This window comes from Salvelinus fontinalis, chromosome 20, assembly GCF_029448725.1.
Source record: "Salvelinus fontinalis isolate EN_2023a chromosome 20, ASM2944872v1, whole genome shotgun sequence".
NCBI lineage: Eukaryota > Metazoa > Chordata > Actinopteri > Salmoniformes > Salmonidae > Salvelinus > Salvelinus fontinalis.
The window spans coordinates 35,960,482-36,027,618 of record NC_074684.1 but is presented as its reverse complement, the minus strand read 5'-3'; the positions used below and the strand labels follow the sequence as shown (position 1 = coordinate 36,027,618).

The following is a 67,137-nucleotide window of genomic DNA, read 5'->3' as shown; positions in this document are numbered from 1 at the left end:
GAGAGAGAAGGGTGTCGGTGGAGGGGTTCCTGCCTGTTACAGGTTCTCTGGAATGAGTGGGACAACCACTCCCACTGACCACAGCATGGGACAAGAGACAGGACTCGTTAGTTCACTAGACAAACGACATTCTTTCTCTTCTCAAACGTCACCAGGTAGCCTATTGTTCCGGTGTCTGTCTTTAGGCTACAGTAGTAGCTTACAGAATAAACTAGTTTGGCTGGTCTCTGCTATGCAGTCCATCACTCTTCTTAAACATCCTTTACAAAGGCAGGCAGGTATTATCCGAGCATCTCTAGTCTACAGTTTTACACTGTAGCCTACAACAGAGAGTAGGTGGCATCAGTAAGGCCCCTTATATGGACTTGCTTCCCCTAAAGTGTATGAATATGACTCATAACAAAGGAAACTCTTAGTCCCCAGGGACATACTATATGTATGAGCACACAGACACACATTTGTACTGGGAAGCTTTTGAGCTCATTTGTGTTGAACGCCTCTTCTCTTTCAGTCTGGACAAAAGATGCGTCACCATCAACACCAGCCTAGGGCACCATATGGACCTGATTTGTGGGTTGAGTTCATTAGGACCCACAGTAAAAAAAACAAAAACATTTTGCAACGGAAAACAAAAAATTTGCATTTCTTATTGGACGAGTCCAGGTAGTTCCTCCTAGTTTTTCAGTCTGTTTGGTGCCTAATGAACACAACCCTGATAGCAGTTTACAGGTCGACTCATCCAGGCCAGGACCACCTGCCAAGCAAATAAATGATTCAATGCTCTGGATCAGATGTCCTCTAAGTTACTAAACATGCACCAGCAAACAAGGCTGGAACAGGATAGGGACAGGGCTACTTACTTGATACTTCCATCCGAATAGAGATACACGGTTTCCACTTCAACAGTTGTATTATGTTGGAGTGTATGGTAGGCCTGCACAGGGGTTTACTCACGGATTCAACTTCTCAAACGGGCGATGCGCAACGTATACTCCAATTACTACACTGGTGTGCAACATGAAAGCTACCGCATGCAGTAGTTCAATACCATATGGGATAGATATGTGATCACACAGAGAAACATTGCTATTGACTCCCACAGTGCTATGAATGATCCATAGGGCTGGTAATCAATAGATCATTAATATATTGATTGGGGGAGACTTTTCCCTTCAACACTTCCACTGGATGGCTTCTCTTGCCGTGACATCTGAGAGAGGCTTTTATATGAGTCAGAGGGGTTGGGTTAAATGTAGAAGACGCATTTCGGCTTTGAATGCATTCAGTTGTGTAGCTGACTAGGTATCACCTTTTCTATGTAATTGAATGAACTCAATTTCGACAGTTGGAAATTGTGTGTGAGCCGTTTGATCGTTGACAGTTATACAGTGAAGTTTGAAACACATTTCTGATTTAGCCTAACTATAATTCCCATCAAATATAACTTTGTTGCTGCTAAATGATGAAATAAGAATGACATTAAACATCAATCAAATACTTTATTCTGCATTTGAAGGAATAAAAAAATAAAAAACAGCAGACCCAAGACTTAACAGCTGTTGATGTTCTCGCCTAGGCTACCGAGTAGGTTTTTCTGTGACAGAGAGCTTCTGCGACTCGATGAAACGACAATCATCTCATTTGCATACCATTAAGAACGCAAAAGACAACCTAATCAGGCGGCGTTATAGCGAAATAAACGGCGCTTGAAGGCGAAACTTTGTAACTACTGAACTGTATAACGCCAGAGGGCGGAATTATATAAAATGTTTCAATTTGTCTGATTCCCACATTTGAGGGAGACGGAAGATTTCCGTTGCGGATCACAGATTGCTGCAATTCGCATTATGGTTGGTCCATCAGACAGAGCGCGATGATGCAACATGGAAAAATGCAGCTAATAACGATCCATGGAATGGGTTAATTTTCCTCAAAATGGGATGAATCCTATTCGGTAGCATATAGGAGTTGATATAACTACATTGCCCATTAATAAAACGCGTTGAGACATGAAGCAGCATCATAGGTAAAAGGGCTTGTCAACGAGTGCAGCGTTACCCCATAATTTGCCAGTGCGCTTTCCTATTCCAGCCAACACACTATATACTCTGAAATGTAATCACTTTAGCTACATAATTATGCTGTAATCATCTAGCAACTTGCTAGTTATCCCAATGCTATTAATCTGATTGAATTAATTAAATCTGCACCGTGCAGCCTCGAGCCAGCAACATGCCCCGATATAGCCATCGAGCCAACTACTATGCCGTAAGAATTGCGCAGTTATCGCGGAATCCCGCTCCATTTTGTGTTACATCCTGTTCATATACACCTCGGCGGTTATATCGCCCTAGAAAATGTTCCTCCAAATAGAATCAACTCGCCCTCGTAAAACTAAAGATTACATATCCCATGCAATTATATAACAGTTGCAAAACAGCAAGCTTTTTGATCACCCTAATTTAATCCCCGCCAGATAAAATGCTGTAAACCTATATGAATGAATAGCAAAATTGTGGATTTCCCCATATCTTGACCCTCTTCCATTTCCCATTACATCGTGGCATTAAATGCATTGACAAATTATCTAAAAATGAACACAAAAAAATATAATACATACCATGTTCGATGGATCTGGGCTGATTGTCTATGAACTAGACAACGAGTGTGCTCGTTCCTTAGATGGAGTTTCCAGCGGGATGGAGGTGTGTCGCCGTGGTGGTGAGAATGGGGACTATGTATCCCTCCGCGACACTAGCCCAGCCTGCTCACTCACTTCCTTATTTCTTCAACTGGAGATATTGGCTAACCTAAGCCCCTCCCGCTACAGGACGGAGACACGCCAATCACAGCACAGCTTGCGTCTACTGTAGCATACTGTAGTGCAGCAGGCCTCGGGTGTATTCATTCCGCCGATTCAGTTGCAAAACGTTTCTTTAACGTAAGCAAACGCAACGGGGAGGATTCCTACCTACGTTTATCCAATAAAAACTCTCCTTTCGCTGTTTGCGTCCGTTAAGAAACTGTTTCAGTAATTAATACACCCCTGCTGTGCACCCCCACCAATTCAATGATGATTTGCGCCATTGGCACAGGAGGCTGCTGAGGGGAGGACGTTACTATGAGCCTGTCCTCCCCAATTAAGGTGCCACCAGCCACCGGTGTCGCATAGATAGATAGACAGTTCTCTCTGCTACCGCTCAGCAAGCCGTACCGATGCACCAACTAAGACAATCTGCAACATTGACCCTTTTAGCACGAACACATACGCTGCTGCTACTGTTTATTATCTATCCTGTTACCTAGTCACTTTATCCCTACCTACAGACAGTATATGTACATACAGTATCTACTTCAATTCCCTCGTACCCCTGCTCATCGACTCTGTACTGGTACCCCGTGTATATAGTAGCCAAGTTATCATTACTCGTTGTGTATTTATTCCTCGTGTTATTATTTTTCTATTATTTCAATGTGTTTTCTCCCTGCATTGTTGGGAAGGGCCCGTAAAATAAGCGTTTCGCCGTGAGTCTACACCTGTTGTTTACGGAGCATATGACCAATACATTTGATCTGTTAGCAGGTGCAACTCTCCATACACTGGGGGCAACAACAGCCAAGAACATTCTCAACGTCATCAGGGTCATTGTAGATAGAACCCTTTGTGTTATTTCTACTATAGGCATATCAATTATTGGCACATCTCATCCAAGTCTAAATAACCATTTAGCTATAAATGTTTTCCTTCAGTAATAGATACCTGTGCCCATATTGGTTGACGACCACTCAAGCATGAGCATAGATGATAGTCGAACCGCCAAACCCCCTTTAATGTTATTTTGCTGCAAAATCATAATTTATCACCCTACAGTAAATATGTCAGTGAACAATAGAGACCTTCTTTCCGCATTAATATCATTATGACCATCCGTGATACTGTATTTCGAAGGGCCATAAAATCTAACTAAACTTAGATCTCTCTCTAGCAGCACAGAACTTCTACATTGAACTATTTCACTGCAGCGGAAGGATACTACTGGTGTATGAAGACGCTACCTGGTTGACGCTGGAGCATTTTGCAATGCTGTTATGTGACGCTGCCTCCGATTGGTTAGAGCAGACCCGCAATATTACACACTATGTATTGGCCACAATTATTGGCTAGGTCGGATCTGCATTGCACCAGGCAGTAGTGCTTGATGGAAATCCCATAAATATAACAAAGTTAAAACAAATGCGATTTAGGGCCGTTGCTTGTCCAAACGGCCCATTTGAATCCTGTCGATTTTGTTCTAGGTGGGTGTGTAATTGTGGTTTACTGAAAGCTTTGGAAATGTTAGTATTTTGTGACAGAAGAGAGGATCTATCGGGCTGACATGCTGCTGAGACTCTATGCTGGGAGGTGCAAGTATTTCCATTGGATGATATGCAACCTACTAGAAAGTATTTCTAAATGTACGCGAAATTTAAGAATGGAGCATAGTTGCGTTGGTGTAAATAAATGTATTTGGGCAAAAGCTGCAACACTGCTCTCTAAAAAAATGTTGAACAGTTTTGCCTTCATAATAGACAGTATCATTAAGTTGTATTTGTTGCTTTGATAAGGAGTTGATAAGGTTAAATATAAAATGTTTTCAAGGAAAGCTATTTCAGGATTTATCATAGGTTACAGTAGTTTATAATTGAGTAAATCTTGTGATCGATTGATGAAAACAAATATCAGATTTTATGCGATATTCGTTGTCCAAAAGTGTGACCGGCCTATTCTCACGTCCAATTTACGTTGTCAGTGCGATCATTATAAAAACACGCACTTTAGGCGCCACTTAGTGGTGAATGATGAGAATGCTTCTCCCTCTGGCCACAGAGAAATCCAGTTGCAAACCCAATCAGTTCCTGTCTGTCAGAACATTAAAGTATTTGAATAATCTATGAAGTCTTTAAGAAGTCTCTGCCTGCAACGGAGTTTGTTAAAGTCACCCTCAACACATTAGAAGTCAATGACAATGAAGAGAAGTCCTCAGATATGTCCAGGATCTTTGCCTCCTCAGTTGACTGAGAAATCACTGAAAGGTCAACAGTGGGCCTGTCAATCAAATCTCAGTTCAATGGTAAAATTAGAATAAATATGTACCAGAACATGGAAACAAGGTTAGCCTTTATTATATGACAGTCCCACATTATAGGTTTTATTACACAGTAATAACCAGTAGTTATAACTATGTAGGCTAGCTCTGCACAACCAACAGTCTCTAATGCCGGCATGCATGGTGTGGCTCAGACATCCTCAACAGATATTATTCTTGGCAGGCCAAATGGCTCATTACAATTCGCCCCTCCTTTCTCTCCCCTCCTATCCTGTCTCTCTGGCCCTACTATACGCTGCGCTTGATTTAAAGTTTTGGGTTTGCTGAATGTGCTGCAATGTGCGCTGCGTTGCAGTTGAACTGCGTGACAGATTTAATAAGGGGGAGGACAGGGAGAGTGATCAGGGCTGCGTGCGGCATTTTCACTCAATCCCGAAACGAAACGGTATGGGCTAGCGAGCGTTCTGCTGAATACAAAGTTATACATGGCCCCACATCAAGAGGAGATAAATCAATGCTGCGTCTCTGCTGCACGTGTCAAATGAACTGCAGCTGCTCAACGGCACACAAAAAGCAGATTAATTTGTGCTCTTAAGCTCAGTGTACTGGAAAAGGGGTGAACATAGGGGTGAATCACTGAAATGGGGATTGGAAATGAGTAGCTTCTGAGAGGCCCGGAAGGATTCGGAGGGGCTGATTTGTTTCAGTGTGTGCACGCACGTGTATAACATGTCTTTTTCATATCAAAGCGATATACTACACTTCCTATTAAAACAGAGAGAAGTGATGTGAGGGACTATTTCGATGTGTGTCCGGGTGGCTCCAAAACGACGTCTTGTGCGGGAGATACTGGAACATTCCTGTTATTAGTGGAGGTCTTCTTTTAAGCAAAGAGAAAGAGGGGAGCGAGATAGTAAGGAGAGATACAATAGTTTCAGCATCAGGACATGAGTTGCATCCTCCTCCCTAGTTCTGTTATTCTGTCTTGGGAATCAGATAGACCTCTGCAACCAAGAGGAATAGAGTGATATCCCTTAAGTCTGACTATGAAGAAACAGGGCATCTGTATAAACAGTATGTACAGTGTTGTCGGAAGTCTGAACACTACTGGACGATGGTGATTGAGCGGAATAAATAAAATGGAATTCATTTTCCACAAAATAAACATAGAGAGATTATTACTGGGGCTGATGAACCAGTTATGGAACCCAAACGTGGGTATGATGCAGACTGCATGCTATTGAACACTACTTCTACTCTAGCCTAGATTTCCAGGCTTCTCCAATGCAGACCAAACTTTAGGACAACGTGACACTACCTATACTAAACAGAGCACGGAGGGAAATGAGAGTAATCATACATGGAACGAGGAATAACAACACTTCTCTCCCATTCAAATTCTTGTATTTATTGTCAGAGTTCATGAAGTTAAAGTAGACAACTGGAAAGGAAGCCAAACGTAACATGCAACGAAATACAGCAAAGCTCTCTCTGCTCTCTCACACCGCGGACAGGGTACAGGTCAGGGGTTAAACGTCCGAGGTCCGGGGTTAGAGGTACAGGCCCTCCGGCGTACCCTCCTGCTTCTTGTACAGCACGTTCTCCTTGGACTTCTTGAAGTCTTCGTCGGTGACCTTCATTCTGCGCTCTCTCAGGGCCATGAGGCCTGCCTCTGTGCAGATCGCCTGGAGGAGGGGGAGAAAGAGAGGAGAAAGGTCAACTCAGGTCAGCCTCAAAAGATCAGGGCCTGTATTCACAAATAGTCTTGGGAGTAGGAGTACTGATCTAGCATCAGTTTAGTCTTTTATGTCATAATGAATAATATATGAACACGGAAGACCTGATCCTAGACTTAACTCTCTCAGATCCATGACTTCAAGGAAGGAGGGAGACATTCTGAAAGTAGCCGAAAAAGGCCCATTGCTGGGAAGTAAGAGAATCCTTTCAAGATTTACCTTAAAAGAACTGCCGCTAGAGGGCAGCACAGTCAAATATACTAAATCTGGTTTAGCTAGAGGCAGTTTGAGATCATGTTTTCCCTAGAGTGGCTGCAAACATCCCTAAAGCCACACACCTAAAGCAGTTGAAATCCATGGAGGCCTCTTTGTTGGCAGGCAGGGGGCAGGGGGACTACGCCACCTTAGTAGTGGTAATGCAGTGTTTAATTTTTTGGGGGGGGGGTAACTATTGCCATGGCCGATGCTCTTATGAATCTTCCCAATGACCATGCAGATAGACCAGGTACCCAGGTTGAGGACCACTGTGGTAGAGGAAACCCTGGACATCCATACCTTGATATCAGCTCCTGACAGGTCATCCTTGGACAGGATCAGGTCGTCCAGGGTGACGTCGTCGGCTACAGTCATCCTGCTGGTGTGGATGTTGAAGATCCTCCTCTTGGTCTTCTCATCAGTTAGAGGGAACTCTCTTTCTGTCAATACGACCTGGAAAAAAACATAGGGAAGGGGGTGAGGGGCATCGAGTGTCAAAGCGAGGGACTGGCCGTTCGATTCTACTCATTCTGATTCTAGAACAGAATACTTATTGACATTGACTCAACATTGTGGGAAGAAAAAAAAGACGCCTTCCTCAAATGGCTTCAGTGAACGTTGTTTCTTTTGATCGGAGTCTTGTAAAGTGTTCTGAGAGCTCCATCCGTTGTTCGCTCAAGGTCAAGAGGTCAGTTCCACAGATGGAGCTCAGAAGGAGGAAATTAATCTGCATTCATTTTATAGTAGAATCTCAATCCTCAATATACACTTCAACTGAGGTCGTTTTATCCCTGTCTAAGAGTCCCGCTCTACCGGTCGATTTTAATATGATACACGATACAAAAATAGGCTCCATCTTTCAGATACTCATGAGAGCGTCTTACCAGGTCTGATGAGTGCAGGGTCTAGGGTCTCTATCCTGTCGTGGGCCATGATCACCTTGACATCTCCTCTGGAGTCAAAACCGTCCAGCTGGTTGAGCAGCTCCAACATGGTCCTCTGGATCTCCCTCTCTCCTCCAGAGTTAGACTCATATCTACACATGGAGAGAAAAACAACGTTTAGTCACACCTAAAGGGCAGAGAAACAGTAGTCGGCACATTCCCAAATCAACTCGGCAGATCCAGTAATTGTCAATATCTAAGAGGATTTGGTTGGTATAAGCAAAATGGTTCAACTTTCACCATGCCTATCAGAGGGCAAGGTGGAGCTATTAAACAACCTTGCTATGCCTATTCCTATCATTTATAGCGGCAATATGTAACTTTTGGGGCGGCCTGACCAAATTCACATAGAAACGTGTGTTATAGATCTGTAATTTTTCCAAACCTCTCTGCCAATAACAGCTAATTTTCCGTTTTCCCCTCCCCACTCAGACCACTCCCAGACAGGCCTAGCAAAATTCTTTCTTGAGAAACAGCTTTTTTTTTGTGGGGGGGGGGGGGGGGGGGCTATTACAGTAAGGTACTTAATTGTTCAACATAAATTATTTGATATAAAAACTACTGCATTGGGCCTTTAAGTGGCCTATTTTAAGAACGTGGTTGTAGTAAGTACCGTTTAGTGCCGATGGCGTCTATCTCGTCGATAAAGACGATAGATGGTGCGTGTTCCTCGGCCCACCCTGAACAGCTCTCGGACCAGCTTGGGCCTGTCTCCCTGGTACTTCTGGATCAGCTCTGAGCCAACCACACACAGGAATGTAGCTGATGTCTGGTTGGCCACCGCCTTGGCCAGCAGGGTCTTACCTAACACACAGAGAGAGGCACAGGCACACAAACATATTAGCAGACACAGATACGCACGCACACAGACAAACAACCTTGCACAAACCACACCCATATTAAGTAACATGGTCCTCTTTAGCTCAGTTGGTAGAGCATGGGGCGTACAAAGCCAGGATAGTCGGTTCGACTCCCGGGACCACCCATACGTAAAATGTATGTATGCATGACTGTAAGTCGCTTCAAGTGTCTGTTAATTGGCATATATTATGATATTTATTGTATTGTAATATGATTTCAATGTATGTTTCCCTGTCCATACTGCTCGTCGTTAAGCATGTCTCAGGGATTATGTATATTGTTTTGATGTTTGTTATTATGTATTGATGGTTTATTTCATGTCCATCTAACCCACCAGTGCCAGGTGCTCCGTAGAGGATGACTCCTTTAGGAGGCTTGATGCCCATCTCCTCATAGTACTCAGGGTGGGCGAGGGGCAGCTCCACGGACTCCTACAGAACAACAGCGTCACAGTCAGAAGCAGACGGAATTATTTTAGGAAAACAGTCAGAAGCAGTCAGAAGCAGACTGAATTATTTTAGGAAAACAGTCCTAATGTTGGAAAGAAAACAGCCGTACGTTGTCCCCCAGAGTCACGTTTGTTTATTTTGCAAGCTATAGCACACAATATTTGACATAAAGTAGGTTTTTAAAAAAGGACCATAGACTTCTGTATGCTTCCGTGTTTTCTTTTTTGCCAAGGAAAATCTGGAATTGCGATACCGGTATCCTAACAAACGTACAGTGAATGACTACAGGCTGTCCAGAGAGTGTCCAGAGAGTCTAGTACAGGCTAGGTACATAACGTGGTACTCATCTCGGATAAAATGCTTAAAATACTTCCTAAGCAGTTACAAGGTATGACGTTTAGTGGAGTCCTCTTGTACCTTGATCTCCTGGATCTGGCTGTCCTGTCCTCCTATGTCAGTGTAGGTCTCCTGAGGGGCTTTCTCCACCTTCATCACCGTGACCAGGGGATCAGTGTCATCCATCAGGTCACCAATCACAGCATGGACCTAGAGGACAGACACGGATCAGAGAATAGGGACAGAGTCAGTCAACGTCACTCACTACTCAACCCAAACATAATAAATACTTTTCCCACCTAACTAATGAAACTTGCCTTTGACACATGTTTGTCATTTAGCAGATGCTCGTGTCCACAGTTAGTGCGTAAAACCTATACCCTTTTCACACTATTGTGCCCACCGAACCAAACTATGCCGATTCAGTTATTTTTTTCCACATTGTCCTTTTCATTACGTTTCCAGCAACTATGCTGGATGCATTACCACGCCAGCCCAGTACAGCTTGGTTTGACTCGGCTCACGATGGGAAAAAGCCCTATAAAATATGTATTGTGTAGCTTGTGGTTGAGTAGTATGGAGCACATACAGGTAACTGCCAAAATAAAAGGAAACACTTGAGTAAATGAAGGATACAAATATATTGAAAGCAGATGCTTCCACACAGGCATGGTTCCTTAGTTAATTAGGCAATTAACATCCCATCATGCTTAGGGTCATGTATAAAAATGCCCAGTTGCTCATTATTTTGGCTACAATGGCTAGAAGAGATCTCAGTGACTTTGAAAGGGGGCCTCAAAGGAGCCTCATAGGTTTAAAGGGTGTGTGTGTCTCAGTCACCAGATCTCAACCCAATTGAACACTTATGGGAGATTATGGAGTAGCGCCTGATACAGTGTTTTCTACCACCATCAACAAAACACCAAATGATGGAATTTCTCGTGGAAGAATGGTGTCCCATCCCTCCAATAGAGTTCCAGACACTTGTAGAATCTATGCCAAGATTCATTGAAGCTGTTCTGGGCCCAACACCCTATGTTGGTGTTTCCTTTATTTTGGCAGTTACGTGTATATATCAGTACCTTGTGGTTGAGTAGTACGGAACAGCTATGTCAATACCTTGTGGTTGAGTAGTACATAGTTCTGAGCGATTAACCAATATTTCAGTTATTTTTTAAATATATATTTTTTTAACTAATTGACCGAAGTCGGCTCAATTATTTGAATTCCATTTCGTTCCTTTTTTTTCTGTGAGCTTAATGCGCACATTGCGCAGTTTCCCTAGAGGTAAATCAGATCAAGCCCGAACTGTGCGATGTAGTAAGGAGTTGTAGTTACCAACAGGACAATATTCTACATAGTTTAGCGCAGAACACTTGGTAATTGACAACAACCATAATTTATCGCGCGCCTACTAGTCCGGCCTGTGTGTTTCTTTGAAGCCCGCTATGTTAGGATAGTGTGGGACAGACACAGAGAGAGAAAACAAGAGGGATAGAGAGCAGTTGCTTCCCAAGGTATCTCTACTTGAAAATACATGCAGTCATAAAAAAGTATGCCTTATTTACTTTAAAGAACTACTAAAATAGTGATTTTGTCAGACAGCATAGTAAGCAGCACTATAAAGACTAGATGACTTGGAATGAAATAATACAGTCATCAAATAAAAACAAATGTAACATACACAGCAACTGATATACTGTATATATATATTTTTTAAGTAATGTGAATAAATGTTTAATAAGTGAGAAGCAGTAATGTCACTGCCATCATGGAACATGCAGTCATTGTTTTATTCTGTGTTGTTTCAGCATTCAACCCACATAATGCATATAATGTAAAAAATGATTGAACCAACCTCAAAAAGTAGGACAGAGCAGATGTGTCAGTACCTTGTGGTTGATTAGTACAGATCAGATATACACCTTCCTAATATTGAGTTGCCCCCCCCCCCCCCCTTTTGCCCTCAGAACAGCCTCAATTATTCAGTGGCATAAACTCTACAAGGTGTCGAAAGCGTTCCACAGGGATGCTGGCCCACGTTGACTCCAATGCTACCCACAGTTGTGCCAAGTTGGCTGGATGTCCTTTGGGTGGTGGACCATTAATGATACACACAGGAAACTGTTGAGCCTGAAAAACGCAGTAGCGTTGCAGTTCTTGATACAAACCGGTGCGCCTGGCACCCACTACCATACTCTGTTTAAAGGCACTTAAATCCTTTCTCTTGCCCATTCACCCTCTGAATGGCACACATACACAACCCATGTCTCTATTGTCTCAAGGCTTACAAATCCTATAACCTGCATCCTCCCCTTCGTCTACACTGATTGAAGTGGATTTAGCAAGTGACATCAATAAGGGATCCTAGCTTTCACCTGGATTCAGCTGGTCAGCATATGTCATGGAAAGAGCAGGTATCCTTAATGTTCAGTTCACTCAGCGTATGTTCATACCTTGTGGTTGAGTAGTACAGAGCAGATATACACTGAGGGAAAATATCAATGCAACACGTAAAATGTTGGTCCCGTGTTTCATCAGCTGACATAAAAGATTGGCGAAATGTTCCATTTGCAAAAAAAACCGTATTTCTCTCAAATGTTGTGCACAAATTTGTGTACATCACTGTTAGTGAGCGTTTCTCCCTTGCCAATATAAAAGGTGTGGCATGTGAAGAAGATGATTAAACAGCATGATCATTGTACAGGTGCACCTTGTGCTGGGGACAATAAAAGACCACTCTAAAATGTGCAGTTCTGTCACACAACAGAAGTTCTGAGGGAGCGTGTAATTGGCATGCTGAATGCAGGAATGTCCACCAGAGCTGTTGTCAGAGAATTGAGTGTTCTCTACCATTAACTGCCTCCAACGTTGTTTTAGAGAATTTGGCAGTACGTCCAACCGGCCTCACAACCGCAGATCACATGTATGGCGTCGTGTGGGCGAGCGGTTTGCGATGTAAACGTTGTGAACAGAGTGCCCTATGGTGGTGGGGTTATGGTATGGGCCGGCATAAGCTACGGACAAACACATTTGCATTTTAGATACTGTGATGAGATCCTGAGGCCCATTGTCGTGCCATTCATGATTTCTTTAGACAGTATGAACTGTAACTCAGTAAAATCTTGGAAATTGCTGCATGTTGCGTTTATATTTTTGTTCAGTATACGTCAGTACCTAGTGGTTGAGTAGTACGGAGCAGAAATATGTCAGTACCTAGTGGTTGAGTAGTACGGAGCAGAAATACGTCAGTACCTAGTGGTTGAGTAGTACGGAGCAGAAATATGTCAGTACCTAGTGGTTGAGTAGTACGGAGCAGAAATACGTCAGTACCTAGTGTTTGAGTAGTACGGAGCAGAAATACGTCAGTACCTAGTGGTTGAGTAGTACGGAGCAGAAATATGTCAGTACCTAGTGGTTGAGTAGTACGGAGCAGAAATACGTCAGTACCTAGTGGTTGAGTAGTACGGAGCAGAAATATGTCAGTACCTAGTGGTTGAGTAGTACGGAGCAGAAATACGTCAGTACCTAGTGGTTGAGTAGTACGGAGCAGAAATACGTCAGTACCTAGTGGTTGAGTAGTACGGAGCAGAAATATGTCAGTACCTAGTGGTTGAGTAGTACGGAGCAGAAATACGTCAGTACCTAGTGGTTGAGTAGTACGGAGCAGAAATACGTCAGTACCTAGTGGTTGAGTAGTACGGAGCAGAAATACGTCAGTACCTAGTGGTTGAGTAGTACGGAGCAGAAATACGTCAGTACCTAGTGGTTGAGTAGTACGGAGCAGAAATACGTCAGTACCTAGTGGTTGAGTAGTACGGAGCAGAAATACGTCAGTACCTAGTGGTTGAGTAGTACGGAGCAGAAATATGTCAGTACCTAGTGGTTGAGTAGTACGGAGCAGAAATACGTCAGTACCTAGTGGTTGAGTAGTACGGAGCAGAAATATGTCAGTACCTAGTGGTTGAGTAGTACGGAGCAGAAATACGTCAGTACCTAGTGGTTGAGTAGTACGGAGCAGAAATATGTCAGTACCTAGTAGTTGAGTAGTACGGAGCAGAAATATGTCAGTACCTTGTGGTTGAGTAGTACGGAGCAGAAATACGTCAGTACCTAGTGGTTGAGTAGTACGGAGCAGAAATACGTCAGTACCTAGTGGTTGAGTAGTACGGAGCAGAAATACGTCAGTACCTAGTGGTTGAGTAGTACGGAGCAGAAATACGTCAGTACCTAGCGGTTGAGTAGTACGGAGCAGAAATATGTCAGTACCTAGTGGTTGAGTAGTACGGAGCAGAAATATGTCAGTACCTAGCGGTTGAGTAGTACGGAGCAGAAATATGTCAGTACCTAGTGGTTGAGTAGTACGGAGCAGAAATATGTCAGTACCTAGCGGTTGAGTAGTACGGAGCAGAAATATGTCAGTACCTAGTGGTTGAGTAGTACGGAGCAGAAATATGTCAGTACCTAGTAGTTGAGTAGTACGGAGCAGAAATATGTCAGTACCTAGTAGTTGAGTAGTACGGAGCAGAAATATGTCAGTACCTTGTGGTTGAGTAGTACGGAGCAGAAATATGTCAGTACCTTGTGGTTGTGTAGTACGGAGCAGAAATATGTCAGTACCTAGCGGTTGAGTAGTACGGAGCAGAAATATGTCAGTACCTAGTGGTTGAGTAGTACGGAGCAGAAATATGTCAGTACCTAGCGGTTGAGTAGTACGGAGCAGAAATATGTCAGTACCTAGTGGTTGAGTAGTACGGAGCAGAAATATGTCAGTACCTAGCGGTTGAGTAGTACGGAGCAGAAATATGTCAGTACCTAGTGGTTGAGTAGTACGGAGCAGAAATATGTCAGTACCTAGTAGTTGAGTAGTACGGAGCAGAAATATGTCAGTACCTAGTGGTTGAGTAGTACGGAGCAGAAATATGTCAGTACCTAGTAGTTGAGTAGTACGGAGCAGAAATATGTCAGTACCTTGTGGTTGAGTAGTACGGAGCAGAAATATGTCAGTACCATGTGGTTGAGTAGTACGGAGCAGAAATATGTCAGTACCTTGTGGTTGTGTAGTACGGAGCAGAAATATGTCAGTACCATGTGGTTGAGTAGTACGGAGCAGAAATATGTCAGTACCATGTGGTTGAGTAGTACGGAGCAGAAATACGTCAGTACCTAGTGGTTGAGTAGTACGGAGCAGAAATATGTCAGTACCATGTGGTTGAGTAGTACGGAGCAGAAATACGTCAGTACCTAGTGGTTGAGCAGTACGGAGCAGAAATATGTCAGTACCTTGTGGTTGTGTAGTACGGAGCAGAACAATGTCAGTACCTAGTGGTTGAGTAGTACGGAGCAGAAATATGTCAGTACCTAGTGGTTGAGTAGTACGGAGCAGAAATATGTCAGTACCTTGTGGTTGAGTAGTACGGAGCAGAAATATGTCAGTACCTAGTGGTTGAGTAGTACGGAGCAGAAATATGTCAGTACCTAGTGGTTGAGTAGTACAGGGCAGAAATATGTCAGTACCTTGTGGTTGTGTAGTACGGAGCAGAAATATGTCAGTACCTAGTGGTTGAGTAGTACGGAGCAGAAATATGTCAGTACCTAGTGGTTGAGTAGTACGGAGCAGAAATATGTCAGTACCTTGTGGTTGAGTAGTACGGAGCAGAAATACGTCAGTACCTAGTGGTTGAGCAGTACGGAGCAGAAATATGTCAGTACCTTGTGGTTGAGTAGTACCGTGCAGCCCGGCTCCTGCAGCTCTTTGTCTACGAAGGAGAGGATGCTGACGTAGTGCTCAGATCCCACTGACGTAGACACGATGGCATGGTTGATGCCGATGAGATCGATGATCTCCTCCAGGTTCCCCATAGACATGAGGGTTCCCCTCAGGTCATCCACCTTGGACCTCTCCTCCTGCAGAAGAACACACAGGAAATACATGTCAGACACAAGAACTTTATGAATTGGCATAATCTACTGTCTCTTTACCTCCTGTTTCTCCTCCAGGGATTTCATCTGTTCCTCCTTCCTGATCATCTCAAGTAATAGCTGTAGTATTATATAGTTCTATGTTCAGTACCTCCTGGTTCTCTACACTATAGTTTGATATAATAATTCCATCTCAATCGTCTACTCTGTACCTCCCGTTGTCACGATCATCATAGTGAGTGGACCAAGATGCAGCGACAGGTTCCATCCTCTTTATTAGGTAGTGAAACTCAAAGAAAACAATAAATCGAAAAAACTAAACGTGAAACTACTATCGTGCTCACAGGCAACTATACATAGACAAGATCCCACAAAGCACAAAGAGGAAATGGCTGCCTAAATATGATCCCCAATCAGAGACAACGATAAACAGCTGCCTCTGATTGGGAACCATATCAGGCCAACATAGAAATATAAATCACCTAGATGACCCACCCTAGTCACACCCCGACCTAACCAACATAGAGAAATAAAAGCTCTCTATGGTCAGGGCGTGACACCCGTTTCATCTGCTAGTTCCTGATAAAGTAAAGTATTATATATATATATATATATATATATATATATATACATACACACACATAACTGCCAAAATAGAGGAAACACCAACATAATACCATATGCCAACTATTCAGTGACCACTCGTGCCCAGTGGATGGGGGCATTGTCATCCTATGGGGGCATTGCCAGGTTAGCCAAAACAATGGCCTGCCCAGCATTTGTATACATGATCCTAAGCATGATGGGATGTCAATTGCTGAATTAACTCAGGAACCAAATATCTGTGGAAGCACTTGCTTTCAATACACTTTGCATCCCTCATTTACTCAAGTGTTTCCTTTATTTTGTCAGTTACCTGTATCTCTATGGTCTACTCAGTACCGCCTGTTTCTCCTCCTGGGGTTTATCTAGTTCCTGATAAACTAAAGTAATATAGCATTATATGTAATATAGTTCAGTACTTCCTGTTTCTCTTCCAGGGGTTTCATCTACTCCTGGTTCCTAAACTCCTCCACCATCAGCAGGTAGTCTTTGATCCTCTCCTGCTTCAGCAGCTTCAGCCTGCAGTGGGTGTGAGGGGTGACTGCAGAGGGAGATACAATACGTTATCAATATAGTTTTTCTTGACAAGCGAGTGAGTGAGAAATGACATAGCTAGAGAGTTAGGAATGACGCAGAGACAGATACTAGATATTGAGCCGATGGGTCCGTTTTAAAGAGAGATTCTTTGTCCTAAGTGAGGTGACATAACAGCGTTACCCAAAGGTAGCTTGCTAGCCACATCAGGTCCCTTGCTTTTTTTCTTCTTCTTCCCAACTCTGGTGAGGATGGGAGGCTCATACTTCTTCTTCTCCTATAAACATATGATATCGTTACATGTTTAGTGACAGTAGAATAAAACAGGTTAACACAGATATCTGAAAGATCCAGGTGAGGAGATGCTGTTGTCAGAGGCTCTGGTTGTTGCCATGTCATTCTCACATTGTCATTCTTCTTGCGTCCTTGGCCCCCACTCTGGCTTTGATCCTGAAATTATAAACACACACATTAGCTTAGTTAGCTAGCTAGATATCCTGTTTAACCTTGAACAAGACTTAGTGTTGGTAGACTTTATTGGCTAACTAGCTAGTTAACGTTACTTCAGCTATTTAGCTGCTGACGGGTTATTTGAGTTGACCACAGACTCAACATGGAGTACTAAATGATGATTAAGTTAATAATCGCAGCTATTTATTTCTTGATTGGGGTGTCAGCATGAAAGCTAGCTGCCGCTACCGGCAAACAACGCTGTAACTTTATTCAATGGAAGACGAGCTACTGTACTGTTAGCTAGCTAACGTTATGCTTAACTTAGCTGACAATAATTGTATATTTTTTATTTTATTTTTATTTTACCTTTATTTAACCAGGTAGGTTAGTTGAGAACAAGTTCTCATTTACAACTGCAACCTGGCCACGATAAAGCAAAGCAGTGCGACACAAACAACAGCACAGAGTTACAAAGGGAATTAACAAGCGTACAGTCAATAACACAATAGAAAAAAAGAAAGTCTATATACAGTGTGTGCAAATGGCATGAGGAGGTAAGGCAATAAATAGGCCATAGTAGCAAGTAATTACAATTGAGCAAAGTCACACCGGAGTGATAGATGTGCAGATGATGATGGGCAAGTAGAAATACTGGTGTGCAAAAGAGCAGAAAAGTAAATGAAAACAATATGGGGATGAGGTAGGTAGATTGGATGGGCTATTTACAGATGGGCTATGCACAGCTGCAGCGATCGGTTAGCTGCTCAGATAGTTGATGTTTAAAGTTAGTGAGGGAAATATAAGTCTCCAGCTTCAGTGATTTTTGCAATTAGTTACAGTCATTGGCAGCAGAGAACTGGAAGGAAAGGCGGCCAAAGCAGGTGTTGTCTTTGGGCATGACCAGTGAGATATACCTGCTGGAACGCGTGCTACGGGTGGGTGTGGTTATCGTGACCAATGAGCTGAGATAAGGCGGAGCTTTACCTAGCAAAAACGTATAGATGACCTGGAGCCAGCGGGTCTGGCGACGAATATGTAGCGAGGGCCAGCCGACGAGAGCATACAGGTCGCAGTGGTGGGTGGTATATGGGGCTTGGCACTGTGATAGACTGCATCCAGTTTGCAGAGTAGAGTGTTGGAGGCTATTAGGTAGATGACATTACCGAAGTCGAGGATCGGTAGGATAATCAGTTTTACGAGGGTATGTTTGGTGGCGTGAGCGAAGGAGGATTTGTTGCGCAATAGGAAGCCGGTTCTAGATTTCATTTTGGATTGGAGATGTTTAATATGAGTCTGGAAGGAGAGTTATCAGTCTAGCCAGACACCTAGGTATTTGTAGTTGTCCACATTTTATAAGTCGGAACCGTCCAGAGTAGTGAGGCTAGTCGGACGGGCGGGTGCGAGCAGCGAATGGTTGAAAAGCATGCATTTAGTTTTACTAGCGTTTAAGAGCAGTTGGAGGCCACGGAAGGAGTGTTGTACGGCATTGAAGCTCGTTTATAGGTTTGTTAACACAGTGTCCAAAGAAGGGCCAGATGTATACAGAATGGTAATCGTCTGCGTAGAGGTGGATCAGGGAATTACCTGCAGCAAGAGCAACATCGTTGATATATGCAGAGAAAATAGTTGGCCCGAGAATTGAACCCTGCGTTATCCCCATAGAGACTGCCAGAGGTTCGGACAACAGGCCCTCCGATTTGACAAACTGAACTCTGTCTGAGAAGTAGTTGGTGAACTAGGCGAGGCAGTCATTTGAGAAACCAAGGCTGTTGAGTCTGCCGATAAGAATGTGGGGATTGACAGAGTTGAAAGCCTTGGCCAGGTCAATGAAGACGGCTGCACAGTACTGTCTTTTATTGATGGCGGTTATGATATCGTTTAGTACCTTGAGCGTGGCTGAGGTGCACCCGTGACCAGCTCGGAAACCGGATTGCACAGCGGAGAAGGTACGGTGGGATTCGAAATGGTCAGTGATCTGTTTATTGACTTGGCTTTCAAAGACTTTAGAAAGGCAGGGCATGATGGATATAGGTCTGTAACAGTTTGTGTCAAGTGTCTCCCCCTTTGAAGAGGGGGATGACCATGGCAGCTTTCCAATCCTTGGGGATCTCAGATGATACGAAGGAGAGGTTGAACAGGCTGGTAATAGGGGGTGTGACAATGGCGGCGGACAGTTTCAGAAATAGGGGGTCCAGATTGTCGTGGAGTGTGCTAAAGCAGTGAGTAAAACAAACATAGGGAGGAGGCTTCTGATGTTAACATGCATGAAACCAAGGCTTTTTCGGTTACAGAAGTCAACAAATGAGAGTGCCTGCGGACACACAGTGCCTGGGTTAACCTCCACATCACCCGAGAAACAGAGGAGGAGTAGGATGAGGGTACGGCTAAAGGCTATCAAAACTGGTCGTCTAGTGCGTTGGGGACAGAGAATAAAAGGAGCATATTTCTGGGCGTGGTAGAATAGATTCATGGCATAATGTACAGACAGGGGTATGGTGTGGTGCGGGTACAGTGGAGGTAAACCCAGGCATTTTGTGACGATAAGAGAGGTTGCATCTCTGGACGTACTAGTTATGCTGGGTGAGGTCACCGCATGTGTGCGAGGTGGGACAAAGGAGGTATCTGAGGCATGTTGAGTGGGACTAGGGGCTCCGCAGTAAACTAAAACAATGATAACTATCCTAAACAACAGTATACAAGGCATATTGACATTTGAGAGAGACATAAATGTAACGATCGTTGTTGGAAGGACCAAGATGCAGCGTTGGGTAGGTTAATCATATTTATTTCTGTTAACCGGCACAAAACAAGAAAGAGTAACAAACGAAACGTACAGCTTTGTAGGGCTAAAAAGCAACAATACAAAATCAAGATCCCACACCAGGTGGAAAAAAGGCTGCCTAAATATGATCCCCAATCAGAGACAACGATAGACAGCTGCCTCTGATTGGGAACCATACCAGGCCAACATAGAAAATAAAAAACTAGACTACCCACCCTAGTCACAACTACCCAAAATAGAGAAATAAAAGGTAATCAGCTAAGACAACAACAATAGGTAAAATGGTGATGAATGGGCAGAGAGGGTCAGTTTTTAATTTGTATTTATTTATTATTATTATTTTTTTATCATTTATTACAAAAAACACAAGGAAGGGGTAACATTAAAGTATTAGAACACGAAGGACAAACAATACAGCATCAAGACACTATCAAACATGTATCAGTCTTTCCGCAACAGAGACATCCTTATGTGTGAAGGTGCGTGTGCATGACAGAGAGGGTCAGTTAACTACACACATGGCCTGAGTTCGAGGCTGGGGCCGACAGAAACATAAAATATACAAAATGGAGTACCGTGATTAATGAACAGTCCAACAGGCATCAGCTATGTAGCCAAAATCATAGAGTCCAGTGAACAGCAATAGATGAAACAGGGAAGCCGCTGGGTAGTCGTTGCTACGCTAGCAAGCGGGAGACACGGCATTCAAAGTTAGCAGGCCGGGGCTAGTAGACGCGTCTGCTCCGACGTCCGGCAAAGGCCGATCGAGGCACAATGGATGGAGTTACATCGGCAGACCAGTCCTGGTGGAACGGCGGGCTCCGTGTCGACAAAGGGTCCAGGCCAGTTGGCGGAAGAGGTATTGTAGCTGTAGTAATTTGTTTGCTAGCCGGGAGATGCGGCTGGCTGAGGGGTTTTAATGAGGGTTTTATACAGCGAATGTGTTTCGAAAATATAACAACTACATCAAATCTTATTTTCTGTATAGAAAAAAATGCCAGATCTCTAATATCAAGCCACACAAATAGTAAGCTAATGTTAAATCCTTGTACTACTTAATCAAAACATGAGCCAGAAATAAATTAGCTTTTTCAGTTACCATTGCTGCTTTGCCCTCTAAATTGACATCACAATGCTAAGCGATGTGGGACGATTTGTTTTACATTTTTCAAAAAAAGATAAGGCCTCGTTGACCAATAAGTCTCCTCTCATAAGGTACATTTGTCACAGAAATATAAAATATGAGCAATTCAGGTGTCATACAATAGCATGACTCACACAACTAAATAGCTGGTAATTTAGTGGATGGGCCATATTAGCTTTGCTTTGGTAAAGCAAATGTACAAGGTTCGCTAGGAAACTAGCTTTACTTTGTTACATTGAATTGCAATTATCATCATTAGTATGAATATTACAGAGTAGGAACCTAAGTTACCATCAGTGTTTACCTGGGCCCTAATTAACGAGGAGAAAGTCAGAAAGTATAAAAGCGCCCATTCGAGCTGTTAGCAGTTGAGGGTTAGACAACTCAATGCATAGAAGATGGTGGTGGGCTTGGAAAGGAGTTTGAGTTTGAACGGCTAAAAGGACCTGGGGATAGTGGATGACTGTAGGTTGAGTCTCTCGAGGAGGCAAGAAAGAGATTTATTCTCAGAGTCGGTAATTGGTTAAGGAAGAATGATTGGGAGATGAGGTGAGGTTGAAAAGACTGAGGGAGTCAGAGGATGGGTGTGAATCTATTTAATCCAGTAATAACAAGGGAGAGGTTATGTCAAGGAAGATTGGTGTCAAGTTTAGAGTGAGCTGGATGCCAGTTCGAGTTCTGGATGTGAAATGGAAGAGGTGGAAGGTGTGGTGAGGAGCTCGGAGTCCGAGCTTTGCATCGATGGATATCGTTATGATAGAGATACATTGGTCCAGTGGGAGTGAGATTTTGTTTTTAAGAGGGTGGATCCATGCTTTTTGGCTGATCCATGGGTGGATTCAGGTTTTGTGGAAAAGATGGTGGGTGCTGTTGAGTCAGTGAACGTTACCTGAAGTGGACTTGTGATGTTTCTTCAGATCAGAGAGAGCAGTCGCTCCGTGTGACGCGACTTGGGGAAGACCTGTATCTTGCTTTACGCTTAGGTACAGGGCACCATTGAAGGGAGGGATTTCTGGGGTAGTGTTAAGTGTGGAGGTGGAGCAATTGAAGTTGAAGATTTCATGTGTTTGTGACACCCCCTACGTTTGGTGTGACACAGACCTGGTGGAGAGTGTGGTGAAACAGATATTTTGAGCTTTGAATTAGTCTTTAGCTGATAAAGTAATGTTAGGATATGAGTTAGGCTGTTAGAGCTTTTGTGCTGAATCCACTGCCTAGAAGGCCAGCATCCCGGAGTTGCCTCTTCACTGTTGATATTGAGACTGTTTTTTTGCGGGTACTATTTAATGAAGCTGCCAGTTGAGGACTTGTGAGGCGTCTGTTTCTCAAACTAGACACTAATGTACTTGTCCTCTTGCTCAGTTGTGCACCGGGGCCTCCCACTCCTCTTTCTATTCTTGTTAGAGTCAGTTTGCGCTTTTCTGTGAAGGGAGTAGTACACAGCGTTGTACGAGATCTTCAGTTTCTTGGCAATTTCTCACATGGAATAGCCTTCATTTCTCAGAACAAGAATAGACTGACAATTTCAGAAGGAAGGTCTTTGTTTCTGGCCATTTTGAGCCTGTAATTTAACACACAAATGCTGATGCTCCAGATACTAAACTTATCTAAAGAAGGCCAGTTTTATTGCTTCTTTAATCAGAACAACAGTTTTCACCTGTGCTAACATAATTACAAAAGGGTTTTCTAATGATCAATTAGCCTTTTAAAATGATAAACTTGGATTAGCTGACACAACGTGCCATTGGAACACAGGAGTGATGGTTGCTGATAATGGGCCTCTGTACGCCTATGTAGATATTACATAAAACAATCTGCCGTTTCCAGCTACAATAGTAATTTACAACATTAACAATGTCTACACTGTATCTCTGATGAATTTGATGTTATTTTAATGGACATTTTTTTTTTGCTTTTCTTTCAAAAACAAAGACATTTCTAAGTGACCCCAAACTTTTGAATGGTAGTGTATGTTTCAGTAAGCTTGGCCTTTTAGCATTCAGAGCAATGGTTATCAACTGCACTGCAGAGATGGAACGTAAGTCACAGAAAATAGATGTTGTGGTGGCAGCTGCAGAGACTTCAGAACTTTTCACAGGGTGTGTTGAGTGGTAGTGTCCTGTCTTCTAAGGTTGTTGCCCTAGGGTAGGATCAGATAGGGTTGAAGTAGTGGAATAATGTGGTGGGTTTTAAAGAGTGTAGGGTAATATTTGTTTTTACAAAATATTATATTTTCCCAGTTCCCCTTTCCCATTTTGTATCACACAGTGTAATGGCTTTATACTATAGTTCAGTTCGGGGCGGTAATGCAACATATTGGATGCCAACCGCCGTTAAACCCCACCGAAGAAGTTAGCAGTTGAAGGCAGGTGGAGAAAATGGCAGAAGCAGGTGTACAGTAGAGCTTGAATCTAATGGCGGTAGAATCAAGGAAGATTTGACTTTTGTCTTAAAGAATGGAAAACTGAGCAAAGTTCTGGTGGAAAACAGAACCTAGAGTTCTGCTAATATCCCGTTATCTGGTAAAGGTATGTTTTTTTTTAAGAACAGAGCTCAATACTAAACTTCACAAATCCATTTGGGATATCCAAAGTGGTGGAGAGAACTCCGTCTGATTAAGGGAAAGCTGTGAGGATCAAAAAGAGTGGGCTTGTTCAGATTTTTTGTATTTCAGCAGAACAGAAAAGGCATGTTGCTTCTCACCCGATTCGAGAAATATGCTGTGTCTTGCGTAGCTCTGCGGAGTAGGACACCTGCCGTCTCGTGGGAAGTTGATATTGCTCTAATGAAGAATATCCCAGGTGTGGTCAACGCAAGTCGGATGAATGGTGTGGTGAATGGAAACAAGGAAAAGTGGCTGTGAAAAGGGTTGAGGGACCGAGTTGTTCAGAAAGTTCATTGGTGGCGGAGAGGCCTTCACTGCAAGCTGCAGAGTTTGCCTCTCACCAGCAAGACCCAGAAACTGTACATGTAAAAAGAAAAGGTGGACTTTGTGGACTTTGTGGCCAAAGTGGAAAAGAAGTCCAGAAAGATTGACGTCATTGTGTCTACGGCAGAGCGGCTCCTGGAATTACAAGATTTCTCGGCGGAGGAGTTACATTGTCTCAGGCAGTACCACCCCCAGGCCCCAGAACCTAAGTAGAGATTTATGTTGTTTTTTTGTTGACTGTGGGATGATATTTGTTACACTCTTTATTTTTAGTGTGGATTAATGACTCACCCCTGTCCAGTTGGTGGCAGCAATGCACTTCGTATGTTGTAGTCTGCCAATCAACCTTGAAGAAGAAGAGAACATTTGTACCTGGAATTTTGCAGAGTGCGCTGTCTCGAACCATGCTGTTTTGAAGAAATGTTTGTGTGTGAAAAGGTTATAGGTAGCGACATGAAGCATCGTATCTGCTTTAGTTTTCGAGATGATCGGTTTTTACACAGTGTATATTTATTTATTCGGAACACATTTCTGTTTTGTTGGCAATGTCAATTCTTGCCCTTTTTTTCTAAATACTTTTATGTTTGTTAGCTGGACAGGCAAACACTGCCAAGTACTAAGCAGCAAACCAATCAACACAGTGAGTCACCTACTATCCAGGTACCATCTCTGCTGATCACATCTGCCTATCACGTTCTCCGTATCTAAGGTACTAAACACAGCTGTTGCCAGTTCGAGAGAGAACTCCGTCCGACAAACTGCTAAGTCTTTTATTACATTTGTATTCTATTTAGTTATAGAAAAATAACTCCCAACTTTACATAAAACGCCGCTATAGATTCTAAAACTAACCTGGTACTGGCAATACTTCCATCGTTCTCGATTCTGGAAAACAGTTATCTAATAAAGGCCTGTGTCCAGTTGCAGGTGGTTCTACAAACACCAGAGAAAATCCATGTTTTGTATTGAGTGAGCTATATGCCTCTTGTATGTGTGTGTAGATCTTTGTTTTGGAAGCCCTGTGGGGGCGCTGTCATTTACTTCTACATGTGGCTGAGGCTGCGTCGCATAGAAATGACCAGCTTCTGGCAATGATGCTGGGAAATTCTAGATGTGCGTTAGCTAAGATGGCGAGGAACCTCCTTGCGCAGTACACACATGGATTTAGTATCTCTCCTCTCTTGTGTCCTGCTCTCAGAGATCAACCAAGTGCTGTTTACCAAGCATTGGCTTAACTGATTCAAATCAAATCAAATTTTATAAATCAAATCAAATGTTATTTGTCACATACACATGGTTAGCAGATGTTAATGTGAGTGTAGCGAAAGGCTTGTGCTTCTAGTTCCGACAATGCAGTAATAACCAACGAGTAATCTAACCTAACAATTTCACAACAACTACCTTATACACACAATTGTAAAGGAATGAAGAATATGTACATAAAAATATATGAATGAGTGATGGTACAGAACGGCATAGGCAAGATGCAGTAGATGGTATAGTGTACAGTATATACATATGAGATGAGTAATGTAGGGTATGTAAACATATAAAAGTGGCATTGTTTAAAGTGGCTAGTGATACATGTATTACATAAAGATGGCAAGATGCAGTAGATGGTATAGAGTACAGTATATACATATGAGATGAGTAATGTAGAGTATGTAAACATTATATGAAGTGGCATTGTTTAAAGTGGCTAGTGAGACATTTTTTTCAACAATTTTTACATTGTTAAAGTGGCTGGAGTCAATATGTTGGCAGCAGCCACTCAATGTTAGTGGTGGCTGTTTAACAGTCTGATGGCCTTGAGATAGAAGCTGTTTTTCAGTCTCTCGGTTCCTGCTTTGATGCACCTGTACTGGCCTCGCCTTCTGGATGATAGCGGGGTGAACAGGCAGTGGCTCGGGTGGTTGTTGTCCTTGATGATCTTTATGGCCTTCCTGTGACATCGGGTGGTGTAGGTGTCCTGGTGGGCAGGTAGTTTTCCCCCGGTGATGCATTGTGCAGAACTCACTACCCTCTGGAGAGCCTTACGGTTGTGGGCGGAGCAGTTGCCGTACCAGGCGGTGATACAGCCCGACAGGATGCTCTCGATTGTGCATCTGTAAAAGTTTGAGTGCTTTTGGTGACAAGCCGAATTTCTTCAGCCTCCTGAGGTTGAAGAGGCGCTGCAGCACCTTCTTCACCACGCTGTCTGTGTGGGTGGACCAATTCAGTTTGTCCGTGATGTGTACGCCGAGGATCTTAAAACTTACTACCCTCTCCACTACTGTCCCGTCGATGTGGATAGGGGGGTGCTCCCTCTGCTGTTTCCTGAAGTCTCCGATCATCTCCTTTGTTTTGTTGACGTTGAGTGTGGGGTTATTTTCCTGACACCACACTCTGAGGGCCCTCACCTCCTCCCTGTAGGCCGCCTCGTCGTTGTTCGTAATCAAGCCTACCACTGTAGTGTCGTCTGCAAACTTGATGATTGAGTTGGAGGCGTGCATGGCCACGCAGTCGTGGGTGAACAGGGAGTACAGGAGAGGGCTCAGAACGCAACCTTGTGGGGCCCCAGTGTTGAGGATCAGCGGAGTGGAGATGTTGTTACCTACCCTCACCACCTGCGGGCGGCCCATCAGGAAGTCCAGGTGCACAGGGCAGGGTCGAGACCCAGGGTCTCGAGCTTGATGACGAGTTTGGAGGGTACTATGGTGTTAAATGCTGAGCTGTAGTCGATGAACAGCATTCTCACATAGGTATTCCTCTTGTCCAGATGGGTTAGGGCAGTGTGCAGTGTGGTTGCGATTGCGTCGTCTGTGGACCTATTGGGGCGGTAAGCAAATTGGAGTGGGTCTAGGGTGTCAGGTAGGGTGGAGGTGATATGGTCCTTGACTAGTCTCTCAAAGCACTTCATGATGACGAAAGTGAGTGCTACGGGGCGGTAGTCGTTTAGCTCAGTTACGTTAGCTTTCTTGGTAACAGAAAGAATGGTGGCCCTCTTGAAGCATGTGGGGACAGCAGACTGGGATAGGGAGCGATTGACTATGTCCGTAAACACACCAGCCAGCTGGTCTGCGCATGCTCTGAGGACGCGGCTGGGGATGCCGTCTGGGCCTGCAGCCTTGTGAGGGTTAACACGTTTAAATGTTTTACTCACGTCGGCTGCAGTGAAGGAGAGTCCGCAGGTTTTGGTAGCAGGCCGTGTCAGTGGCACTGTATTGTCCTCAAAGCGGGCTTCACTCACCTGTGAGGAGAACCATCCTAATTTAATTTGAACTAGCCCCCTGTCACTATTAGACATTGTGACCACATGCATTTGCCTGTTGTCTTTTCTTTGGTGATTTTGTCTTACACAGTCTAGTGCATTTTAGAGTAGAAGAACACCCACTACAGATACACATGCTTGTTAGAGCATCTCGAAGACAAGCTTACAAACAGATGATGTTTTACTATTGTAACATGAAGTGATGAGAATCCTATTGTCGATGTCAGGAGCCCAGGCTTTTGCCGTAGATGGTGTAGTTCTCGGTCTCCGTACCACACGATTTTAAGATTGCATTCCTAAGATTGCATTCCACTACGGCACTTCTTTCTCTATATCGGTTGGCTACATTGGTGACCAGGGTGGGATCCTTTCGATACACCTATGGGGCCTGGGCACACTCCTTCTCCTAGAGAGGAGGAATACTGAAGCATGCATGAATGACAGTTCTACAGAATACTGAAGCATGCATGCATGACAGTTCTACAGTCTCCATCAGAGGTCCAGCCTTTTGGCGTAGATGGTAAAGCTCTAATTTCTGGACTGCAACATTGTAAGATTGTACCCCCCCCCCCCATGGCATGTATCTCTCTTTCTATATAAATTGATTGGTAGGCTACACTATGTTTAGATACTTCAAATACTGCCTGAAACACCTTTGCTATTTGTCTCCGTACTCAATAAATGGTGAAACACTATTTGTAATGGTGTTCTTTGTTCTAATGTATATGCATGAAACATTCAATATGGAAAACATGTCTCACTCAGTCGTAGTCAGTAGAATAATGAATGGATGGGCCAGAATTTGGGGACGTCAACTTTTAGAAAGTTAGTTAGGCCAATAATTTAAACCACCTAAATCTATTCTCATTCTGAACATTTAGTATTTGAAACATAAACATTAATTTCCCAACTGCTTTTTCTATAATCCTGCAGACTCTTTATCATTCTCATACCTTCTATTCCTATGCATCCAACATTATGCAGGCCCACCATGGTATTGGGCATCTGCTGATTTTTGAGAACTCATCTGGTTTAGAAATCAAACTATGGTCATCTTGCACATAATATACAGCACATTGTGCTTAGCTGTTTTTAGAGAAGATTGTATTGCAAGCTATACTATATGTGTAGGATATGCTGTGTTGGCTAATATGCATATGCAGCTGTCATTTTTAAACCTCCATTCTAGCATACATGACACACACATCTATCTACGTACATGCTTTTATTTGGGTTTGCAAAGTATATGATTTAATGTTTCTTTAAGCCTGCAGCTAGTTACTTGAAACGAGACAAATAATCATGCCAAAACATGGTTCGAAAATGTGATTCACTGACAGAGATAGCTAATGAAACACTAGCCTCCTGAGCAGGCAAATTGACATTTACAGTAGCTGGCTAGGCTAGTCAAACTAACATTGGCTAGCTTTCAATAAATTGGCTAAATGGTCAACGGAGTTGCGTCTTCGTACGATCAAGACAATTCATATTGCATGCTGCATATTTCAAGTGGACTCGAAAACATATTTATCTTATTTCAGTCTTTGGGAGCTCATCACACACACACAGACAGACAGCAGCTTGAGTTTTCACCAGGCTCTGTTTACATCTTAGAAGCAGGCCATTGGCTGCATTCATCACAAGGGGTATGTACAGGAGTTCTGATTGGTTCCAAGTTTAGCAGTTCGGTGTTGAAATATACATTTTTATGATAAAATGTGCAAGAATTGAAGGTGCTAACAAATGTTATAGCCATAAGAATGTTTTACTGTCATAAACAAAAAATGAGCTCCTCTCTCGATAGGGATTGATCAACTTCATGTTTTTTGGCTTTGACCCCCAATCTATTATACTGATTTATGACTTCATCTTGGCACATAATATACCAAAAAAGTGGATTAAATGTTTAGAAGCTGAATATCTGATTATTCTTTTGTTTCTTTGCCAGGCCTTGATTTGGAGTGAAAGCCGGATATTTACTCGACTAGGCCTATGCATTGAATTTAGATGGTGACTCACAGATACAGTATGTTAATCATACTGTATCCTAATTCACTTCTACCCAATAGCCGCATGGGAGCTCTCATAAGCCATTGAGATAATGCACAACTCCCACCTTTTCTCTCAGCTCTCTGCGCTCACCCGCATTCACACACGCTTCATAATAGGATTGTGATTGATATACTTATTGTTGCAGCAATTTACTCCTATTCACATAATGACTGAGGTTTTACTAATCGAATAAATAAGGCAGTCTTTGTACGCCAGTCATCACCTCATGTGCATCTGTCTGGTCTAATTCAAGAGCCTTTGTAAGAGTTTGTCTACCCCGGACAAGTATTAAAACCACATCAGACTCCAAATAGCCTATCTAGCTCTAGCATGTCAACACCTTTTAACTTTCTTGTTGTTACACGTGCAGGGACATTAGTTTCACAACCCCATGGCCTTAATAGGAAGAACATCTCCAGACTCTAGCTTTTCAACACCTCATCTCTATTTCGTCATATCTCAAGTCATCTCTATTTATGTTAGATATATGTGTTAATCCAGTGTGGTTGCAGTGTTATTGGGAATGGGCATAAAGGGAATAGTGAGTGGGCAGCCACTTATTAACACTCAACTACAGCTAGGAACTCCACAAAGAGCCATTATGACTACATGTGATTTGACAGGAGCTTTAAATAACGCAGTGAGTCACTTTCTCTTCTCACACCTCCTGTTTGATAGGCAGCGGTGAAGAGGCTCCCTCACCCTCTTTCTGCCTCCCTCCTGAGGGACATTAGCCAACTTCTAGCCTCAGTTCCCAGGTCTCGCTCATGTTGGTGAAAGCCTGGTAGAGGCTAGCCAACTACTAGCCTCGGCTCCCAGGTCTCGCTCATGTTGGTGAAAGCCTGGTAGAGGCTAGCCAACTACTAGCCTCGGCTCCCAGGTCTCGCTCATGTTGGTGAAAGCCTGGTAGAGGCTAGTCAACTACTAGCCTCGGCTCCCAGGTCTCGCTCATGTTGGTGAAAGCCTGGTAGAGGCTAGCCAACTACTAGCCTCGGTTCCCAGGTCTCGCTCATGTTGGTGAAAGCCTGGTAGAGGCTAGCCAACTACTAGCCTCGGTTCCCAGGTCTCGCTCATGTTGGTGAAAGCCTGGTAGAGGCTAGCCAACTACTGTTCTCTCTGTGATAAAGTTAGTCCCAACAGAACGACATACAAACAAGACCACCAGACATGATAATTTCAGGCGTATCCATATTTTTTTGTCACAATCTTGTCATTACTCTACAGTTAGTAGTTTCTGTTTCTTGTATTTCTTTGTCAACAGTATAGTCACCCAATGATACATTGGTTGTTTCAAAATGGATGAAATTACAAAGTAGCAAAAACAATCTTCTAGTGACAATAAGTAGCAGAGTTATCATTTTCTCAATAATATACTGACCACCGTTTCAAATCGTGACATGAAATTAGATCACCACTTGGTACAAAAATATCAAGTCACATTAATTTGCTGAGGGCTATGCTGTAGACCGCCACACTCGTTATACTGCTTCTCCACTGTAGTGTGTTATTAGAGGTAACAGGGAAGACATGATAAATTGGCTTTTTCTTTTCTCTACAGCTTTTTGGAATAACTAGCTAGGTATTGAGACATTCAGCACTAAAGCTCGCTGTGACGTAAATCTGTAGGAGTCTGTCTCACTAGCACCATATATAATTTGAGCATCTTCTTCGGTGCGTTCAACAAGGCGTGTGAAGAGGCGTATGTCGCCCCTGCTCCAACCCAATGCATAATGTAGACTCTGATCTGAACAGTTCTGCTCCTCTCTCTTCTGCTCTTCTCTCTCTCTCTGCTCATTACTGCTTTCTCTCACCCAAACTGACTCTCCTTTTCACAGATCTGTCTCTGTTTCTACTTCTCCGTTTTTTCTTTCACCCAACTGGCCATTTTCTTTTTCTCCCACAGATCCCTTTCTCACTTGTCTCTCTCTTTCTCTCGTTCCAGTTTCAGAATAGAACGAGAACATAACACCTCTGTCATGGAAAGAATGAGAAAAAGGGCCCTGAAATAACCTAGAGAGAGGCTTGTTTTTTCCATAGCATTAAAATGAGCATGCTAGCCAGGTCCAGATAGATATGAACAAGAGAGTGATACTTCATTGTTCGAATCCGTATGCTGCTGCCTCATGGTGTTTCAACATAGTGTGGTGAAACAGCAAGATAACAGCCCTTGGATAATACGCTCTAAATTGGAATCTCTAAAGAATAGAATTCTGTTTTTCATTTTGGTTAGAATAAATAGATATCCATTAGTTTGTAATGGTGCTGCTGTGCTGGGTGTTATTGTCCATTGCACTATGTCTCAAACATAACAGATAACAAGATAGAGGAAGCAGTGCAATAGAAAACCCATCACAGCTGATGAACATAACAAGTCTGTAGCCATAACCACTCAGACAGAAGCATGATATTTAGACAGTGTTTCTGTTTGCCACATTCAGCTGTCTCTAAAAGTCTTGCCTGCCTTTCATAAGGCTGTCTCCCCTTATAGATCGGTTGCGGTTTCTTACACACAGTGGAAATTCAGTATTTTTCTTAGAAGGCCATTTCCCCTTTAGGTGTTTTCTCTGAAAAGCAGGCGAGCGGTGGGTCTTCTTGATCAAGATGACAGTGTAGGCTGTTTGTAGTCGTGGTGATGAGCAGTTTGTTGGCTAGCTGTTATTCGCTGGTGATATGAAGAATACCATAGGGTAGTTTGAAACCACTCAGCTACAATGTATCTGGGTAGCTTTCTGTATTCTGTAGTGTCACCATGGAAACTGCCTCGGTAACCGTAACCACCAGATTCCAGCAGTAGCTACAGTTGGTCATGATCCAGATGTGGGTGAAGGAGACGTGCACACAAACACACTCATGCACACAGGCACACAGACACTGCCTGATGAACCAGCATGCATCAGAGAAGAATGGGTGGCGGCAGGCAGAGTTCTTTTACAATGGAACCTCGTCGCGGTATAGGTTGGTACTTCAGGTCAATTATTCTCCTGCGACGGACAGCTTGATTAAGTAGGACAGACGTACTGTATTTCATTGTCTCTACAGTTATGAAACAGCTAACTTTCTGCACACTGAATGCCACTGCACTTCCTTCCCCTTCGCAGCTTGATTGAATGTGCGGGGTGTACGTGACATATTCTTAACTGATGTGGTCTGGCCAGGCTTTAGTCCATGGGGTCAATTATTCTCCTGGAATTGAGTTGGGCTGGGCTATTGTACATTTCTCTATTTGTTCAATTAAAACCAATGTATTTTTAGAGGAAGTCCTGATTTCTTGTGACTGTCTCTCTGGCCAGTCAATCAGTCTGACTTATATGTATACATAGGTGTAGGCCTATCTGTCGACGCTGGTCTCTGCCAGGCGGTTGTTCATGATGCCCAGGGCGCCCACCCCTCCGGAGAAGCCATTGTGGCGGGAGCTGGAGCCTGACTGGCGAGGGTGACCGTTAGCCATCTCTGACAGCTGCTTCTGCATGATGGCCAGGTTCACCTGATGAATGGAGAGAAACTAATTCATTACCAAATAAATGTAGAACAAGCGCTGGGTACAGCAATATAGCAGTAAAAATAAATCTAATGATACAGTAGCAACGTTTCCTGGAACGACCAGGAAACAACCAGGGCAGGAACCACGATTCGTTTGCACTTCACTTATGCAATTAACTTCTCTTGGGTAGGGGGCAGCATTCAGGATTTTGGATGAAAAGCATGCCCAAATTAAACGGCCAGCTACTCATCCCCAGAAGATAAGATATGCATATTAATAGTAGATTTGGATAGAAAACACTCTGAAGTTTCTAAAACTGTTTGAATCATGTCTGTGAGTATAACAGAACGTATTTAGCAGGCAAAACCCAGAGGACAAACCATTCAGATTTTTTTGTTGTTGAGGTCACTCTCCTTTCAATGAGTTTTCATTGGGAAACCAGATTTCTAAGGGACCTTCTTGCAGTTCCTACTGCTTCCACTGGATGTCATTGGTTGAGGTTGGTTGAGGTTATTCCTTTGTGTAATGACGAAGTACGGCCATCTTGAAGGAGGGTCATTCGAAGTGTCCTGTTTGTTAGAAGCGCGTGACCAGAAAGCTAGCTACAGTTGGTTTTAATCCTGTATTGAACACAGATCATCCCATCTTCAATTGTATCGATTATTTACGTTAAAAAATACCTAAAGTTGTATTACAAAAGTAGTTTGACATTTTTTGGCAAAGTTTTCAGGTAACCTTTGAGATATTTTGTAGTCACATTTCACAATTTGGAACCGGTGTTTTTCTGGATCAAATGCGCCAAATAAATTGACTTTTTGGATATATATCGATGGAATTAATCGAACAAAAGGACCATTTGTGATGTTTATGGGACATATTGGAGTGCCAAAAACAGAAGCTCGTCAAAGGTAAGGCATGAATTATATTTTTATTTCTACGTTTTGTGTCGCGCCTGCAGGGTTGAAATATGCTTCTCTCTCTTTGTTTACAATGGTGCTATACTCAGATAATAGCATCGTTTGCTTTCGCCGAAAAGCCTATTTGAATTCTGACATGTTGGCTGTATTCACAACCAGTGTAGCTTTAATTTGGTATCTTTCATGTGTGATTTAATGAAATTTTGATTTTTATAGTAATTTTTATAGTAATTATTTGAATTTGGCGCTCTGCATTTTCTCTGGCTTTTTGCCAAGTGAGACAGTAGCGTCCCGCCTAAACTCAGATTTTTGGATATAAATATGAACTTTACCAAACAAAACATACATGTATTGTGTAACATGAAGTCCTATGAGTGTCATCTGATGAAGATCATCAAAGGTTAGTGATTCATTTTATCTCTATTTCTGCTTTTTGTTACTCCTCTCTTTGGCTGGAAAAATGGCTGTCTTTTTCTGTGACTTGGCTCTAACCTAACATAATCGTTTGGTGTGCTTTCGTCGTAAAACCTTTTTGAAATCGGACACTTTGGCTGGATTTACAACAAGTGTATCTTTAAAATGGTGTAAAATACTTGTATGTTTGAGGAATTTAAATTATGGGATTTCTGTTGTTTTGAATTTGGCGCCCTGCAGTTTCACTGGCTGTTGACGAGGTGGGACGCTACCGTTTCACATACCCTAGTGAGGTTAAATGGCCGGATATAGAGAATCAGGGTACCAAACACTCTGAAGGATATGGATCTGATAGGTATATGTGAACACGCCTCAAGTATTTCACATCTGCACAAAGTCTGATCTGGGAACAGCCTTAAATTGTAAGTAGTGGACGCATACATGTTCATGTCTTCTCCTCACCTTATTGGCAGCCAGGAAGTCTTTCATGGAGATCATCTCTCCAGACATCCTCCGTCCGTCCGCCTCGCTGTCGTTCACCGCGTCCGTCTCGATGGACAGGTCCCGCCTGGCCCTCAGGTGTCCGGGCACTACCACGTTCCTGCGGGGGTGTCTGGTGTGCGGTTGGTGGCCCCCCCTCCCTGGGCAGCGACATGGCACCTCCAGCCTCCTCAGCAGCCAGTTCAGCACCTCAAAGTCCCAACAGAAATGATCAATGGCGATGCTATAATAAAAGTCTTAGAGACTAAGCTTACATGACATTTTTCTGAATACAATTTTTTTTTACGATTCCAAAATGAATGGCTACAATAATAACTTTTATTCAGAAGTGCTTTTCAAAACACCCAAAGTCACTACTTTACTTAATAAAATGAACAAGATGAATACAGTAACAATAACAACAATCCCACCGGATTGAGGATGATGCAGGCCATTATCAGGTCATTATTGTCAAAGAGTTTTTTTCTCAATGACTTACCTGGTTAAACAAAGGCAATAAAATCTGAAGTATTATAAGTATATACCTGTTTGATGACGATGGAGATGACGTTGAACAGGGAGTAGATACAGCAAACTCCTGTCAGAATAAACAGGAAGTTACCCACCCGGTACGCCGTCTGGTTCTCATTCCCCTGGTCGTATGCAAACATCTGGCTGCTCACCATGTCCCCAAACCCAATGGTGCTGAACGCTACGAAGCAGTAGTACAGAGAATCCAGGTAGCCCCAGCCTTCTACAGCAGAGTACATGGCCGAGGCACAGCAGGATACCAAGATGGCGGCGGCGCCCAGGATCAACATCACACAGTACACCGAGGGCTTCCACCCAGCCAGCCCCTCTCCCCTGCCGCCTCTTCCGCCCCTGCCGCCTCCACCGCTGCCCTCAGAGAGGCGTCGGCGGCCATGTTGAGGAAGCACGGCCTTGCGAAGGTGGCGACGCTCGTGGCAGGACTTGAGGACGATGGCGATGACGGTGATGACGCGCTCTAGGAAGAGGTTAAAGAACAAGATGGTGGAGGCACAGCCGATCAGGCCATAGAAGATGAGGAAGATCTTACCGCTGATGGTCGCTGGCGTGGTCATTCCAAACCCTGAGGAACATGAAGATGGAGGGATATGTTATTATAAAGAAAACAGTACAGGTCAAAACTAGTAATTATGTTTTTGCTTGAATTTATTACCAATTACACCATGATTGGATAGATAGTGGAATCATTACCATTAGAAAACAACAGTGTGACAATACAATACTGAATCACACTGAACAATGCAGTATGATTTTTAGTTATATTTCAAATCCTGTTTATTCACAATCCTAAATCAGTCAGCCTGAGTATAATGTAGACTGTCAGCTTTCAGAGACAGGTGGAAAAGCACATTATAAGTTGAAGCAACGCTCACACAAGACAGGCCCCAAATAGAAGTGTCAAACACGCACACAAACACACAAACACGACGGCCTTGCTCTGGCTTTTGGATTGTGTGTGCGTTTTAGCATCTGTACAGTAAGTAAGCTCAGAGTTTGTTCCACGCTGACGGTTAATTAGTTAACAAGCACACCCTCCCTCCCTCCCTCTGCCCTGAGTGGAGTGAAGCACCATTCAGTCACATGCACAATGCCTCCTCAGCCACTCACTCACTCGCCTACAGGGTTGCTAATGGTGACAAAGAATAATATTATTCTTGATTCTTTGCCTTCTCTCTTTCTAGACATCCCCTCGTCGCTCTCTCTTTACAATCTCTAATTGACTTCTCCTCACACACTTAACCCTTCCTCTTTACCTTTCTTATTTTTCTCTCCTCCTCCCTCTTTTCTCTCGCTCTCTCTTTACCATCCTTTATCACTTCTTCTCTCATTCTCGCACTACCCCTTTATACTACACTAGGAATGCCTACTTTCAGACCAATGGAGGACCCACAGAATCACACACACACACACAGCTCTCATCTGATGGACAGAGTGAGCCCAGCTGTGATGAATCTCATGATGAGTCCATCCAATCCAGCCCTTGACTACATGCTCTCTCTGTTCCATTTCACACTGCATTTAACAATGAGCAGTCAGAGGTGAAAGGGGATCTCTCCATTTACTTCCATTCACTGGCTGTATGGTATGGTTATATGGTTATATATACCATATATATATAGAATGGTTATATCTACTACTATATTTGAAATTACAGAACAGAAATGTCCTGTATTTAGTATATCTGTAATGAATACAAAATGCATTAGCTAAGTTCCTCCAAATCCATTTATTTTCTTTCTTGACATGTAATAAAGTAATCTAGAGGCATTAAGGCTTTTAGCTGTGTTGCTTAGCTACAAAAGATCAGAGATAAGACTGGCTTGTGAGCCATAAACATCCCCTCTTCACCAGGCTTTTGTTTGCCAACACAGTCTCATATCATTCGGACAGAGAGGGAGAGACAGAGAGTTGCTGGAGTTTCCTAGTAATTGTCACTCCAGGCTGCACTAATTTAACAGGGTTTCATATTGAAACCAATTACAGGACACACAATAAGACTAATTAGAACTTGACAGGCATGCATATTGAAGCATCAGTTAGCTGGCTGTGATTGTTCTAGTTGTGGAATAATTGAATGGTATTCATAAGACATCCCTATGACATCCCTATAGCCTACACAGTACAGGTTCTATAGCCTACACAGTACAGGTTCTATAGCCTACACAGTACAGGTTCTATAGCCTACACAGTACAGGTTCTATAGCCTACACAGTACAGGTTCTATAGTCTACACAGTACAGGTTCTATAGCCTACACAGTACAGGTTCTATAGCCTACACAGTACAGGTTCTATAGCCTACACAGTACAGGTTCTATAGCCTACACAGTACAGGTTCTATAGCCTAATTTTCCTGTAAAATTACTCCTAAAAGCGACACGTTTTGGAGTGCTGAAAAATATGAATTGCCATGTAATTTTGTCCCAAGTAAGTTAAATATAAAATGGATTATCTCCAGCTTTCACCTTTGATTCATGGTGTTGGATATGATTTGTGTCATATGTGATAATGAGATAATCTATGAGCTATATAACATATCACCTATGGTCGAGACCACAGTCCCCACGAAGTAGAACGCGCCGGTAAAGTCCCACCGAGGTCTGATAGTGTCAACGCGAATCCCGGCCAAGTTCGCCTCCTCGTAGTTCCTCAAGAAGTTGTCCAGCTCTTTCTTGCTCAGGTTATTCTTTTGGCTAAACTGTTCAAAACGCTGCGCCCAGCGGTCCTTCGCCTGTGCTTCCATCGGCTGTTCCAGTGCTGAAAAGACAGCGGCACCGCAGAGGAGGTATAGGATGATAAACACCGCTAACATTAGGAACCTGGCGTTATCCTCGTTGAAGGGACCGAAGCCACAACAGCAGCCGCTCCGGCAGGCCATAATGTAGGCTTGTCACTGTTCAACAGGTGCTGGGAACGCGCCGCATCGTTTTATTAAGTAACAAATTACACACTCCTCATTATCCATCGTAATGTTTGGAAAATAACAAACAGGTTCAGGATAGAAACTCTGGTGAAATAGAGTCGAAGGCTGCGGGGATAGAGAGCAGAGATAGCCAGAGAGAAAATGAGGAGAGTTTTCCTCGGAGATTCAACAGCTGGTCACCTGTCATTGTGAAAATGCATCGAAGAACAAACACAACAGTAACCATCAACAGTTGTCAAGGCTCTTTGGCCATCAAGTCCAAATGTCCGTTATTATTATCCGTTACAATAAACATATGGCGTTATCCTTTACCTTTCCGCGCTTGTCCAAAATAAATAATCCAATTTTCACCTCTCTGTTAATAGAGTTCAAATGGTGTTAACCAAAAAGCCGCACAGTTGAAAAGTGGATTTGAGCAGGTGTGCAAACGAAAAAATAAAATCCACAAACCTTTGGCTGGGGCTGGATAGCAAAATAGTTTACGACGCTGCGTTCAATGCGCAACCTCACTTCGTCTCAAAATACGCCCTTCACCGAGCGCGTTAAGAAGAAGGTGCTTTCGAATGGCTCCCATTGAATAGAACTTGTCTTCAAATGGTGTACTCTGTCTAAACCCAAGGAAAACCCAAGGCTGTTATAGTCAACTGCAAGATGTTTTGTCTGTCTGCAACAGTGCGCGTCTAACTGACCCACATCAAGAGGCGCCGAGGGCATCGACTAGGCTACACACTCTGAACAAGCCTCAGTCACAAACTTATCCACACACACCATCTCCCTCTGTTCTGGTCGAGACCAAGTGGAACAGGATTGAAGCAGGGAAAATATGACGAGTTGTGTAAGTCCTGCAGGCCTATGCATGAAAGCAAAAGGTAATCAACATCAAGCTATACACTTTAGCTTTAACTTCAATTTAACAAACATGAGCAACTGTGAATTTACAAAGTGATAAAGTCAAGAAAGATTACATATGTATTACAAATAAATTCCTGAGTAATTACTTTAAAAACAACAACCAAATGGAAACATTCTTAGACTATCAAGTGAATCAAGATACTGTCTGGTCACCATGTGACTTGATCAGCCTGCATCAATGCTAAGCATGATTCCAACATTTGGGCAGTCTCCTGCTGTGCTGCCCGTTAAATAATGGGGCTGATGTCTTTTGCCATGAATCAATATGATGTGACCTTTCAGATCCAGGTCTGAACATTCATGTGTTTGCACAGGGACATCAAGGGGCAAGCTTAGCAAATGTCACTACCATGGAACAAGCTGAAAAAATTCAATATGCACATCAGATGGAGATGGACAACAAAAGGCTATTTTTAAAATCTCTGTAAAAATAAATCCTGTTTTAAATGTTTAGTGAAGTTAATCCTAACATTGCTGGTGTATCTGTTGTAGCTATGGCTCACAATTTGAGGGGCAGAGAATTTCAGCACATTGGACAGTTAATAGTTATGGACAGCGGAGTCACTGACCTCAGACTGTGTTTCAGTCCTGGAGGTAGAATTGACTGGCAGATTTGCAGCATTCTCACCATGTTAAGAAAATACTCAGATGGTTGCTTACATTTGTCCTATTTCACACATGTACAATTAGTTATTTGCATATCCCACTCCCCCTGAGACACCCTGTGGGGTGGGGTGAGAGCCAGGGATCAGCCATTATTGACAGCGACCCTGGAGTAATTAGGGTTAAGTACCTTGCTCAAGGGCACATCAACAGATTTTCGCCTAGTCGCCTCTAGGATTTTAACCAGCAACTTTTCGGTTACTGGCCTCCTAACCGCTAGGCTCCCTGCCGCCCTGGTTGTGCAGTTACAGAAGAAAAGCCTATTTTGTTGTTTAGTTAACCCTAACATTTCTACTATAATTGGAACAGTGCATTTCAGCTCATACTTTTGGTCAGTACCCCAACATTACTGGTGTAACTTTGGTAAACAATTTGAGGGTAGAACATTTCCGCACCACGGATTAATAGATAGACCCTACATGTGGCCAGACTCGGCTAACCTAACGTAGCAAGCGTTCCATCCAAGATGGCGTAGCAGTGCAGACGTGGTTTTCCGTTCTCCCCTGTACATTTTCTATTTTGTCTTTTTTTGTATATATTTCAATTTATTTTCAATCTCTTTTCCATTTTTAAATTAAATATACCTTCCACTAACCCGCCTCACCCAATGTTATACGGATCTGCTATTTTTAGACCTTTTAGCCAGAACCTCCATCAGATGCTAGCCATCAGAAGCTAACCAGCTAATTAGCTACTAGCTTTTTAGTCATTGTCAGCCACTGCTAGTGGCCTTTACCTTCGGCACAGCAACCAGCCGCTTTTAGCCTAGATAACACTTGCCAGCCTGCCAGTATTGGACTGTTTTTTCCACTACAACGCCGGATTCCTGCCATAAACCCTGGACCATTACTCCTGATCATCACAGCTAGCTAGCTGCCACCGAGTGGCCCAGCCCCGAAGCTAGATATGAGCCAGGCCCACCTCCCGGCCCGCTCAGTGATCACTCGGCTACACAGCTGATGCCTCCAGGACTCTTCCTCAACACGGCTAGAACTCCACTATTCCACTGGATCCTTGCCATAAGCTCTGGACCTTTGCATCGGATCATCACTGCTAGCTAGCTGCTACCGAGTGGCTATAGTGGCTAACGCCCCTGTCCTGAAGCTAGCACCAGTTAGCCGCGAGCAAGGCACATCTCCCGGCTAGCAAACGAAATTACTACAACCACAATACCTCTTTTGCCAACTGGCCTGGACCCTTTGTCGACACGAAGCCCCGCCGTTCCACCACGACTGGTCTGCCAACGTAACTCTATCCGCTGTGCCCACAACCGGCCTTTGCTGGACGTCGGAGCAGGAGCTTCTACTAGCCCCGGCCTGCTAACTTTAAACGCCGTGTCTCCCGCTTGCAAGGTAGTGACGACTACCCAGCAGCTTCCCTGTTTCCTCTTTTGTTGTTCACTGGACCCTATGATCACTTTGCTACATAGTTGATGCCTGCTGGACTGTTCATTAATCATGGATCTCCATTTTGTTTATTTTTGTTTATCTGTTGGCCCCAGCCTCAAACTCAGGCCCTGTGTGTAGTTAACTGACCCTCTCTGCCCATTCATCGCAATTGATCTGTTGTTGTTGTCTTAGCTAATTAGCTTTTGTTGTCTTATCCGTTGTTGTCTTAGCTAGCTCTCCCAATCAACACCTGTGATTGCTTTATGCCTCGCTTTATGTCTCTCTCAAATGTCAATATGCCTTGTATACTACAGAATTCATTGTCTCACTGACTGAATGGGCTCTTAGTCATACCATCTTTATCTGTCAGGACTGTATTTTTAAACAGGTCAAAGGATGTGCCATGGGAGCTTGCTACAGCCCTTCCTACGCTGGTTTGTACTTGGGTAAATGGGAAAATGACTTAATTTTGGATCCTTCTAATAACCATTTCTTTGACCGGATTATATGGTGGGGACGCTATATTGATGATGTTTGCCTGTTTTGGTCTGGCTCAGAAGATGAACTTATTTCCTTCCACCAATACCTTATCAGCATTAACCCTAACATCAAACTAACTATGGAGTACAGCAAGGATAACATTCTGATACTTCTAGCTTGGAGTTGTATTTTTATGAAAACATAGCCACAGTATTTCACCTTTTAATGTGTATAGTATTGCTTACTGGGTGTGTCCAATCAATTTTGCAACCACTCCCTCTTCCAATTAGGGCTAATTGGCAAAGCTGTTTAAAAGAGGACATTGTATTCCTTCTTTTTTTTGTACTCCCTGACGAAGGCCATGCAGCCGAAATGCGTTGGTTTTTAAAACTTTGTTTCTATTGAACATGCCATACTAATAAACGCATTTTAATTAATTATATGAAGAGTGCCTTGGTCCTCCTTTCTTTTTGACGCCTTGTATACTGTTGTTTAGGATATTTATCATTGTTTTAGTTTACTGCGGAGCCCCTAGTCCCACTCAACATGCCTCAGATACCTCCTTTGTCCCACCTCGCACATGCGGTGAACTCACCCAGCATAACTAGTACGTCCAGAGATGCAACCTCTCTGATCCTCACAAAATGCCTGGGTTTACCTCCACTGTACCCGCACCCCACCATATCCCTGTCTGTACATTATAACCGGAATCTATTCTACCACGCCCAGAAATATGCTCCCTTTGTTCTCTGTCCCCAATGCACTAGATGACCAGTTTTGATAGCCTTTAGCCGTACCCTCATCCTACTCCTCCTCTGTTCCTCGGGTGATGTGGAGGTTAACCCAGGCACTCTCATTTGTTGACTTCTGTAACCGAAAAAACCTTGGTTTCATGCATGTTAACATCACAAGCCTCATCCCCATGTTTGTTTTACTCACTGCTTTAGCACACTCCACAAACCCTGATGTCCTTGCCATGTCCGAATCCTGGCTTAAGAAGGCCACCCAAAAATTCTGAGATTTCCATCCCCAACTACAACATTTTCCATCAAGACAGAACTGCCAAAGGGGGAGGAGTTAGCCTCTCCAGAAACAAGTCTCTAACTGTTTCCGCCTGTTATAGACCCCCCTCAGCTCCCAGCTGTGCCCTGGACACCATATGTGAATTGATTGCAACCCCTTCTATCTTCAGTTCGTTCTGTTAGGTGACTTAAACTGGGATATGCTTAACACCCCTGCAGTCCTGCAATCTAAGATAGATTCCCTCAATCTAAAACAAATGATCAAGGAACCCACCAGGTACAACCCTAAATCCGTAAACATGGGCACCCTCATAGATATTATCCTGACCAACTTGCCCTCCAAACACACCTCTGCTGTTTTCAATCAGGATCTCAGCGATCACTGCCTCATTGCCTGCATCCGCTATGGGTCCGCGGTCAAGCCACCAACCCTCATCACTGTCAAATGCTCCCTAAAACACTTCTGCGAGCAGACCTTTCTAATCGACCTGGCCCGGGTATCCTGGAAGGATATTGACCTCATCCCATCAGTCGAGGATGCCTGGTCATTCTATAAAAGTAATTTCCTCACCATCTTAAATAAGCATGCCCCTTTCAAAAAATGCAGAACTAAGAACAAATATAGCCCTTGGTTCACTCCAGACCTGAATGCCCTCGACCAGCACAAAAACACCCTGTGGCGGACTGCAACGGCATCGAATAGTCCCCGCGATGTGCAACTGTTCAGGGAAGCCGGGAACCAATACACACAGTCAGTCAGGAAAGCAAAGGCTAGCTTTTTCAAACAGAAATGTGCATCCTGTAGCTCTAACTGCAAAACGTTTTGGACATTTTAAAGGCCATGGAGAACAAGAGCACCTCCTCCCAGCTGCCCACTGCACTGAGGCTAGGTAACACTGTCACCACCGATAAATCCACGATAATCAAGAATTTCAATAAGCATTTCTCTACGGCTGGCCATGCTTTCCTCCTGGTTACCCCAACCCCGGCCAACAGCTCCGCACCCCCCGCAGCTACTTTCCCAAGCCTCCCCAGCTTCTCCTTCACCCAAATCCAGATAGCAGATGTTCTGAAAGAGCTGCAAAACCTGGACCCATACAAATCAGCTGGGCTAGACAATCTGGACCCTCTCTTTCTAAAATGATCAACCGCCATTGTTGCAACCCATATTACCAGTCTGTTCTACCTCTTTCGTATTGTCCGAGATCCCTAAAGATTGGAAAGCTGCCGCGGTCATTGAACTCTTCAAAGGGGGTGAAACTCTAGACCAAAACTGTTATAGACCCACGTATATCCATTCTGCCCTGCCTTTCTAAAGTCTTCGAAAGCCAAGTTAATAAACAGATCACTGACCATTTCGAATCCCACCATACCTTCTCCACTGTGCAATCTGGTATCCGAGCTAGTCACGGGTGCACCTCAGCCACGCTCAAGGTACTAAACGATATCATAACCGCCATCGATAAAATAATTTACTGTGCAGCCGTCTTCATTGACCTGGCCAGGGCTTTCGACTCTGTCAATCACCGCATTCTTATCGGCAGACTCAACAGCCTTGGTTTATCAAATGACTGCCTCGCCTGGTTCACCAACTACTTCTCAGACAGAGTTCAGTGTGTCAAATCGGAGGGCCTGTTTCCCGGACCTCTGGCAGTCACTATGGGGGTACCACAGGGTTCAATTCTCGGGCTGACTCTTTTCTCTGTATATATCAACAATGTCGCTCTTGCTGCGAGGTATTCCCTCATCCACCTCTATGCAGACGACATCATTCTGCATACATCTGGCCCTTCTTTGGACACTGCGTTAGCAAACCTACAAACAAGCTTCAATGCCATACAACACTCCTTCTGTGGCCTCCAACTGCTCTTAAACACTAGTAAAACTAAATACATGCTTTTCAACTGTTCGCTGCCTGCACCTGCCCGCCCGACTAGCATCACTACTCTGGACGGTTCTGACTTAGAATATGTGGACAACTACAAATACCTAGGTGTCTGGCTAGACTGTAAACTCTCCTTCCAGACTCATATTAAGCATCTCCAATCCAAAATGAAATCTAGAATTGGCTTTCTATTTTGCAACAAAGCATCCTTCACTCACGCCGCCAAACATTTCCTCGTAAAACTGACTATCCTACCGATCCTGGACAACAGCTGTACATTTCAATGAAACATGGTGAAGCCGCAAAATTGCCCTTGCTAGAAGCCTGTTTTTCAGACATAAGGAAGTGGATGGCTCCAAACTTTCTACTTTTAAACTCGGACAAAACAGAAATGCTTGTTCTAGGTCCCAAGAAACAAAGGGATCTTCTGTTGAATCTGACAATTTAATCTTGATGGTTGTACAGTCGTCTCAAATAAAACTGTGAAGGACCTCTGCGTTACTCTGGACCCCGATCTCTCTTTTGACGAACATATCAAAACTGTTTGTTTCAAGGACAGCTTTTTTTCCATCTACGTAACATTGCAAAAATCTGAAACTAGTCTGTCCAAAAATGATGCGGAAAAATTAATCAAGGCTTTTGTTACTTCTAGGTTAGACTACTGCAATGCTCTACTTTCCGGCTACCCGGATAAAGCACTAAATAAACTTCAGTTAGTGCTAAATACGGCTGCTAGAATCCTGACTAGAACCAAACATTTGATCATATTACTCCAGTGCTAGCCTCCCTACACTGGCTTCCTGTTAAGGCAGGGGCTGATTTCAAGGTTTTACTGCTTTTCCTGCGTCACTTGAGTGGGTTGAGTCACTGACGTGATCTTCCTGTCTGGGTTGGCGCCCCCCCCTTGGGTTGCGCCGTGGCGGAGATCTTTGTGGTCTATACTCGGCCTTGTCTCAGGATGGTAAGTTGGTGGTTGAAGTTATCCCTCTAGTTGTGTGGGGCCTGTGCTTTGGCAAAGTGGGTGGGGTTATATCCTGCCTGTTTGGTCTTGTCCAGGGGTATCATCAGATGGGGCCACAGTGTCTCCTGACCCCTCCTGTCTCAGCCTCCAGTATTTATGTTGCAGTAGTTTATGTGTTGGGGGCTAGGGTCAGTCTGTTATATCTGGAGTACTTCTCCTGTCTTATCCGGTGTCCTGTGTGAATTTAAGTATGCTTTCTCTAATTCTCTCTTTCTCTCTTTCTCTCTCTCGGAGGACCTGAGCCCTAGGACCATGCCTCAGGACTACCTGGCATGATGACTCCTTGCTGTCCCCAGTCCACCTGGCCGTGCTGCTGCTCCAGTTTCAACTGTTCTGCCTGCGGCTATGGAACCTGTTCACTGGACGTGCTACCTGTCCCAGACCTGCTGTTTTCAACTCTCTAGAGACAGCAGGAGCGGTAGAGATACTCTTAATGATCGGCTATGAAAAGCCAACTGACATTTACTCCTGAGGTGCTGACTTGTTGCACCCTCGACAACTACTGGTGATTATTATTATTTGACCATGCTGGTCATCTATGAACATTTGAACATCTTGGCCATGTTCTGTTATAATCTCCACCTGGCACAGCCAGAAGAGGACTGGCCACCCCTCATAGCCTGGTTCCTCTCTAGGTTTCTTCCCAGGTTTTGGATTTTCTAGGGAGTTTTTCCTAGCCACTGTGCTTCTACACCTGCATTGCTTGCTGTTTGGGGTTTTAGGCTGGGTTTCTGTACAGCACTTTGAGATATCAGCTGATGTAAGAAGGGCTATGTAAATACATTTGATTTGATTTTGATTTGACTTCGGCGATGTCTTTTACAAAATAGCCTCTCTACTCAGCAAACTGGATGCAGTGTATCACAGTGCCATCCATTTTGTAACCAAAGCCCCATATACCACCCACCACTGCGACCTGTAGTCTCTAGTTGGCTGGCCCGTGCTTCATATTCGTCCCCAGACCCACTGGCTCCGGTCATCTATAAGTCTTTGCTAGGTAAAGCTCCGCCTTATCTCAGCTCACTGGTCATGATAACAAAACCTACCCGTATCACGCGTTCCAGCAGGTATATCTCACTGGTCATTCCCAAAGCCAACACCTCCTTTGGCAGCCTTTCCTTCCAGTTCTCTGCTGACAATGACTGGAACTAATTGCAAAAATCGCTGAAGCTGGAGACTTATATTTCCCTCACTAACTTTAAACATCAGCTATCCGAGCAGATAACCGATCGCTGCAGCTGTACATAGCCCATCCAATCTACCTACCTCATCCCCAATTACTTGCTACCAGTGGTAGCAAGTAATTGCTGGCCTAAACATAATCAGAATATAATTTTTTTTTTAAATATATTTTCCAACAAATATGTATTAAATTATTCCCCAGAGTAAGAGTTATACTCTTCATTTCATAGCTTTCCTCTTGGTTGCACTGCTTCCAGCCCCAGGTTGAGATTTGGAGGGCTGGTCTTTATGTTAGATCTTTAATCCAATCATATTCAGCCATCATGTGTTGCCAGGGGTCTAAAATCTGCCCTCAGGCCTTCAAAATCAACAGTGCGGGCGCTTGTAGCTTAAAGTGAATGGAAATAAAAATTTAGTGTCAACCAATCAGCTTTAGAGTTGGCTATTGTACGCCTGCTGGCTGGCTCCAGTGTTACACAATGGTGGAAGGAGGAGAAGATATTGATTTGGTCGAGGATATAATTATAACGCCATTCTCAAGACGAACTTTTCAAGAAAAGTTAGACATTGTAAGGAGAGGTCGCCCGATGCCGACGCTACAAAGCCTGTCACAGGCGGGAAATGTGTTCGTTCGCCACTTTCAAAGTTCCAACTACGAGCGCTATCAATGGCTCACAGGCTCCGAGAAGCACTGCAAACTGTACTGCTGGGAATGCCTATTATTTGCAAGTGATCGATTTGGTGTTTGGAGCCACACTGGCTTTGCAAACTTGAGTTGTCTAACCAAGGCAGCAACGAGACACCAAAGTACGGCTGGGCACTTACAAGCAATGGTGCTTTTGAAAACGTTTTGGGACACCCGAGTGGATCTACAGCTCAACGAACAAGCGCGCAGGGCAACGGAGCTGCACAATGAAAAGGTGAAGAAAAATAGGGAAATATTGAAAAGACTCATTGATTGTGTTCTTGCCTATTAGTTGAACTGTACTGTATTGTACTCTTCCCCTGCAATTCTCTGAATAAAAATGTCAATTTCAAGGTGACGCAACGCCTGGTTATACTGCGTTTCTGTCTAAATGTATAGTGTAATGATGGTAATAAGAGGTGGATTAATTCGGGTGGGACTGTGTAGGACCTCACTGAAGGCCCAGGCCCCAGGCCCACGGCACGCCACTGCTTGCTACTATGGCCTATTTATTTCCTTACCTCCTCACGCCATTTGCACACCCTGTATATAGACTTTATTTTTTCTATTGTGTTATTGACTGTACGCTTGTTTATTCCATGTGTAACTCTGTGTTGTTTGTGTCGCACTGCTTTGCTTTATCTTGGCCAGGTCGCAGTTGTAAATGAGAACTTGTTCTCAACTAGCCTACCTGGTTAAATAAAGGTGAAAAAAAAATACTAATAAATGCCTGAAACTAGATCCCCTACATACTGGTCTTGACCAGAATTTTAAAAATAACTGGCAGGGAGTTTTTTTCTGGACTATTCAACCAATCCGGTAAATGTGGAGGAGGAGTTAAGATGGAGTGTCGCCTTGTTTAACATCCAAAAGAGGAAGGCGCATTACAGGCTCTCTTTTAATTTCCCCTGAAAACCGGAACATCTGGTTTTTGGGGACTCGGCAGAAGCTAGACTTGGCAGTCCGCCAGCTCATCCATATAGCCTATCTATATAGCAGACAGTGCTTCTGTCCATGGGGTTTAATTTACATGCTTGCAATATATACACTGCATTCGGAAAGTATCTGTCCCTCGATCCTGTCTCTCAGTCCCTGATGCTGAAAAACATCCCCACAGCATGATGCTACCACCACCATGCTTCACCGTAGGGAATCTTGGTTTTGTCAATCTTCAGACCAGAGAATCTTGTTTTCATGGTGTGAGAGTCCTTTAGGTGCCTTTTGACAAACTTTACTGAGGAGTGGCTTCAGTCTGGTCAGTCTACCATAAAGGCCTGATTGGTGGAGAGCTGCAGAGATGGATGACCTTCTGGAAGGTTCTCCCATCTCCACAAAGGAACTCTGGATCTCTGTCAGAGTGACCATCGGGTTCTTGGTCACCTCCCTGACAAAGGCTCTTCTCCACCGATTTCTCAGTTTTGCCATACAGCCAGCTCTAGGAAGAGTCTTGTTGGTTCCAAACTTCCTCCATTTAAGAATGATGGAGGCCACTGTGTTCTTGGTACCCTTCCCCAGATCTGTGCCTTGACACAGTCCTATCTCAGAGTTCTACGAACAATTCCTTCGACCTCACGGTATAACGATACAGGGCGAGACCCAGATGCAGACACGGGAGGCAGATGGTTAAAGTCTCTGAAATTTATTATAAAACAAGGGGCAGGCAAGAGACAGGTCGTGGACAGGCAAAAGATCATAAACCAGGTCAGAGTCCAGGCAGGCAGGCTCAAGGTTAGGGCAGGCTGAATGGTCAGGCAGACGGGCTCAGTGTCAGGGCAGGCAAAGGTCAGAACAGGGAGGACCAGAAAAACAGAGACTTGGAAAAAGCAGGAGCACGGAAAACATGCTGGTTGACTTGACAAGACAAACTGGCAACAGACAAACAGAGAACACAGGAATAAATACCCTGGGAATAATGGGGAAAATGGGTGACACCTGGAGGTGGGTGGAGACAATCACTAAGACGGGTGAAACAGATCAGGGCGGGACACATGGCTTGGTTTCTGCTCTGACATGCACTGTAAACTGTGAGACCTTTTATAGATGGGTATGTGTCTTTCCAAATCATGTCCAATCGATTTAATTTACCACAGGCTGACTCCAGTCAAGTTGTAGAAACATCTAAAGGAGGATCAATGGAAACAGGATGCACCTGAGCTCAATTTTGAGTCTCATAGCAAAGGGTCTAAATAGTGTAAATAAGGTATTTCTGTTTTTTATTTTATTATGAGCTGTTGTGTGTAGATTGCTGAGATTTTTATTTATTTAATCAATTTTACAATAAGGCTGCAACATAACAAATTGTGGAAAAAGGGAAGGGGTCTGAATACTTTATGAATGCACTGTGTGTTGTGCAGTTTCTCCACCATAGCCCAGCATGTGTTAATGAAAGTCCTACCGTGTCTTTGTCACCATTATACTGAGTGTTGTCGCTGCTTGCTGCTCAATTCAGTACAGATAAGTATCAAGCTTTGACGACATCACTGTGGGAAATGTGTTTGCGGTAGATTAAAGAGGACTAGATAAAAATGGTAATAAGGGGAGTGTGTGTGTGGGTGCTTGTATACATGCATATTTGTGTATGCATTTGCATGTACAGGGGGGGGGGGGGGGGTCATGCACCCCAAAGGGGGGGGTTGAGGTGGGCATTTCTAACCAAAAGGAGAGAGACTTAGCTATGCACTTAAACAGTACACATTCTGTCTCAAACACATGCCCCGTATGTACTTAGCCTTCAGCTACAAATATACTTTCACATAAATCCTTCTATATCTAACCCATAACACGTTAGTCACTACGCTTAGTACACTTACATAATTATAAACATACTAAAACATGCCCAAGTCAATTTTACTGTATCATCCAGGAAGCCATATGTATTGATGTGCTTTAGTATTAGAATTCTGATAACATGGTAAAATAAAACCCCTACTATCAATGTTATACAACCCAAATTTAGAAAGACAGTCTTCAATGCTCCACATTGAGTCTATCACTCAAATTCAAGACCATCAACTTAGCACACATTGACACGGTTAGAATGTACATGTACAAACAGTATATTAATCTTATATTGCCAGCATTAACTATTCTCATCACTTGTGGTAATGACAGATTGGTATCTCAATGCATTCTTAGTCTAAATTACTATACATTTCGCAGTGGGCCAACCACCACAATCAACATGGTCCTCCAAATAAACTATTTTGGATAAGCCTAATTCAATCAAGGGCACGGTTGACCACCCGCTCTTTCCCAGCACTCATCTTCTGGTGTTTCTTCATGTTCTTCTTCAGATAGCGTTTCAGTTCGTCTTCCCAACGGTACATGTTCAAAGTGGATGGCCTTGATGATGTCTCTCACCTGAGCTGCCACTGTCCTTTACACTCCATTATGTCTTGTCCATTTTCCCACCAGTACACCAGCAGCATGAAAGAAGTCTGGACAGGATCTTTCTCGATGCTCAGTCCACGTGGACTCATGTCGCACTCCTGAGAGAAAGGCAGGTTGATAACTTCAAAAGGATGCTGTGTACAGGTTGCTGGTTCAGACTCAGGTCTCTCAGTAGAAGTGGTGCAGGACAAGGTCGTAGTGAACGCATCTGTCACCATTGCTTCAGCTGATTAGGGGGGTGAGGTTCACACTGTTTTCGTCAATTTATTCCGTCCATGCGTCAAGATACCATCTGGAGTCACTATCGCCATAACTCTGAGAGAGGACAGACCTAAACAACAGTTTAAGACATTTCTGATTCTGGAAATCCAGACCAAATATGACAAGTTATTTCTCTATACCAAAATTTCTAAGACAAATGTCAAAGAGCATAACAACACACTTGATTACATAATTTGCAAATTTGCTTATACTCCCTTATCATACTGGCATCCTCCCCTCAGAGTTACCCCTTAGGGAGAAAACCCAACCGTACAGCAGACCCAATCTGGTGAGATTTGTCAAACAAGACAAAAACAAACACAACAACAGCAATACACTTCTTCATATAAACTGGAGGTGGGAAAAACTATTCTTCCTTTTATAGGCAGACATGTTAAGAAAGACATTTGCATATTTACCAAAGGGCCCCAGGGGACCGATAATTAAAAACAAAAACACTGCCTGCTAAGTCAAAAATAACCAAATTAGAATAACAAATCAATTTAGAATTACAACTTTTGATAAGTCCATAAGGAAACAATTGTTCTCTCTCCTTTTTGTGTTCCAAATCACACATTGGACTATTGCTAAATGATCAAATTCTTCCAAATTATTAGTGTTTACATTTAAATTTTAAATTTCACACATTTAAATTTCACCCAATGTCTCCAGTCTTTCTAGTGAGGGTGATCAGGCCTCACCAGAAAGTCAGAACAAAGGTCATTCAACCCCATTAAGTGTTTTCTTTACATGTACCTCAGAAACCTTTTAAAAACATTTCAAACATTTCCATCATTCTACGTACCCAGTTTACAACCAAATTAAAAAAGACTCCACACAATAAATCAAACACTGTATTAACACCACTTAATAAATATTCAAACAAGTGTCTTGTGTGTGCATGCTGGTGTGTCTGGTAAAACGTGGTGCAGAAACAAACAAAGAAATGGCCAGGCCTTACTTATCTGGGAGCTCCCTCTACGGCCGGATCTGTACACCTTTATTCTTTATAAAACTGCAGAATTTCACTAACTGCTCTCCCAAGGCAACAACCTCAGGAAACATTTGAAAGGGAGAGAAAATAAACATTTAGTTAGTTTTCACTTTGTTAAATCTTAAATCACTCCAAACTTTCCTATTAAAAAGTTTTAAATTACAGTCAAAACAAACATGATAACTTCTGTTCACAGGGAGGCCACTGTCCTCCCTCCACTCATTAACCATTTTTGTCTTCTTGTGGCCTCTCCTCCCGTTCGTCAATTCTATACATCTATTTAGAATAAAACTAAATCAAATAAAAAGGTTTTCCTGAGTCTGCGAGGAGTGTTTGGTCGTGCCAAAGAACGCATTTTTCCTACTTGATCCCGTGTCATGTCCTTCGTGACCTCCGAAATCGTAACCCCCAAATATGCTACCTCTTGCTTCGCTGGTTGTACTTTCCCATATGATGCTTTGTGACCCTGCTTTGCCAAATAGTTTACTAGTGTGGTGATGTCTGGCATATGAGTTTCTTTGTTTTTTACCGCAATAAAAAATGTACTACAAACTGTACAAACACAGAACCCTCAAATGCACATACTTAGCGATTGTTTCAACGCGGCGTGATACAAAGTAATAATACTTTTCCTGTCATAAATTTAGCCAATTTCAAGCTCTATTGCCCCTACATTCACTTTTCCTGTGACCATCGGCTCTACACACTACACTTCGGTGTTTTTACGCTACTCCCGCAATATCCATTTTGATAACAGGTTTCAAACATGCCATCAAAGCAGACGTACACATTCTATCAATGTACTCACTTACCCAATGTTTTTGCAGCTGTGTTCGAACGGTGTGTTTATAAATTCAGACTGTTCAGACCGCACACTGTGTGGGTCACAAAGGCAGTCAAGCAGCCAAGCTAACTGGCTAAAGTTGGCTAGCTTGCTAGCTACTTCCACACACAACTAAGAGAACACCTCACTCTGACTACTTTACTCACCCTAGCAGAGCTGGTTAGGCTTTTTTCATGTTATCCAAAGCGTTGGTGACTAACTGTGTGGCTGGCAACAATTTAATTACGTTATTTTTCCCCCAATGTTTACTGACACCGGCCATATTCAATGGGTCCGTAAATTCAGCAGTTATTCTACACTCTGGTACATTCAGAGGAGAGTGCTCTGAAATCGGAGCAGATAGCCAGAGCTAATTTACGAATCACCCAAATTAACAATGCCCATTGAACACACAACGACTATGCCCTTTAGCTAAGATAAGAATCACGTGAACAATCAAGTCAATAACCATTGTGTAGTTATCTTCTCTGGGGCAGGTGAGACGCAAACGTCCCACCGGCCAATAGCCAGGGAAAATACAGCGCGCCATATTCAAATAACATGAATATGATATAAAAATCAAACTTTCATTAAATCACACATTTAAGATACCAAATGAACGCTACACTCGTTGTGAATCCAGCCAACATGTCAGATTAAAAAAAGGCTTTTCGGCAAAAGCATAAGATGCTATTATCTGATGACAGCACAACAGTAAACAAAGAGAGTAGCATAATTCAACACTACAAGCACGACACAAAACGCAGAAATAAAATATAAATCATGCTTTACCTTTGACGAAATTCTTTTGTTGGCACTCCAATATGTCCCATAAACATCACAAATGGTCCTTTTATTCGATTAATTCCATCGATATATATCCAAAATGTCAATTTATTTGGACCGTTTCATCCAGAAAGACACAGCTTCCAACTTTCGCCAAGTCACTACAAAATATATCAAGAGTTACATGTAAATTTACCAAAACATTTCAAACTAATATTGTAATACAACGTTAGGTATTTTTAAACGTTAATAATCTATCAATTTGAAGACGGGATGATCTGTGTTCAATACAAAAAGAAAACAAACTGACGCAACTTTTTTCGTAACGTGACTCTCTCAAAACATTTACTTCATGTGACCCTCATTTACGATAGCCCTACTTCTTCACTACACAAAGGAATAACCTCAACCGATTTCCAAGGACTGGTGACATCCAGTGGAAGCGGTAGAAACTTCAAGCAAGTCCATTAGAAATCTGGTGTCTCTAAGAAAAATCATTGAAAAGACAGTGACATCAAAAAATTACAAATTCTGAATGGTTTGTCCTCAGGGTTTTGCCTGCTACATAAGTTCTGTTATTCTCAGAGACATGATTCAAACAGTTTTAGAAACTTCAGAGTGTTTTCTATCCAAATCTACTAATAATATGTATATCTTATATTCTGGGGATGAGTAGCAAGCAGTTGAATTTTGGCATGCAATTTGGCATGCAAGACACCAAATTAAACCTACACATGTTGTGAATCCAGCCAACATGTCTGATTTCAAAAAGGATGTACGGGGAAAGCACACCAAACAATTATGTTAGTTCAGTACATAGCCACAGAAAAACAGCCATTTTCCCAGCAAAAGATAGTAGTCACAAAAAGCAGAAATAGAGATAAAATTAATCACTAACCTTTGATGATCTTCATCAGATGACACTCATAGGACATCATGTTACACAATACATTTATGTTTTGTTCGATAATGTGCATATTTATATCCACAAATCTCGGTTTACATTGGTGCCATGTTCAGAAATGCCTCCAAAATATCCGGAGAAATTGCAGAGAGCCACGTCAAATAACATATACTCCTCATGTCACGATCGTCGTTGGGGGAAAGAGAGGAGGACCAAGATGCAGCGTGGTGAGTATTCATTTTAATCGAATTCTTGAACAAAAACAAAAAAAAAACAGTCCCGTAACATGAACACAGAAACACAGTAACAGGAACAATCACCCACAACCCCACAATACAAAACAGGCTACCTAAATATGGTTCCCAATCATAGACAACGACTAACACCTGCCTCTGATTGAGAACCATATCAGGCCAACACATAGAAATAGACAAACTAAACATACAACATAGAATGCCCACTCAGATCACAACCTGACCAAACAAAACATAGAAACATACAAAGCAAACTATGGTCAGGGCGTGAAAAATCATAAACTTTGATGAAAGACATATTTTACATAGAATTAAAGATACACTTGATCTTAATGCAACCGCTGTGTCAGATTTCAAAAAAACTTTATGTAAAAAGCACACCATGCAATAATCTGAGACGGCGCTCAGATAAAAACAAAATTTCTCCGCCATGTTGGAGTCAACAGAAATACGAAATTACATCATAAATATTCCCTTACCTTTTATGATCTTCATCAGAAAGCACTCCCAGGAATCCTAGTTCCACAATAAATTGTTGTTTTGTTCGATAATGTCCATTACTTATGTCTAAGTAGCTACTTTTGCTAGCATGTTTAGTGCACATGTCCAAACGCTCGCGCAGATGCAGGCGAATTCGGGCGAAAACTTCAAAAAGTTATATAACAGGTCGAATAAACTGGTCAAGCTAAGTAGGAAATCAATCTTCAGGATGTTGTTATCATAACTATCCAATAACGTTCCAACCGGAGAATTCCTTCGTGTCTCTAGAAGAAATGGAACGCAAGGCGATATCATGTGTAATGTGCATGACCAGGAACTGGCATTCTGCCAGACCACTGACTGAAACACCTCCCATCCGGCTCAACATCACAGAAGAGGCTTCATTCCACGTTCTACAGACTGTTGACATCTAGTGGAAGGTGTAGGAAGTGCAAACAGATCCATATCTTTTTTATTTTATTTATTTATTTATTTATTATTATTATTTTTATTTTTTTTGGGGGGGGGGGGGTGGATCAGCTTAATATTGCGGAAAGAATGTTGCTTCTAATGTAATTGTCTGCATCATTTCCAATCCCCCATATTTTTTTGGGTAAATATATATATCCATTCACGTATGCATACATATACACATATATACATACACATACCTACATAGACATACATACTTTTTTAAAGAGTATACCTTTATTATTATTCCCTGCAAACCCTACCACCGATCCCCTAATTGGAGTAAACTGATAAACATTTCTGTTTTTACCTTCAATTTATACATCTTATACACATTTTACAGACACAGTCTACTTTATAATAGTGCTCTCTTGTTTGTTCTTAGTCCTTCCTCTATTTCTGTTGTCCATCCAGTTTGATTTCCACTTGTAACTGTGCTATTTCACAATAGCTCCGCACCTATACACATTTCACAGATCCCGTATGCCCTACATTGTTTATCTTGTCATTAGTCCCACCCTTCAGCTCCACTCAACCTTTCCCATCTATCTTCCAACATCATCCATTTCGGATTTTTATTTGCCATATATTTTTCAACTGTGCTGTGATGCTTCACAAAAGATTTGAATCTTCCTATTCTCATAGCTTCCACGGATTGTAAATTAAAAATAAACATTTTTGCTAAAATAATTATTATATTATTGATTGATTAACTATGGCTTTTCAAATCCCCCAGTATTGCTATCTGTAGCGTTAGTTCTACGCAAATGTTGCAATTCTTCAACCATTCCTGGACCTGTGACCAAAAACGAGCTACATGCGGACAATACCAAAATAAATGGTCTAATGACTCTGCCTCCTCACAGCAGAATCTACAGAGCTGAGAAGATTGTATCCCCCGTATATATAACATTCTATTAGTTGCAAGAATTTTGTACAATAATTTAAATTGAAAAATTTGAAGTTTTGAATCCGGCGTTGTTTTGCGTATCAATTCATAAACCATGTGCCATGGAATGGGTACATCGAAAATCTCTTCCCAACTATTTTGCTATTTATATGGCACAGCTGTAAGTTTTTTGGTCCTTAAATGAAATTGGTATATGTTTTTATTTATCACACTTTTCTTTAACCATTTATGTTCTTTAATATAAGGCCGACATACAAGTTCCTTACTTTTATCCCCTTCCACCTGCCTCTTCCATTTTTGTGGTAATGCTGCAATTAATTGGTTGTAATTTTGGGTAGAGCAGACATTTCCATATGTCTGTGTTAGCTGCATGTGTGACATTACTCCACCAGTCCTATTTATGATATCATTCACAAAAATTATACCTTTTTTAAACATTTCTTCGATAAATACAGTTTTTTTATCAATTACTATATTTGAATTTAACCACAAGATTTGTTGTACTATTTGTTCCGTCCTTTCAGGTGGATTAAACTGAAATTGCAACCAACTTTCTAAGGCTTGTTTAAAAAATAAAGATATTTTGGAAATTATTTCCTTTTCAAGCAACCGAAAGGGAGCAGGTGTAATCTGAATAAAGGGGAAAAGGCCCTTCTTGAACATAGGATGAGACATTCGTACCAATCTACTAGAGAACCAGTTTGGATTTAAGTATAACTTTTGTATGACTGATGCCTTTAGTGAAAGGTCTAATGCTTTAATAATTAATAATTTCTGCCCTCCGAATTCATATTCGTTATATAAATAGGCCCTTTTAATTTTATCTGGCTTGCCGTTCCAAATAAAATTGAATATTTTTTGTTCATATAATTTAAAAAGCAGGTCACTAGGTGTAGGCAAAACCATAAGCAAATAGGTAAACTGTGATATGATTAACTTCTTCAGGCTGCAGGGTGAATATTGAAAAAACTGGAAAATATGTGCACATTTTCAAACGGCCTCTTAAGAAATTTTTGATTTTACAATATGCATATATTTACTACTATTGGATAGATAACAGTCTATAGTTTCTAAAAACGTTTGAATTATTTCTCTAAGTGGAACAGAACTATTTTTACAGCCATTTTCCCAGCCGAATTGAGATTTCCAAAATGCGATGTGTCTCTTTAAGACCTTGTCTATACAAGGTCATGACACTTAGGACCGTAGAAACACGTCATACGCCTTCATCTGGGTGTAATGCGGAAGTGAGAGTTGAAAGGAGTCGAATATCTCTTCCATGGACTGAATACCACATCTTCTTGTGAGACCTGCGCAGTTAAAAAAAAATTCCGGGCGCGAGGCAGAATCTGGACTCGGCTCCTGGAATCCGCTCGTTAAAGGTGAATATGACCTCTGCCTACGATATTATTTGATACATGTCACAAAATAATCCTAAAGTATGTTTTTTCAATATACTTTAATTATATTATTGCAATTTATTCTGGACTTTAGATGTCATGCGACGGAAGAATTTTTTGAAGAAAGACAGATTAGCGCCGCACGGCCGTTGTGCTTGCTAACCAAAGAGGGAAATATTTCATTCTGGAACCCAACTAAAGACTTTACTGGACAATGGACCCCGTTACAACATTCTGATGGAAGATCAACAAAGATAAGGACCCAATTTGGGATGCTTTTTCATATATCTGTCGAACTGTGCTATGCTAGCGCTTGACTAGAATCAATGCTGCCGTATGCTAGCTAATGTTGTAAGCTAATATAACGATATATTGTGTTTTCGCTGTAAAACACTTCAAAAATCGGAAATATTGGCTCTAATCACACAATATTTGTCTTTCATTAGCTATCCACCATATGTTTTTCTGAAATGTTTTATGAGGTGTAATTAGTAGTTGACGTTGGTGTCTGTATTTTCTCTGGCTACTCCCGTCTGATTTCAGACTGTAGCTATGCTGTAGCAATGATGGGAGCAGTAATGTAAAACTGATTTATAGCTAAAATATGCACATTTAATGAACAAAACATAGATTTATTGTGTAACATGTTATAGGACTGTCATCTGAGGTAGTTTTTTCTAGGTTCTTTAGGTTGGTTTTAGGTTATTTAGGTTGGCTTGTGCATGCTACTTGAATCATAATTCATACATCATAATCATAATCATACGTGTCTGTCCACTTTTGTATTTGGTGGTGAGCTAACATAAATATATGTGGTGTTTTCTCTGTAAAACATTTAAAAAATCGAACATGTTGGCTGGATTGACAAGATGTTTATCTTTCAAATGCTGTATTGGACTTGTTAATGTGTGAAAGTTAAATATTTTAAAAAAATAGCTTTTGAATTTCGCGCCCTGCACATGAGCTGGATGTTGTCATATTTGTACCGACGTCGGGAGAGCCCGCCTAACAGGTTAACAGTCCAGATCGATGGACGGTTACGGGAATGTAGGAAGGAGAAGATGTCTGATTGTGGTCCCAATTGCTTACTCAAAGCACCCACCTTGCATCTGATGAACTACGAAAGTTCCCAAGAGGACCGAGCTTACCCGAGTTCCTCCAAACACTGCCGAGTTGCCTCTTCCCGAGCTGATGCAGCTCGGCAGGGCTAGGCTGCCTCCAGCCTAATGCATACACAGACTGAACAGCAAGAGTTGTCTGTATTGCGGTACTGTCGGTCATTAACTGTCTACCTGTCCCTTCAAGAGACCCAGCTCATTCGTTGGAGTGAGTATTCTGGTGGGTCTTAAAGATAATTGTTTTTCTCCCCTTACTCGCCCCCCTCTCCATGCCACCCTGCTGTGGGGCGACCAGTCCAATGCTCTCCAGGTTCTCATCGACTCGGGGGCCAATGTGAGTCTCATGGATGTTACCCTGGCGTCTGAGCTGGGCATCCCCACTCAACCCTTCTACATTCCCATGGGTGTTAGAGCACTCTATAGGCCAGGACACCCACCAGACCACCCTTGTCAACCTATGAGTGTTGGGGAACCTATGAGTGTTGCGAGACAATCCAATTCCTGCTGGTTGAATCTCCGCAGGTTCCCGTGGTATTCGGATTCTCTTGGCTCAAGCGACACAATCCCTCCATTGACTTGGCTACTGGTGACATTGTGGGCTGGAGCCCGTCCTGCCACACTCATTGCCTGAAGTCAGCTCTGCCTGCCCCGGGACATCTTCCTGGGGGCTTGGAAATTGCCCCGGACCTCTCCGCCTGCTCAACAGAGTACCAGGACCTCCGGGAGGGGTTCAGTAAAGCCCGGGCCACTTCGCTTCCGCAGCACCGATCGGTATCCAAGAAGCTCAAGCCTGAGGCGCTGGCACACCGCTATAGTGCATCGGCTACTAGCCCAGAAGCCGAGACCTTTCCCCACCGCTCCAAGATCATTAGCCCCTCTGCTGTTTGTCCCCTGTTGCCACGTAACCTCCGTATTTTTCCAACCTTTTCTGTGTCTAGAAATAAAACCATGTCTGACTGCTATTTGTCTCCTGTTTCCAGGCCCACCCCTCGTCTCATCGACGGCTGACCGACGTACATGGTGATAAGCCTCCTGAAAGTTCGACCTCAGGTTAGGGGATTCCAGTACCTGGCTGACTGGGAGGGTTATGGCCCGGAGGAGAGGTGGTGGGTGTCCGCTAGAGACATCCTGGACCCAAGCCTCACCTCATCTCAACCAGGTATGTACCCAGGTAGGATGCCAGGTCGCGTCCCTAGAGGAGTGGGGGCGGGGGGCGGTACTGTCACGCCCTGATCGGTTCCACCTGTCCTTGTGCTTGTCTCCACCCCCCTCCAGATGTCGCCCATCTTCCTCCTAATCCTCTGTGTATTTATACCTGTGTTTTCTGTCTGTCTGTTGCCAGTTCGTCTTGTTTGTTCAAGCATACCAGCATTTTGTCTCAGCTCCTGTTTCCCTAGTCTCTCTTTTCTCGTCCTCTTTTTTTTTTTTTTTTTTTTACCTTTGCCTGTCCTGACCCTGTACCCGCCCGCCTGACCACTGCCTGTCTCTGACCCTGAGCCTGCCTGCCTGCCGTCCTGTACCTTGGCCTCTGCTCTGGATTATTGACCCCTGCCTGCCTCGACCTGTTGTTTTCCTGCCCCTGTTGTTATAATAAACATTGTTACTTCACACAGTCTGCACTTGGGTCTTACCTTGATTCCTGATACTGTGTGTGTGTGTGTGTGTGTGTGTCACGATCGTGTGGAGGATTGACGGACCAAAACGCAGCAGTAGGAAAATAAGCCATATTCCTTTTAATGAATACGAAGGCAAAAACGAAACAAAAACACTTACACACTAACAAAACAAGAAAACGATCGTGAAGCTATGAACGAAGTGCACATACAGGCTACAAACGTATAACATAGACAATTACCCACATCAAATGAAAGCCCATGGCCATCCTAAATATGGCTCCCAATCAGAGACAACAGAAATCAGCTGTCTCTAATTGGGAACCCATTCAGGTAACCATAGACTCTCCTAGACAACTACACCAACATAGACACAACTAGACACATGCACTCAACACAAACCCATACACTACACCCAACACCCCCTTTACCATATAACCACCCAAAACCTATAAAACACAAACATTCCCCATGTCACACCCTGACCTAACTAAAATAATAAAGAAAACAAATAATACTAAGGCCAGGGCGTGACAGTGTGTGTGTGTGTGTGTGTGTGTGTGTGTGTGTGTGTGTGTGTGTGTGTGTGTGTGTGTGTACGTTCCTTTGTGCTTCTGTGTTTGCCTGCACATGTGTGTGTTCTTTGTGTGTGTGTGTGTGTGTGTGTGTGTCTTGCACTTGTACTCAACTCTTTAATGTCCTCTCCTGTCAGTCTCTTCTCTCCTTTCTTTCACGGCTGTGCTTGCCACTAGCCCCCCTTCATGCCATTAACTGGCAGTACCAAGGCCACGGCCTAGCATTGACATCATTGTTAATCTTCAACAGAACACAACCTATCCATTTTTTGGTGTGAGGCACCCAATTATGGCAACTCTGTGTCCATGGTAACAATCATAAGGAAATAGATTAGATAGAGATAGAAGGAGCAATACAATTGGTTTTGACCCTGAACTTAAGAAATCCTTCAAATACTTTATATTTCTAGCTCAAAACGCAATCTCTGGTTTTATAACCAATACATTTCTTTCTCTCTTTCTCCTCTCCTTTCTCTTTCTCCTTTCTCTCTCTCTCTCTCTCTCTCTCTCTCTCTCTCTCTCTCTCTCTCTCTCTCTCTCTCTCTCTCTCTCTCTCTCTCTCTCTCTCTCTCTCTCTCTCTCGCTCTCGCTCGTTCTCTCTCTTTCTCTGTCTCTCTCTCTCTGTCTGTCTCTGTCTCTGTCTCTGTCTCTGTCTCTGTCTCTCTCTCTCTCTCTCTCTCTCTCTCTCTCTCTCTCGCTCTCACTCTTTCTCTCTGTCTCTCTTTCTTGTTCCCCCCCAAATAAATAGATTATATAATTATTGATGACTCCCTCCATAGAACATTAAAACCACAGGCAGACCTTTCCAATTTCCTACTGGGCAAATACAGATCTGAATACTAAATGGGAAACTGCATCTAAATTCCAGATTGCCCCTTTGAAATTAATTTCCACGACAGGAGGTCTGGTCTCTGATCAATTGTATGTAATAGCTAGGAGTAAAACACACACAGGGGGTCAGGGAATTGGCTGTGTGTGTATTCTATGCTGTTTTGTGTGTGTGTATTTCTGTGGTGTATGTGTCAATGCTTCCGTTGGCATGTGTATGTCATTGCTCCAATGCGTGCGTCAGCCAGCCCTCGTCCACAAAGCTTTGATGTCCGCCGCCTAAAGTCCCATTGGGTTGTGGGAAAGGAGGAGCTGTGCGTCTGTGATGTTTTGAAACCCGTCGCAGCCGTAGTATCTAAGCCAGACGTAATTGGATCGGGGGTATATCAGTGATAGCAAGGATGGAAGAATTGTGGCTCTGTGATTTGGTGGACCAATTAAACCCACACTGCTTCCTCCCTACCATGCCAAGACGCTCATTTATTCCTCCAAGAGTTGACATTTGACTTGTAAGTCACATGGCAGAATAAGTTACTTCATAGGGTTGTAAGCTGTGCACTGTTAGGTGGTAATGCACCAGGGAAGAGGGCATCACTGGACAAGGCTAAATTACTGAGCTGTGAACTACCTCCTCCACTACTTTAGATCCTCCATTGGGTTGGAACTAGCTGTGCAGGTCTATGTTGCTTCTTCCTAGAACAAGTCCTGTTCCAGCATGCATCAGTAAGCTGCTGAATTTCCTTGCATCTCCTGTGTCATAGACAAGCACACATCCGATGGGTCATGGTGAACGTGTCAGTGGTGTCAGTGTTTTCGGTATCTGTACTTTACTGTTTATATATATATATGTATACAGTTGAAGCCGGAAGTTTATATACACCTTAGCCAAATACATTTAAACTCAGTTTTTCACAATTCCTGACATTTAATCTTTGTAAACATTCCCTGTCTTAGGTCAGTCAGGATTACCACTTTATTTTAAGAATGTGAAATGTCAGAATAATAGTAGAGATAAATATTTATTTCAGCTTTTATTTCTTCCATCTCATTCCCAGCGGGTCAGACGTTTACATACACTCAATTAGTATTTGGTAGTATTGCCTTAAAATTGTTTAACTTGGGTCAAACGTTTCGTGTAGCCTTCCACAAGCTTCCCACAATAAGTTGGTTGAATTTTGGCCCATTCCTCCTGACAGCTGGTAAAGAAGGAGCAATAGCGCCTCTTCAACCTCAGGAGGCTGAAGAAATTTGGCTTGTCACCAAAAACACTCACAAACTTTTACAGATGCACAATCGAGAGCATCCTGTCGGGCTGTATCACCGCCTGGTACGGCAACTGCTCCGCCCACAACCGTAAGGCTATCCAGAGGGTAGTGAGGTCTGCACAACGCATCACCGGGGGCAAACCACCTGCCCTCCAGGACCCCTACACCATCCGATGTCACAGGAAGGCCAAAAAGATCATCAAGGACAACAACCACCTGAGCCACTGCCTGTTCACCCCGCTATCATCCAGAAGGCGAGGTCAGTACAGGTGCTTCAAAGCTGGGACCTAGAGACTGAAAATCAGCTTCTAGCTCAAGGCCATCAGACTGTTAAACAGCCATCACTAACGTTGAGTGGCTGCTGCCAACATACTGACTCAAATCTCTAGCCACTTTAATAACTAAAAATTGGATGTAATAAATGTATCACTAGTCACTTTAAACAATGCCACTTTATATAATATTTACATACCCTACATTACTCATCTCATATGTATATACTGTACTCTATACCATCTACTGCATCTTGCCTATGTCGGTTGGCCATCGCTCATCCATATATTTATATGTACATATTCTTATTCATTCCTTTACATTTGTGTGTATATGGTAGTTGTTGTGAAATTGTTAGATTACTTGTTAGATATTACTGCACGGTCGGAACTAGAAGCACAAGCATTTCGCTACACTCGCATTAACATCTGCTAACCATGTGTATGTGACCAATACAATTAGATTTGATTTGATTTGTGTAACTGAGTCAGGTTTGTAGGCCTCCTTGCTCGCACACGCTTTTTCAGTTCTGCCCACACATTTTCTATAGGATTGAGGTCAGGGCTTTGTCATGGCCACTCCAATACCTTGACTTTGTTGTCCTTAAGCCATTTTGCCACAACTTTGAAAGTATGCTTGGGGTCAATGTCCATTTGTAAGACCCATTTGCGAACAAGATTTAAGTTATAAGTGAAATAATCTGTCTGTAAACAATTGTTGGAAAAATTACTTGTGTCATGCACAAAGTAGATGTTCTAACCGACTTTCCAAAACTAGTTTGTTAACAAGAAATTTGTGGAGTGGTTGAAAACGAGTTTTAATGTCTCCAACCTAAGTGTATGTAAACTTCCGACTTCAACTGTACACTACTGTTCAAAAGTTTGTGGTCACTTAGAAATGTATTTGTTTTTGAAAGAACATTAAAAAAAAAAGTCCATTAAAATAACATGAAATTGATCAGAAATACAGTGTAGACATTGTTAATGTTGTAAATGACTATTGTAGCTGGAAATGGCTGATTTTAATGGAATATCTATATAGGTGTACAGAGGCTCATTATCAGCAACCATCACTCCTGTGTTCCAATGGCACATTGTGTTAGCTAATCCAAGTTGATCATTTTAAAAGGATAATTAAATAATTAGAAAACCCTTTTGCAATTATGTTAGCACAGCTGAAAACTGTTGTTCTGATTAAAGAAGCAATAAAAATGGCCTTCTTTAGACTAGTTGAGTATCTGGAGCATCAGCATTTGTGGGTTCGATTACAGGCTCAAAATGGCCAGAAACAAAGAACTTTCTTCTGAAAGACGTCAGTCTCTTCTTGTTCTGAAAAATGAAGGCTATTCCATGCGAGAAATTGCCAAGAAACTGTTGTTGTGAGTCGTGACACCCATGTCCAAGCAGTTGTTAGCTTGTCTCCATGGCAATGGCATAAAACCATATCTCATGCAGATATATTTTGATATTAAGTATATTGGAGGATATGAATAGATCTGATTGGTTAATGATTTTCCAAGATGAGGCTTTTTCAGTGTGCTAGGTGATTTTGATGAACTGAGCGGTTGTCTTTTCCTTCCTTGTGGAAGTTGTACAGTACTGTGACTCCGTCACAATGGTTCAAGATAATTAAGGTACACTCAATAAGCCTTATTTCATGATACATTAAATAACCAAAGTGCCCCATTGCCATCAAGTGTTGTTGTTTCAAGCAGTGAATCGATCTACTGACGATGTCAGTGTGTGAGCTGGGGTTTGTTGCTGGCTAACACCTCGGGAACAGGGCCTCATAGAGACTGCATGTCTATACAGGTTTCGACAGCTCTCCACAAAGCGGGAGACAAGCTATAACCATGTTTCCATCCACACTTTTTATGCAAGTAAAGTCAGACCGTATAAAAAATAAATAATGACATCTGTGATGGAAACAGATCATTTGTTCGCTCGACATGGTTGGATCTTTCTGTGTCAGTGAAATTAATTAGCGAGAAATGGTGGCGGAAAGGGAAGCGCCTTTATGTGCAAATATTGATATAATAACCATCACATTGAAGTAAACTTGGAGTCAGGCTGTCACACCCTGACCTTAGAGAGCCGTTTTATTTCTAAATTTGGTTAGGCAGGGTGTGATTTGGGTGGGCATTCTATGTTGTCTATTTCTTTGTTTTTGGCCGAGTGTGGTTCCCAATCAGAGGCAGCTGTCTATCGTTGTCTCTGATTGGGAATCATACTTAGGCTGCCTTTTTCCCACCTAATGTTGTGGGTAATTATTTATTTTCTGTGTGTGTTTGTGTGCGCCACGTTTGTTTCTGTTTACCTGTCATTTTCGTGAAGGTTTCACTACGATTAAAAGAAATGTGGAATTACATGCACGCTGCGCCTTGGCTCATCTATGACAGGGAGTTTGAAGACAGTGAACGTGACACAGGCGATGATATGTTGTGTTGTATTGCCACTACAACTCAGGAAACCATGCAGTTGGGCTACAGATGAAATAAGTTATGATGAACTTCACAGGGTGGGGAAAATGCACAGGGATGAGCTAGATGCTGCTTTCCAGTAAATATCTAGGGTCTTATTCTGGTGACATGATGATCGATGCTTGACTTCGGTTTGACAAAAACAGATATTCTGGCTCTTATCCATGATAATCTCATCATGTAGCCCAGGGATCATCAACTAGTTTCCATTTTTTTTCTTGAGGGGATGGTGGGGGGCCGGAATATAATTACAAATAATTTGCAGACTGTAAATTGACCGCAAGAAGCCCAAACAGATATGTTTGACTAACACATAATCATTTCAAACCTTGCTTACATTTTTATACGAACACGTCGTGTCTCTATAATACTTGGGAACTGATTTCTTATATTAAAATCACAGCTGAGTTCCTGGTGTTTTTTACAGTCTTTTATGTCCAACAAGGAACATTCCTCTAGAGTACACTTACCAAGACCAGAGTAGTCAAATTTGCTGTTTAACGCGGTAGACTTGTAAATGACATGGAAACTTTAGGTTTTTATTCGGTACATGAAAAGCTAAGCGGAAAAGTACATTTTTTTTGTCCACCACTCATCACGCACTGATTTTTATCTGCAACAAGTCAATTTGGTGGAAACACCCCACCGGTGGGAAAATCCACACATTTTCTTTGTGTATTTTATATCATTGACATGAAAATATGTCGCCAATTGAATGGAAACTAAGCTAATGAGATCAGACCATAGTACTATAGACACTGACCAGCCCAGATGTCTGGCTCGCTTCGGGCAACCCAGAGCCTGGTCTTGTTGTATTTTATTAGCAGGAATCTGGCATACAGGACTTTTCTCTCTCTCTCCCTCTCTTTGTCTCTGTCTCTCTCTCTCGTTCGCTCTCCCTCAGGGAATAACTACACGTACAGTACTGCTAATGGATTACAATTGCACCTTGTTTGTTTGGCTTAATGTTGTTTAG

General features: G+C 42.8%; 2 protein-coding genes and 1 pseudogene across 2 annotated transcripts in view; all 3 read right to left on the bottom strand.

Moving 5' to 3' along the window:
• Positions 1-2,740, bottom strand: part of LOC129817789 (calmodulin-1) — a 16,733-nt gene extending 13,993 nt beyond the window's left edge. The window contains exon 1 of the mRNA XM_055873350.1: positions 2,621-2,740. Coding sequence (XP_055729325.1) covers positions 2,621-2,623 — 3 coding nt within the window. The 5' untranslated portion in view covers positions 2,624-2,740. The remainder of the gene's footprint in view (positions 1-2,620) is intronic.
• Positions 2,741-6,505: 3,765 nt separating this feature from the next.
• On the bottom strand, positions 6,506-28,401 carry LOC129817787 (26S proteasome regulatory subunit 4-like; annotated as a pseudogene).
• Positions 28,402-30,508: 2,107 nt separating this feature from the next.
• On the bottom strand, positions 30,509-39,053 carry LOC129817784 (potassium channel subfamily K member 13-like). The gene is made up of 4 exons (XM_055873343.1): positions 37,718-39,053; positions 35,175-35,740; positions 34,612-34,839; positions 30,509-32,821 (listed from the first exon to the last, which is right to left on the bottom strand). The coding sequence occupies exons 1-4, from the start codon at positions 38,052-38,054 to the stop codon at positions 32,666-32,668; spliced, it is 1,287 nt and encodes a 428-aa protein (XP_055729318.1). The 5' UTR covers positions 38,055-39,053; the 3' UTR covers positions 30,509-32,665.
• Between the last annotated feature and the right edge of the window lie 28,084 nt (positions 39,054-67,137).

Excerpts from the sequence above, each read along its gene's own strand:
- LOC129817784 (XM_055873343.1), bottom strand. The coding sequence starts at position 38,054 with ATGGCCTGCCGGAGCGGCTGCTGTTGTGGCTTCGGTCCCTTCAACGAG. Across the intron at positions 34,840-35,174 it reads TCTCCATCGTCATCAAACAG|GTGCTGAACTGGCTGCTGAG; the intron begins GTATATACTTAT and ends TGGGACTTTGAG. Across the intron at positions 32,822-34,611 it reads ACTTCCTGGCTGCCAATAAG|GTGAACCTGGCCATCATGCA; the intron begins GTGAGGAGAAGA and ends TCCATTCATCAG.